At 37.9% G+C, this 64,472-nt stretch overlaps 1 protein-coding gene across 4 annotated transcripts; it reads right to left on the reverse strand.

Annotated features, from left to right (window-relative positions):
• Positions 1 to 8,150: 8,150 nt before the first annotated feature.
• lima1b (LIM domain and actin binding 1b) lies at positions 8,151 to 38,820 on the reverse strand. Of its 4 annotated transcripts, XM_051913134.1 has the most exons (11): positions 38,681 to 38,820; positions 30,273 to 30,394; positions 28,373 to 28,418; positions 23,853 to 24,248; positions 16,440 to 16,497; positions 16,259 to 16,353; positions 14,750 to 14,833; positions 13,748 to 13,784; positions 12,383 to 12,459; positions 11,681 to 11,814; positions 8,151 to 10,006 (listed from the first exon to the last, which is right to left on the reverse strand). In XM_051913134.1, the coding sequence occupies exons 2-11, from the start codon at positions 30,392 to 30,394 to the stop codon at positions 8,665 to 8,667; spliced, it is 2,391 nt and encodes a 796-aa protein (XP_051769094.1). In that variant the 5' UTR covers positions 38,681 to 38,820; the 3' UTR covers positions 8,151 to 8,664. The 4 variants fall into 4 exon arrangements, with proteins under 4 accessions (XP_051769094.1, XP_051769097.1, XP_051769098.1 ...); XM_051913137.1 differs by lacking the exons at positions 28,373 to 28,418; positions 30,273 to 30,394; positions 38,681 to 38,820 and adding an exon at positions 25,620 to 25,960; XM_051913138.1 differs by lacking the exons at positions 28,373 to 28,418; positions 30,273 to 30,394; positions 38,681 to 38,820 and adding an exon at positions 25,493 to 25,960.
• Between the last annotated feature and the right edge of the window lie 25,652 nt (positions 38,821 to 64,472).

Consider the following 64,472-nt stretch of genomic DNA (forward strand, 5'->3'; position numbering starts at 1 on the left):
TAACGTTAATAGAATGTTTGTTCAGAGTTATCTGGTCTGTGATAATGTTCTCAAAATTTAGCACAAAAACAATATTTATACATAATTAATAGAACATGCTTGTTTCAGATTTTGAACATTTTGAACGTTCAGAGAACATTCAGAAAAAACTTTTTCATAAATTAATGGGAACATTAGCACAACATTCTTAGAACATATTTTGTTAGCTGGGGAGTAGGATATGGGAGACAGAGAAAAGGCCAATAAGAGTCTAGTTGTCTAAGTGGCAAAGGAAGTTGCTGGCAGACTGTCAGCCAAAATAATGTACATTGTGTCTTTTGTTGTTTTAAACACATGACACAAGGTCTGATGTGTTTCAGGGTTTTGTCAACAAGAACTGGAAAAGTCCACAATAAAACTCTTTGCAGTACCAGACCTAAACACATTTGAAGGGGATGAATTGGAGCCCCAACTGCAAGCCAGGCCGCATTGCCCAACATCTCTGCCTAACCTCACTGATGGAAGCAAATCCCTGCAGCCATGTTTCAACACCAAACAGAGAGCCTTCAGAAAAAAAAACAGAAGCTTTGAAATGAAACATCGGAAAAGCACACATGCTATCTGGGCGTCTTCATGCATTTGAATAAAGTACTGTTTTTGAAACACTAAGTATTCATGCATTGTACAAAGTATGTTTTATGCTTAATTTATTCCCTACCTTAAAGTATGAAGTTCTTGCATCTATAAATGCCACTGTCTGCAGTCATACGTGAACTTAGGAGTTAATCGAGGATCTTGATCTTTTCTGGGAAAAAAAGTAAGGAAGGAACGGGAAATAATAACAGACATGAAACTGAGTTGGCAAATTTTGCCCAGCAGGTCAGTCTGTGTGCAATGTTATATAAACATGGGTATGTGGAAAGTTTGATAGAATGGATTTCAACCATATTAATGCTCCTGAATAAGGTTACTGATCCAGTTATAAACATGCCACAATCATACTCTTAATAATTTTATCCCCAGTGGATTTATAATGCAATGATGGATGACACTGTAGTATTGCAGGCCTGAATGATTGTGTTGCTCAATAAGGGTTTAACATTTTGCACATTTAGCATTTTAATGGCTACCGATTATATATATGACAGCGTTTGAGCCAAATTTTGGTTACATTTGGCAATTCTGCCTTAGTTCTGGCATCAAGTTTATAACAGCATTGTGTCTGGTGTGAGTGTGGAGGACCACCAAAAAATAAATAAATAAATAATAAACAATTTAAATAATAATAATAATAATAATAATAATAATAATAATAATAATAATAATTTTGGCTGAGCACTGGCTTTTAAACAAAGAAACAATGGCTTTTTGGAAAAAACCCAAAGTCTTTTTGGCCATACTGCAAAATTTGTTGAATGTCAGCCACGTTTCTGTCATGACAACTCTCTTTGGCAGGGTAATGGATATGACAATGTTGATATGTTTGAATAGATATGCTATGCTGCTGCCGTCATTGCTGCTGCTGCTGCTGCAGAGCAAGTACAAGACTTACTACTGCCAATACATACACGAAACGCTGCTGTAAGCAAGTAAGACATGCTACAATATAGCATACTTGAATTACCCGTAGCAGATCTATACAGGTGGAGCTGGGGAAGGTGGAGGGTTTCTGAAAGTGCACCACAACTACTACAGCAAATGCTGACCAAGTATTTGAAAGTTGAGCTGCAAGCTCATTGGCTGCTGATACAGCAAGAACCAATCAGCTGTGCCCTATAGAGAATGATGTGATTGCAAGCAGATTGAGGTACGTAAGGATCTATCAGCCTGCGCCATCTAGATTTTCATGACAGAACTTTATATTTAACTGATGGAGTGAATCCCGTAATGTTTATGATGACAGACGTTACCTGAAATTCCAGATATAGTGCTGATGGCTGATTAGAGTGATGATTGACTCCTTGACAACACTTCTCATAGCCGTAATATAGAAACACGGATGCCAACCATTTGGCATAGCTGTTTATGTCCAATGCAACATTAGGTTTCAGAATGGCAATTATTAGTAAACTGCAGTTGATCATTTGTATTTTTTCATTTGTGTTTCAAAAAAATTCCAAAGTGTATTTGAATGTCTGAGTGTGTGCTTAGGTTCAACTAAGGACTCACTGTCTGTTCATGAAGTGTTGAAATGTCAGTTACTATAATCATTTTAACTTCATTATAGCTGTCTGTTCATTTCCCCATTTTTCATATTTATTTTCAGGATAAATTATACAATTATTAGTAAAATCATTTGGTATTAATAATTTATGTGAGAACTGATCCTCTCGATACAACATCAGTAATCGCAAGTATTCATACTTATTTTCGCACTTAATCACTGAGATGAGCACATTACTGACACGTTTTTAACGGTCCGCAACTAAACACTGGAAGGTGAAGTTGAACTGAAACTTTTTCTTTTTGAGGCGCTTTGTTGAACATAAAAGAGATGAATGTAAAAGAGATGTTTGTTTATTTACGAGAATATGAGATATTGGAAAAGTAGCATTTTCCAAGCTTGTCTGCCCCTTTGACAACATTTGAAAGGAAGAATGTCCTCTCACATCTATAATGGAAGATCAGGTGAAGTAAATTTAGTACTGTATTTGGAACTTCCAAATTGCTTGTGGACACTAAAAAGTATAGAGCTGTCCTCCAAATAAACATGTACTGGGAGCATCTAATGGCTGTTAAAGAAGTGCACCCCATTGAAATAATCAGTGCTATTTTGCTTTAGATGGATTCAAATTCTGAGAACAAGCTTTATAGACATTTGTTTTACCTTTCATGCTGAGCTTGAATAAATGACATATGGTTGCACACCAGTCTGTTATTGTAGTGACATTTACCAGCCAACTAAACATGACAATGAACAAAACAAATAATAATAATAATAAAAAAAACCATGTCAATCAGATTGACCATTCTTATCTGATGTTCCTTGAACTAAAGCAGCAATGCTTCGCACCCTGATGAAACATACCAATTCACAAAATTAATGGAATGCATAGTTGATATAAAAACTGGATGACTAGTAATTTCTTACTACTTAATTCTAAAAAAACAGAGGTTTTAATTATTGGACCAAAAACCTCTGCATGTAATTGACGACAAGTTTTTGGCGTCAGTTAGGAACCTGGCTGTGCTCTTTGATACCAATATTTCATTTGATACCAATCTTTCATTTAAAAGCCACAATTCTACATCTGTAAAACCACATTCTTCCATCTTAAAAATATATCTAAACTATGACATATGCTCTCAATGTCAAATGCGGAACAGTTAGTTCATGCGTTCATGACCTCAAGGCTAGATTATTGTAATGCTCAACTGGGTGGTTGCCCTGCATGCTTAATAAACAAACTCCAGCTGGTCCAAAACGCAGCAGCTAGAGTTCTTACTAGAACCAGGAAGTATGACCATATTAGCCTGGTTCTGTCAACACTGCATTGGCTCCCTATAAATCGTATAGATTTTAAAATCTTACTAATTACAAAGCACTAAATGTTTTAGCTCCTCAGCACTTGAGCGAGCTCTTAATGCATTATAATTTACAACGGAACTGAATCAACACTGAACTGACTTCAGTTGAACAATGACACTATTTTCTTTTAGAGCTGCTGTACAGCCAAATAAACTCTGTTTGCATCATTGAATAATTTTCCTGTTATCACTGTAAAGCTGCTTTGAAACAATCTGTATTGTATAAAGCACCATATAAATAAAGGTGACTTGACTAGGGAGTAGATGAGTTTACCTGTTCGGTGTGATGATGTTTAAAGGGGTGGTTGATTGTGATTTCACTTTTTTAACTTTAGTTAGTGTGTAATGTTGCTGTTAGAGCATAAAAAAAGTCTGCAAAGTTATGACACTCAAAGTTTATGCAAAGGGAGATATTTTATTTTAAAGAATTCTCTGTTTAAGGACTACAACAAACGGCTGGTAGGGACTACAGTGAGCTTTGAACAATGTAAGTCTGAACACCATTACTGCTGGCTGTGTGAGATTCTCCAGCTTTGTTGTTGAGCAACCGAAGTGCAAGCTGTTAAAGCTCCACCCTCTTCTGGAAAGCAGCCAGGAGCAGCAGCTCATTTGCAATTAAAGGGACACACACAAAAACAGTGTGTTTTTGCTCACACCCAAATAGGGGCAAATTTGACAAGCTATAATAAATTATCTGTGTTGTATTTTGAGCTAAAACTTCACAGACACATTTTGGGGACACCAGAGTTTTATATTACATCTTGTAAAAGGGGCATTATAGGTCCACTTTAATGTATCCCAACATTGTTAGCAACCACCTTTTTCAAAACAAGCCACACGATTAATAAGGGTATTACTGATGTATTTTATGTAGCAGAATAAAACGTGAAAATATCTTGAGCTTGTGTTCACCACAGGCCTTATTTCAGACATTTAAAAATAACCCATTCAAAAAACCCATTGACTTCAGGACGATGGAACCGGAAGTGCTAAAATGCAACTCATTTCCAGGTTTTGACCTACAAAAATACATCATCCATGCAGCACTCTAAAGAGCTCAAACCTTATGCCGTCAGTTAAACGTCTGGCACGTCACGATAAAAGGTGCCCAAAAAAAGGAGGACGGAGGGTGAGTGTGTCCGTCTCGCTTCATAGAGCTGGTGAGCAGCAGATTGCGTGATCCTATACTGTAACGCTAACCAAAGGATGTTGGGAAAAGACATTAGCAAAACTACTTCAGAAAATGAAAAATGAATGGAAGAGGCCTGCAGTACTAAGGCATATGCGTGATGGGCATGGATTCAACATTCACACCATTCTTTCCTCGGATGCATAACTCAGGAAAACATATTGAGTGATGTGGATTAAATTCTCTGTACAGTCAGAAATGAGAGGCTTAATGAATGCATAATTTCCAGTGGCATCTCTGCATTTGGGGAACTGCGGGGCAGATGGCACTGTGGTGGAAAACTGTATTTCATCCATCATTATCAATGCTTTTTAAAGAATAATATAATTTGTTTACAAAAAAAAAAAAAAAAAACAGCAGTATTTTTGTGAAATTTTTTTAAGTTAAATACTATGTGTAAAGCTGTTATATGACTGTACTCAAGTCATTTCTGAACAAAGACCGAAATAAACTGTAGTAGCAAATAGCTTAGTTTTGTAGTCATGTGCATCATAGAGATTATATGGAATTCATTTAGGAGATTGGTTTGTCATTATGAACTGAGCTGATTTATTATAAGATTTAGCTTTAAAAATGTTATGTTGTACTGAATTCTAAATAGTAATTCTACAATTCTGCAAAATACATAACACTTTGAAAAAAAAAGTCTTCATTAATAATATAAAATATATATTATACCTTTGTCTTTGGGATAAAAAGCTATATATAACTTATACAGACATTGTAATTCTATTTTCTCTTAAGTATAGTAATGAGTGACATGCTTGGGCTTGTGTTCAAGGAAGGACCGCGTACATTCTCACATTGTGAGCATTGTGAGGACACAATTTTCTTGCGGCTACATAGCAGATCATATGACAAGTGGAGTGCTCATGAAGCAAATATGGGAGCACTCATGGAGCTGCCCAATCCTGCTCCTGAAGGAGGCAGACGTCTGGCAGAATTTATTGCCATCCTGCCCTCAAACACACCTGTCTGGAAGTTAATAATACTGAAGATCTTATTAAGCTGGTTCAGGTGTGTTTACAGTTGGAGAGTTGGAGCTGAATTGTACAGGACAGTGGCCCTCAGGGTGCAGGATTGGACACCCATGATTAAACTCTTCTACTGTAATAACGTAATATTTTTCAATTAAAACCATATTATATTTGATCTGTCACTTCTCATTAATGAGTGAATGTGCAAAAATATCAAAGTTTTGAACGTTACCATGTTTTACTATATTATTACTACACTTATCCCCTTTTTATTAATTAAAAATTTTAAAAATTTCAAATTTTACAAGAACTGCAACAAAACCAATGTAGTGCAAGATTTTTTTCAACATTCACATGAAATTTTACTTGAATAGATCATATGAAATTTATAAGAACATATAAACACATGCTGCTCAAAAACAGTCCAAATTTATGAAACCTACATATTCTTTTTCTAACAAAACAACATAAATATTACTGGAATCTTTTCAAACAAATTGTATTCATTTTACTTGTATAAACTCTTACTTTTAGATAAAAAAAAAAAAAAAGTTGATCAACAGCCTGAATCTGCAATGCCTTATCAATAGGTGGCAGCAGAGAAACAACTTCTCTTTCAAACTTTCTTTCCTTTTTCAAATTTGACCACTTGCACTTTGAACGACTGGGCTGCATGTAGTTCATTAGATCTAGTTTATTTGTTATGTCAGTTACTTATTGTCTATTTATAGTGTCTTTGTAAGTCATATTCAAAATTACCAACAAAATTCTGACCTAAAAGTGTGTGAGATGAGGAGGAAAGGGGCTAAATAAATACTCAGCTGTCTAGTTACCAACATTTTTCAAAATGTCTTCTTTTGTACTCAACAGAAGAAAGAAACACATACAGATTTGGAACTACACGAGGGTGAGTAAATGATGACAGAATTTACATTTTTTGTGTGAACTATACCTTTATGGTTCACAGGTAACTAATAATGGAATTAAATGATTAATAATATCTCATGAATAAACAAGTTGTGGTCACGCTTTTGCATCATGACCTGTCTTTTTACAGAGGATTGGATGGGGTAAGAAAAGCAACATGAGTCATGAAACATTACAGTAATGAGCCTAAACACAAACACAACACCCTTCAGTCTCACTATAATAGTATATTTCTGCTGCATCATGGCATAAATTATGAGCCTGATTTTGATTCAAATAAGTATGAATTATTTATTAAGCATTTATAACATGTGAGTTAAAATGGTTCACTAGACATTTGTGTTAAAGTCACCCTTTTAAAATTATGCTGTTATTATTGCCTATATATAAATTATTTTGAATGCAAACATGTTACCGTTATATTATGTTAGGATTTAGTTTCTGTGAAGACAGGTACATACATAGCATGTTTCTGCTGTTTTATTCAAGTGTAACCCCTCCTGTTTGAACAGCCCACTCTAAGCTGGACTTGAACCCCGGTCCGCTGGCGTGGGAGTCGTGCACTCCAACAAGGAGGCTAAAGACCACAGTCTCTAGAGCGCCTCTTGAGATCAGAGGAGTGAGGATTACACGCACAGCTCTTACCGGCCTACGTTCGTTAAACTCACCCCCCAAACCTCACTCCCATCCAGGTCACGGCACCAATGTAACCCCTCCTGTTCAAACAGCCCACTCTAAGCGGGACTCAAACCCGGGTCCACTGGCATGGGAGTTGGGCGCTCCAACAAGAAGGCTAAAGACTGCAGTCTCTAACGTCAGTCGCTAGAGCGCCTCTTGAGATCAGAGGAGTGAGGTTTACACACACAGCTCTTACCGACCTATGTCTGTTAAACAAGGAGCATTTAATACTCAGTATTTACCATTCTAATTTGTTCTATTGCTTGTTAACAGTTCGTTATATATCTACTACAATATTATAATTGTGAATGCTGATAGCTGTGAACAGTCCTGTAAAAAGTGCACCTTAACCTCGTTCATAGACTCCAGGACCTGATTGAGAAACACTGATCACAACTTATCCAAAACATATTCTCTGGTCACTCTTGTAATTGTATGATTTTCTTCTATTGTGCCTAAAATAAAAATAGCAAGACAATACAGATATGATAGAATTACACTACATGGCCAACATACAGAAAACTGTTTTTGACCTCCTAGCTTCTGAAATGTTGAAAATGATGAAAATACAATAGTCATGTAATGGTGCATTCGAATTCACATTCATGGCCAGATTCCCACCTCGCACAGGTTAAAGTCTCTAGTCTCACTCTGTTTTGGACACAGTCTTGACTCAGACTTGATCACAACACTAGATGGCAGTATTATAAAGGTTGCATTTGATGATTTATAAGCTTCATAAAACTGTGGTGACAAGAAAATGGTCACTGGCATTATGTATCTTCAGTTGTGTACTGTTTTCATATAATGCTTAATGACTTTAACATTCATCAGTCAACATAAAACTGAAATTATACACTTTATATCTCTAATTCAGTTTCAGTCAAATAATGTTTATTGTTTAATTGTCCAAAACAGTTGAAAACGCTTTAAAATATGAGCAAGAAGACTAATCAAAATGTGTTTGGCTGTTATACTTATTGATTAGCTGTCAAAGGCTGAGAATAATATGATTCTTTAGATTTGTTAATTCATTGGGATCAACACAACACATTATTAGATTAAGAAACAATAATAGTGATTTTTAAAAAGTTTTTTGTAAACAAGTCATTTTTTTTATACAGCAATCAAATTAAAACAAATGGCAAGGGGAAAAAGAAGACTTTCAAGCTCTTTTAAGAAAGTGGTCCAAAGAAAAAGATACAGTACCACACACACACACACACACACACACACACACACATTACACATACAAACACACACACACATATATATACTTGGTTATAATAAAGTACTTGTTTTTTTTATGTTGGTTTTTCAAATCTCTACCATTTATATATTTTCAGATTAAATAAAAGTTGGTATATATGTCAATGACATGTTTTGTCAAACTATTGCCACTTCCTCCTCGTCGTCATCTTCATCTTCATAGTAACGATTCCTCTTGATCATCTCCTCTACAGTCAGGGACTCCTCCGCCTCCTTGCCATCCCAGAAGCCCACATCCTGGGATTTCCTATGGGCCTTTTCTTCCAGAGGTGGAGAGGGTGTGTCTTGGGACTTTTCCTGGAGCTCAGGAAAAGTGTTGGAGTATTTCGCCAGTTTCTCCTGATCTTTCGAACCCCCCTGTTGTTGTAGCTCGTGCTCTTTTTTTGTTTGTTTTGGCTGAGACTCCTTATTTGTTTGTTGTAGATCAGCTTCATTTTTTGTTTGTTTTGGCTGAATTTCCTGTGGCTCTTTGTTTGTTTGTTTTGGGTTAGACTCCTTGTCTGTTTGTTGTAGATCAGCTTCATTTTTTTTTTGTTTTGGCTGAATTTCCTCAGGCTCTTTTTTTGTTTGTTTTGGCTGAAACTCCTTCTCTGTTTGTTGTAGATCAGCTTCATTTTTTGTTTGTTGTGGCACAACCTCTTTTTTCGTTTGTTGTGTCTGTTTGAGAATAGAAGGGGGTGCCTTTTCCTTACTCTCAATCTTGGCGGGACTCTCAACATCCTCTTTGGATTGGCTGTCATTGTCCTTTGTCTTTTTATCTGGGATTTTCGCCTCATTTTGCACTTCGGTTTTGTCTGTTTTCACCTTTGACAGCGAGCGAAGCTCCTCAAGGGAGCCTCGTCTGACCGAAGGAGTCTTGAGAGAAGATTGTGCCTCTTGTTGTGAAGGATTTGATAATGCCAAGCTTGGTGCCACAGAAAAGGGACGGCTCCGCTCTCTGAGAGACGAACTACGTCGCAGGCTTTTCAGTTCTGCTCTTTCAGAGCTCTTCTGAGCAGGTGGAGCTTCCTCCTCCGGAGGCCACTTTCCTCGGAAAAACTTGGATGGACCCTTTCCGACTTCAGCAGTTGGGCTAGAGACTTTGGAGCTTCCATCACTGTCTGCAGGAGGTGGCCACGCGACTCTCAGTTTCCTTGTTTCCATAGAGGTGGTTTGTGCTTTTTCCGTGGAGCTGGTCATCTGACTTCTGGTCTCTTGAGCTGCAGTCATGTCAGTGAGTTTGGCTGGTCGTGACTCCTCCACTTTGGGTCTCAGTTGCTCTGTAGGCTTCACAGGGTCTGCCACGATGGGCTTTGAGTTTTCACTTCTCTCAGGTTCCTCGTCGTTTGTTCGTGGTGTCCACATTTCCTTATGTGGTCGAAGGCCAAAGCCCTCATCATAGTTGCCCTTAGACTTGAAAAGTTGATTGAAGTGAGGTTTACAGTAGATGCTGCCTTGCAGGGAAGCGTAAGACACCAAGCTGAAATAAGAAGGACATATTATTGTTACATGCAGGATATCTAAAAAACTGACCTCCTCAGGAGGTTCTTTTAGTTTATTAATGGGGTATAACGATACATGTATTCGCCTCGAACCGTTATGGTACGGATGTCACGGTTTGGCGCACACAGTCAGACGATGAATACAGACAGTCACAGGCGATTCACACAGCAATCCAGAAGGCAGCGTGTGCGGTAATGCAACACTATTTGCTTACCGCCACAACAGGAAAAAGCGCAGAAAAAGAACAACAGACAATCTATGCATAGAAATGTTTATGTCTAATCTCTCAACCAATGTTTCTACTGTGCAAAAACATCAATAAAACAGCTTGAGAATAATATCTCATATAGCATGATATTTACCTGTCAACAGCATGTTAGTTCACTAGAGAAATAAACTCTAGAGGGAGCATTTCACTAAACATATGCACTATATTAGCTTATATATTCATTATATTTACTTTACCGGTTCGTAATATCTTAAAGGGTTAGTTCACCCAAAAATTAAAATTCTGTCATTAATTTCTCACCTTCATGTTGTTCCACACCCATAAGACCTTCGTTCATCTTCAGAACACAAATGAAGACACTTTTGATAAAATCCAATGGCTCAGTGAGGCCTACATTGACAGCAAGTTAATTTACACTTTCAAATGATTTCAAATGAAACCAGTGATTCGAAACAAAAGATTCGTAAAGCTTCGAAGCTTCATGAAGCAGTGTTTTGAAATCGTCCATCACTAGATATTGTTGAATAAAGTCGTTATTTTGTTTTTTTGACGCACAAAAAGTATTGTTGTCACTTCATAACATTAAAGTTGAACCACTGTAGTCACATGAACTGTTTTAAATATGTCTTTAGTAGCTTTCTGGGCATTGAAAGTGTTAATTATCTTGCTGTCAATGGAGGCCTCACTGAGCCATTGGATTTTATGAAAAATATCTTAATTTGTGTTCTGAAGAAGAAAGAAGGTCTTATGGGTGTGAAACAACATGAGGGTGAGTAATTAATGACAGAATTTTCATTTTTGGGTGAACTAACCCTTTAATTATTTAATATAGCCTATTTTTAAATAAATTTGTCACAAAAACAAGTTATGACAGTAACTGTGTAAATTAATGTATATTAAAAATAAGCGATGGAGTAAAAAAATTATTGAAAAATAATTTCATGACTTCAGTACTGAGGTACGTACAGAACCGTCATGTTTGTGTACCATTACACCCCTATTTACTAATATAGATTAATTACTTTTCTATAGACTAAAGGGACTTTCACACTGACTGCAATTAAGTGCAGAGAGCTCATCTGCTCTAGAGCTGTCAGTGATATTACGTGATCATAATCCTTCCGAACTATGACGTTGTGTTCATTTCCTCGCACATAAACAACTGAGAGAAACGTTTCTACAGATGAAACATGAAGCCAAATAAATATATGTTTTGGATGTGTTTTTCATGCAACTAGGGGTATTTTTATAACAATAAATAATGAGAAATTCTTACATGAGAAATGTGTAGTGTTCAGTTTTTTATAAAACACTAGAAATAATGCACGTCTGCCCATTATTTAATCAAAATCCACTTTAGATTTCAGTCATAAATAAATAAATAAATAATGGAATGAATGAATGAATGAATGCCCAAAATACCTAAGTTTGGTACTACAGAAGGCACAGCGGAAGCAGGTCTTATGGTAAATCTGCTGATTGGCAATAAGTTTTTCCACCGGGTAAACAGTCTTTTGGCAGGACACACATCTTTCCTGGACAGGCAGATTAAATTTCTGTCCAGGGAAACACAAGAGTTATTAACATCTCTTCTGCAATGCAATCAGTATTTAGTATGAATATCAGATTGCTATGGTATAAAATCTGTCATATTCCATACTGGCAGTTAGCAGATTTAATGTTCATATTTAGTGTTCTACACACTACCACAGACAAACTGTATTATTATTTTTGCCTTTGTATTTGACTATTAGTTATTAGTAGCTAAATATAAAATTGATTTCCCCAGGTAGAATGAAATCTATGCATGAACATAAAATCACTAAGGCCAGATTTCACAGACAGTGCTTAGATTAAGCCAGGATTAGGCCTTAGTTCAGTTAAAGCATTTAAGTAGCTTTAATAAATGTTCACTAGACAAAAAAAAAAAAAAAAAAAAAAAAAGTTTGCATCTTGAGACAAAACTATGGCACTGACATATTTTAAGATATGTCAGTACAGGTTGCTTTCAGTTAAAACAGCTCAAACATGCATTTTAGTCTAGGACTATCTTAAGCCTTGTCTGTGAAACCGGAGGTAAGCATTTAATAGTGCCGTAAGTAAATGAGATTGTAATCCACAGACCCTGGGCACTTTAGGAGGGTCCTTGCTCTCTGACACAGGGTTTGCAGTACTGGGACTCGGTGTGTGTACATGCTCTCCTAAAAGAAACAAATACATGACAGATCACTACATAGTGTACAATATATACTGTACTGATTATTTGATAATGACTTGTCTACAGCAGCTTAAACCTAACTGGTAATCTCCATCCATGACAAAGAGAGAAAAAAAACGCAATTCACAAATTAACAATAAAATAAGTACCTGAATGAAAAGCAGAAGGAACTAATCTTGTTTAAATGTTGTATTTTAGTGAGGTTTCAAAATCACAGAGGATATCCAGTGCAATGAAGGCTCAGACAAGTATGTAAAGGAATGTATTAAATTCTTCTCAAGTGAATTAATGCAAAGGGAAAAGTCCATGCACACAAGTGTTTCAGCAGCTGTGGAAATTATTGTAACTATACTCTTGTGTCAATTTTCCATGCCTGTACTCCGAATTGCATGTGAAAGTATCAAGTGCATCTTCGTTTTTTCAACTCAATGTCCTTCAGCTGCTTCTGTAGCCTTCTGTAAACCACTCTTTTATTTTATAATGTTCTGAATCATCTCTTGTTTTTCCTCAAAAAAGTCCTACCAAGTCTGATCCTTCCACAAATGTTTAGGCAGCTCTTCAGATAGAGTCTAACCTTTGACTTTGTCTCTGATGAAGAAACACCACGTTTGTATTTTTCAGAGATTTTTATATCACAGTTAGAAAAGGACATTGACATGTCAGCACTGTGAGTGAGACAATCATTTTATGAGATTCATCTGCATGATTCTTAGCATGTGATATTTCAAAACATTGTAAAATTGGTTTATTACAATTAGTTCCTCAGTGCCCATGTCGGGAACCGCTGGTCTGGCTTCTTTCCTTGAACCTTGTGTAGTTTTCAAACATGAAGGCATGTCAAGCACCCTGTACATGTTAGTGTTTACCTAATTTGGTAAACTTCCACACTCTGAAAAATGCTGGGTTAAAAAAGTCGGGTTGAAAATGCGATTGGGTTGTTTTAACCCAGCGGCTGGGTATTTTTTAGATTGTACTAAGTGACAGATTAATTTGAGCCAAAATACAGTGGAGTTTCATTGGATGCTCAGCCTTTGATATCAATAAGACATTATGAAATACGTTTCTGCTATCTTTTCAGAAGCCTACTTATTTCTGTCTTCATTTCATACAATTTCATGGTTAGTTGTGACCCTGTAAAAGCAAACCAGCAACTCATTTTTACTGATAACCACTACACTATGTGCACTACCCTCATATAACTATAATTCAATGTTCATTAAAACAGCTAATGGCTTCAATACTAAATTATAATGGTAAAACAATGGACTCACCATTGATCTTTGCACAATTTGATGGCGGGAGTGTGTTCTGTAGAGAGAGAAGGAACAAACAATGATAAATAGGAGCCTATTTAAATCTTAAGGTAAACAATTTGTTGTTGTAACAAACATATTCATTACCAGTCAAAAGTGTGGAATAATTAAGAATTGTTAAATAGTTTTGAAAGAAGTCTCTTCTGCTCATCAAGGCTGCATTTATTTGATCAAAAATACAGTAAAAGCAATAATTTTGTGAAATATTATTGCAATTTAAAAGAACTGTTTTCTATGTGAATATGTTGTAAAATATAATTTATTCCTGTGATCAAAGCTGAATTTTCAGCATAATTACTCCAGTCTTCAGTGTCACATGATCCTTCAGAAATCATTCTAATATGCTGTTTGCTGCACAGTCATTATTAGTGTTCACTTATTAATACTGGTACTTATTATTATCAAATGTTGAAATCAGTTTTTTATACATATGTGATACATTTTTCCCAGGATTCTTAGATGAATAAAACGTTCAATTAATAGCATTTCTTTGAAATAAATATCTTTTGTAACATTATAAATTTCTTTACTGTCTCTTTTGATCAATGTAACGCATACTTGCTGAATAAAAGTATTATTATCGTTATTTTAAATCTTACTTTTTTCTTACCCCAAACTTTTGAATGATTGTAGAGTTTCCTTTGCCTTTTTACTGTTTTGAACATTGATAATAAGAAGAAATGTTTCTTGAGCAGCAAATCAGTATATTAGAATGATTTCTGAAGGATCATGTGACACTGAAGACTGGAGTAATGACGCTGAAAATTCTGCTTTAACTCACAGGAATAAATTACATTTTACAATAAATTCACACAGAAAACAGCTATTTTAAATTGTAACAACATTTAAATTTTTTTTTTAAATAACAGTAAATTCAGTGTTATTACATGACTAAAATAAGTTTGTCTTTATTGGTATATTTAAATTAATTTTAGAAGGAAATGAGAGCACATATCATACCACTGTCTGTCCATCACCAGCAGGTGGCGCAATCTCCTTATGATCCACACAGGGAACACTGTCATCTGTTTCTGACTGCTTTGCCTAAATCAGAGTGACAATCACTCCACGTCAGTAACTTTAAAAACAATTCCAGTACTGTATACATGAAACATGATAGTGTGTTTGTTATACATGTTGTTTTATCACACATTTTCTCAGTATTTACGGTACACTTACTCTCTTCTGATTTTTCATTGTAAAGTGACCTTGATCATTGGAAATGCACTATGTAAATTATTATTATTATTATTATATGCTGTGGCATTAGTTGTCCTGGGAAAGGATGATGATTCTATGAAAGAAGGATTGTTTATCTCTGCGGTTGCATCATTCCTATCATGCTGTTTATTTTCTTGATACAGTTATTTATCAAGACAGCTCTCAGAACAGTTTAGCATGGTAATGGATATGACTTGCTATTGCCAACAGACATACTGTAAGACATACTGCTGCTGCACAATAGCATGCATGAATTACCCATTACAGATCTAGGCAGGTGGAGCTGGGTGGAGAGTTTCTTATAGCGCACTGCAAGTTTCTTACAGCATACACTGAGCCAAACTATTTAAATATTTATTAGCAAGTTCATTAGCTGCAGATTCAACAGAGACCAGTCAGCTTGTAGTGATACCTAGACTGCATTAACGACCTATCAGTCTGCGCCATCTACAGTTGTCATGACTGAACTAGATATATATTACAAAAAAGAAGATTTTACATTTTATATCTAAATAGACCAATTTGGAGCAGACGTCACAGTTACGTCACTTGCAGCTGGCAGAAAAATAGCGGTAAAGTGGAGGAAAATGGGTAAAATCCACAGAATAAGAGAAAAAATGTTTTGGCGTGCCTTTGGATGTCGGAATTGGAATGCAAAAAAATATAGTCTTCATTTTTTAGAATACCATCGTTGAAGAAGCTAAACGCAGATGTTTATGTTGCAAGTCACAAACTGGATTGATGAAATCTGCAATGATTAGTCTACTATTAAATCATGAATTTGATGTAAACAGTAAGTCTTCATAATATTCACATATGCAGTTCATAGGGGACATACATACATAGCAGTTACAACATGAAATAATATTTAAACCTATAACATTTTACAAAAATAACTTTTAAACATAGCCTATAACATTTTTATTTCACAACTCTGACTTTTTTTCTTGCATTTGCATGTTTATATCTCCCAGTTCGGACTTTATAACTTGCAATTGTAAGTTTATATCACAATTCTGAGGGGGAAAAAGTCAGAATTGCAGGATATAAACTCAAAATTAACTTTTTAAATTCTTTTATTCCATGGCTGCCATCAACTGCTACTTCACAACTGTCATTTTCTGCCACCAGGTAGGCTCCGCCCACCCAAAAAAAACAAAAAAAAACATCATCGCTGTTTGCAAACACAAAATAGGTCTATATCTTTATCTTTATTCTTATATCTTTACATACAGTAAACATACTCACAGAGCGTGGCACAGTAACAGCCTGTCTGTTGACTGCTAATTGATATTTCGCCAACCTGTCCCTGACAGAGGCGCTGCGCTTCAGACTTGGCGTACCTATGACAGAATATATGTTTTAACTTTTCGAAACAGAAAATCCAATACAACCTTTGTTTTGACTGTGTGTGTCTTGTAGTATTTACCTTTGTTGGCCATTTGTGTGTCCATATCCTCTGAGCTGCTGTTCGCTTCTGTTTGTTCCTGAAGAATCAAGTACGAAGTATGTAAACCAGTGACAGACTGAAAGCATCTACCAATAAGACAGAAATATGTAGTGCACACACAACAACGGCATTCACTTGTAGGCATAGAAGGAAATGGCACCAACTATGCTTGTCCGTTGCTCCCTTCCTTTTCCCAGGAAATATCCACTGGGTAGTGTTTACCCTAGTCTTTAAGATAATTAACTCCAAAGTAAACACAAAAACAAAAATAAAGCTCTACTGGCAGCACTAAATGAGTAAAGGTGGAAGTGGAATGAAGAATCAGACCAGTTAAAATTTTCTTATTATTGTACAAAAGCAATATCACACTTGCAGTAATGCGATATGGCTCTATATAAGCAGGGCTGAAATTACTTGTGGCCTCGTGCCTACAGCCGAACACAGATGTGCTGATATACAGAGCCATATCACACTCCTGCTCGTGTGATTTCGCTCATTTAGGCTATAAACACGATCTTTTGCAATACAGACATTTACGAAGCGAAAATATTGAAGTGAACTAATCACAAACATCTTGAAAAAAGATCTTTTAGGCTTGATGCAGATTAAAAATGCACTGACTGGTACAAAAACAGTCTATATAACGTAAAGGTGACTCAGTCAGGAAGTTAAGATTTTCACATTTAAATTGTATGACAAATTTCCATCAATTTGAATTAGGGGTGGGAGGTTGGGCTTTGGTTCACCTGCATCACTGTCCCTCAAAATGTCTGCACAGGGCCCTATGGGATAACATTATATTACTTTGTTCAGTCCAGTAAAGGAAGGTAACGCTTCATTTTGATAGTCCACTTGAGACATTCTATAAGTAACTTTGCAACTACATGTCAACTAGCAGTCATTAGAGTATTAGTAGACTGTCTGCTTAATATCTGCTAACACTTTATTTTGGTGCTCCCAACAGACACTGACTATAAGCCACTTTGCAACAACATTATTAACATATTAACTTATGCAACTTATTCTAACCTTAACCCTAACCTATCAGTCTACAAAAACTCAGACTAGAGTTAGTTGACATGTAGTTGCAAAAGTTACTTAGCTGTTAGAATATCTAAAGTACACTTTCAAGTTTCAAGTTTAATTCATTTAGAGCATATTTAAAAACAACAGTAGTTGAGCAACGTGCTGTACATAAAGGGTCATAAAACAAACAACAATAAGAAGACTAGTTTTGAAAGCAAACAGAGTTGGGGCCATTCTCACAGACAATGGTAATGAATTCCAGAGTTTAGGGGCAGCTACTGCAAAGGCACGATCTCTAGGGAGTCTTACTCTAGGGACCGTCAGCAGCATATGGTCAGCAGACCTCAGAGACCATGATGGGATGTGCAGTTGTATAAGGTCAGAAAGGTAAGCTGGGGCTAGGCCATTTAAGGATTTATAAGCAAGCATTAAAACCTTAAAATCAATCCTAAAACAGACCGGAAGCCAATGTAGGGAAGCCAATATGGGGGAAATATGTTCCCATTTATGCGTTCGTATTAAAAGTTGAGCTGCAGCATTCTGCACTAACTGTAAGCGCGAAAGGGAAGCCTGGTTGACACCAACATAGAGGGCATTACAATAGTCTAAACGAGATGAAATAAAAACATGTATAAGCCTTTCAAAATCAATAGGGGCTTTCACACTGAATACTTCTAGGAACTCAGTTCTAGGAACTAGCCACTAGGATAGTTCCCCGAGAAATAATTTCTTCCCCGGGCCATGTTCCTGGTTGTATTCGCACCAGGAATAGGAACTGTGAAGTGGCATCTTTAAGCGTGGCATTTACAAATGCTAAAAACTGGTGGATGTGTTTGTTGTGTGTCGTGGGGTTTGTGATAACGGAGATGGAATGTAAATGCATAATTTGCAAACGGCTTTTTAAAAATGCCGGGTGCCGGTGTTTGACATGAATTTGACCAATCAATGTACACTCATGTCACTGATAGTTCCTATAGTGCTGGTTTAGACTCTACTCTGAAGTAGGAGCTAATTTAGTTCCCCCAAAAGGAGTTCCTAAAACTAAAATCGTTCCTAGTTCCTGCGGTGTGAATACAGCAAAATCCGGGTACTTGTCAAATGACAAAAAAGGCTTAACTTTAGATAAAAGCCTTAACTGATAAAAACTTGACCTGACTACAGAGTTTATCTGTTTGTCAAGTTTAAAATCCATATACATTATTACTCCCAGATTTTTAATAGTGGATTTAACATAGGGAAGCAAAGGGCCTAAATCAATGTTAGAGGCCTTATTAGTACAGTTTGGACCAAACAACATGATTTCAGTCTTGCTCTCATTAAAATTTAAAACATTTGGGGCCATCCAATATTAAATGTCTTTGAGGCAGTCAAACGGAAGTTTTAAAGGACTGGCATCTTTCTGTCAAACTATCAAAATCAAACTAACAAAATAAAGTGTAATCCTTTTTGTAAATGTTATTTTTCTATATCAAGAATTTAAGATTTATTTAATATTTCTAAGAAAAGAAAAACTGTAGTAAAATAAATAGTAAATACAAATTATGTTGCAAATAGTTTTGAAAGAAGTGTGCATTAGTTTTTATATTGAACAACTAATTTGTTCATATTTGTATTTGAAATGTAAATTATTCATATATTCCACAACATACTCATACAGTAACACAGCTTACTCTTAATGTACTGCACCATTTATCTATGTATTTATTTATTTTTGAGAAGTCATCCTTCTATGCTATAATCCCATATAATCCCAGTAAAAAGAAAAGTGCCAAAATTTACTCCACTTTTCCCTACCATAAATGTAACAAGATGGTTATGAAGACCACCTCAGAGGAACAGCACTTTTAAAAATAAAGACACCCACTGCAAAAACTAGACTGATTCCATCTCTGAGCTCAAGGACACTGACTGCCTTAAAGCAAATTCACATCAAGCCTGAAATTTGAAATTCAGAGGTGGCTGCATTTAGAACATGAACATAGATGTTTGAATAAACCAGAGAGGGAGAAAGGCAAGGCAAACGGTGAGTAGCCTGAGGAAGGTTTTGTAGTTCTCCAGAGACCTGCTGGGGTTTTAAAGAGTATGTGCATACCAGGCCCATGACATCATCACCACACAGCATTCAACACGAGCAGATGGGGACTGCCGTAGCTGAGTGTGGCAAAACATTTTGTGTGTAATAAGGTGAGAAAGACAGCATGCATACGACTAAAACATTCCTGTAAAGCTTCTTTCAGTAGCCCTCCAAGTAGTTGTGATTGAATTTATACTCATCCCTCAGTTTCTAAAATGGAATACAAAAAACTATTAAGTGCTTAAAGGGTTAGTGCACCCAAAAATGAAAATTCTGTCATTAATTACTCACCCTTATGTCATTCCACACCCGTAAGACCTTCGTTCATCTTCGGAACACAAATTAAGATATTTTTGATAAAATCCGATGGCTCAGTGAGGCCTCCATTGACAACAAGATAATTAACTAAACTCGAAACAAAAAATTCGTAAAGCTTCAAAGCTTCATGAAGCAGTGTTCTGAAATCGCCCATCACTAGATTTTGTTGAATAAAGTCGTTATTTAGTTTTTTTGGCGCACAAAAAGTATTCTCGTCGCTTTATAACACTAAGGTTGAACCACTGTAGTCACATGAACTGTTTTAAATTCGTCTTTAGTAGCTTTCTGGGCATCTGAAAGTGTTAACTGTCTTGCTGGCAATGCAGGCCTCACTGAGCCATCAGATTTTATCAAAAATATCTTAATTTTTGTTCCGAAGATGAATGAAGGTCTTATTTTCATGATTTGTTATCACAACACTTTTTCTTTTGTCAGATCAACTTAGATAATTAATTTGGTTCAGATAACATAATATTTTAAGTTTTTGTTGATTAAACCAATTGCCTTCATCATATTAACTAAAATTTTTAATTTCAATGAACTCAAAATTTTAAGGCAACCAGGTAACTTACTTTTTTTTTAATTAAACCAACCATTCTTTTTTACAGTGTACCGACACACAGCCAATTCTAGGTCAGATGGAATAACTGACTATGCGCTCTTGTGTTAGTTTGATGATTAAGGTGAGATGTGCCATTAAACCAGATGCATTGATATTTGGGTAAGTTTGGGTAAGTAAAATTATTAATTTTAGCTAACATTTTGGAAGGCAGCTGTCCATGAAATTGAGCCTGTGTCTACCATTGACATATTTGGGTAGAACGTGTGTTGTGCCTAAAGTGCTTGTTTTAATTTTTTATTTGGTTACACTTTATTTTAATGTGCCACTGTTACAATGTAATTACACAAATAAGTAATGAGTAATCTTAATTAACAACACATATTTACTGTAGGTTTAGGGTTTTGCTTAGTGTTATGCATAATTAAATGTTAATAATATAATAAATCCGTGTAGCATTTGTAACAATGGCACATTGAAATAAAGTGTTACCTTGTATTTTATTAGACAAGCATTTTTATTACACAAGTCTCACATTAACATATAGAAGTCTTGTGGCTTATACTCTTAGAACAGTGTGTATTTTAACATTTATTCTAGAGCAATGAGCTGGCTCAGCTAAGTAGATTACTGTAAACATTTTTTGCCCCTAATGTTTTCACAAACTAAAAGACGATGTAAAATAATTGTTTGTGCTAATCGACAGCATGTCACAGATGCCGTTCATAGAATGTGACTTGTATTGAAGAGTCTTTTTAATGTGTGATGGTCAAAGAGGGACTCATCTGCATCACCAGCATTTGCTTTCCTTTGTCTTTTCAACCAGCATTTCGGGAGGCAGGAAACAGCTCAAACAACTGCCTCACTGTGATCGAACAATAGACATACTTGTCTCTGCATCACACCCCTTTGGATTGGGGAATTTTAAAGAACATGACTCAGGGCCATAGTCACAAACTCCACCTAGCTAGCTAAGTAAGATACTTGCTTATAGACCGCATTAAACATACAAATAAACAACTAAATATCACTGGGTGAATCTCACGAACCGGCAAGAACATTTTTCACAACAAAATTAACCTTGGGAATTTGTTAAATTTTTCTGACAGGAAATGAAGCTTATTTTGAAATAATATTGTTTTCCATCGTGACATTTTTTAATGAAAATGTAACATTTTCCTGCTCCGGCTCCTGTCTTTATCCTGTTAATACTGTAAAAGTTCAGTCAACAGATTAAGAAACTGAAAAGGTAATAAATAAAAGATAAAATTAGATATAAAAAATGTAAAGAAATTTTCATGATGTTGATATTGCTCCCCTTTTATCCACCTAAGAAGTGGATCTAGTAATTCACTGTCAGTTTATATTGTATTTGCTATTGCAAGACTAAGCTTTGAGCTTTGGGCCTGCAACAGGCTGCTGATGTTGTACAAATCGAAAAAGAAGGAAGCTTTCGGTAATTCTTTGTGTGATGAACATGACTGACAACATATAAAAAGCACACCAAAAGAAAGTAGATCTGAATGAGAGAACACTACACTGGACAAATGAAAACCTTTTCACTGTACTCAACGCTAGATACAGATAATGATCCCTTAAATTTAATCAAAACGTCTTGCTTATTACAGTTTGGCAGAACAAAAAGACAGCCTTAGATGTGTTTAACATTGAGTTATAACTTGTATTTTATACTGCGCTTTCATTATCTAATAACTGCAGATTATTATGAAGACAATATTAGATCCAGTCACTGTTTTAGAGAGCAGATTGCTAACTCAACTTGAGCATGGAATGAGACATTCCATAAGATTCCAAGGAATCAGTTAGGAATGTGAGGACATGCCTGGCCTCTGGTTATGACAATGGGGGATGGGCACTCAGTCAAATGAGGTAAAGCCGAGAAACGTATATCCACTGGACACATATCCATATCAAGTTATGTACAGGTTAGTTGATGAAATGATACATAAATTGACTTAGGGTATGTTCACACTTGTAGTTTGGTTCTCTTTTGGTCCGGACAAAAAAAAGAAGATACATTTAGTCCTGGTTCGCTTAGAATTCACACTGTCATTTTTAATGCCAAACACAGAGATAGAAAAACCAGCTTTAATGCTGTATATTTTGCCACGGAACTTACTGAACATCCTAAACAATGCAGTGTGCTGGTCTAGATGCACTGGTTGTATGTATGTTCATATGATGGTATTTTTACCAGCTGAGAACTCGTGAAAAGCTTATGAAATGTGCAAAGGAGTCAAAACAGTGACAGGAATTCCACCATCACACACACAAATGAAGATCTGTTGCAAGGAGGCGGCGTTTCCAATGTACTGAACTGTGATGGGCAACTTTGCGACTATGATGAGAAAAAACTGATATTTTTGAGCCTTCTGTCCTTGTTAGGGTCACATCTTGTTGACACCACGTCCTGTTTTTGGTTGAAAAGTTGGGTCTCGGACTGCTTGTTTGGTGTGCAGCAATGTTCGGATGGCAGCATTCACACTTGCCAAGTGTGAACACACCCTTATTTACCATTCACAACAGAAGTAAAAAGCTGCCAAAATGTCTATTTAAATCCACAAGCTGGTTTGACATGTTTGCCAAAGCACGAACAAGAGGGTTTAACAATATCATCAAAGATCCAACTCATTTAAAAAGACGTTATACCAACTTATCCTGCGTCTGTTCTACATAAAGCAATGCAGCACTGTTCACATACATTTAATTTGGGGTTTGAATAATTATTTCTCTGGTAATTACAGTTTCCGTAACTACTTAATACGAGGTTATGCCAAAAAATGGAGACATATTTTGAACATTACTGTGTATGGCACCTTCAAAATGTAATATATACATTAACTCAAAGATTTAATCCATCCCAGAGGCCATTTTCAGTGGCCATTTTCTCCTCACACAGAGGTCAATAGTTGGTTTCACTAAAGATCAGATTGAACTGCAAGTCACAAAGTTTTGAAGAAGACTAAAGGGTGTCAGTTTTTTAATGCTAAGTGTAAATAGCTGCCTTTAGTGTTAGATGTACTGTCCTTAATTTACGTTTACATACTTGTACTAAATACTGGGAGTGAGATTTTCCCCCTCACATTACATTAATGAGAATAAGATTTCACATTACAGGAATGCAGTTTGCAGGAAAATTGTGTTCAGCTGTGATGAAAGAGAATTTCAATTTAATTGTCCTAAAACAGGCTTAATTTTGGATTTCTTTCTTTTGATTTTGAGGTGAAATATATGACCTGGGCATTTTTTTTTTTTTTTTTTTTTGCAAGATTTGGCATGTAAGTGAGAAAAATGCAACTGATGGACATTATAATGCTAGATTACGGATCATTGTTGGGTTGTTTCACAACATACCAGGAAATATAGAGAATAAAGAGATCTGTGATGTTCTCACCTTGCTTTTGCCCTTTTCAAACATCATTTTGAGGTTGTTCATAGGCAAGGCTGGTTTCTCCACAGGGGAAGTTGGAGAGAATGGATCGGATGCAGTTTCGATATCTTCCTTCTCTTCTGCCCACTTCTTTTGTTTAGTCTCCATGTCTGCCTTTGTTTTTGCAGGTCTCTCATGGGACGTTGGCTCCTGGCTCAGGCTGGCCTGTCGCACGGGTTTGCTGGAGGAAGCAGGTGGTTCTGGGGGACTGCTGGGTTTGCAGGAGGCAGACTGAGCTGTACGGTTCACAGGTGCCACGCTCAGCTGAGGAGCAGGTTTCTCCTGAGGCGTCTTTTCCCAGCGTTTCTTCAGCACACTCAGGTTTCCTGTCCGCACGGACAGAGGCAAACTGTCAACAGACTGAGAAAGAGTGACAGAGGTTAATTAATTCAGACATTCATTTCAGACACCTGTGTTGTATTCCAACTACTTTTACTACTTTTTACTAACTACTGCTTACAAGGAAAAAGAGCTCAAGACTCTAGGATATTCTGGTCTCTAGATATGCCTCAGCTGCATTACGTATATCATTCATATCTGTAAATTGCTAAATCAAAATCAGATTTTTTATTTTATATTCTTCTCTACCTAGATTACAGTTCTGTATAATCTGGGAAATCTTTCAACCAACTTCACTTGTGACTTGTTGAAAGTCCAAATAGTCCATTCTATAATGTAAATGTATGCTTTTATACATATAATTTACAAATCTACAAAGCTCATTTCAAGAATTTAAGCATAACCATTCAGGGTTATTATCATTAACAAAAAATAAAACTATTGAAAACGTTTTTGTTAATTGAAATATAGCTGGAATAAAATAGAATATAAATATCAGATGAAAAACCTAAACTAAATGAACATTTTAAATGTTACCTTGACAACTAACTGAAATAAGTTAAAGTTAAATCACTAAAATGACTAAATGGAAATAAATAAAAACTGAACTAAAACTGTAATAAAAATAAACCTGAATGTTTATATAAAAAGACAATAATAATGACAAAAGCACAACAAATTTGAAAAAATGAATAAATTTAACTACAATTAAAATGAAAACGGAAAACATAAATATATATATATAATAGTAAAATAACACTGAACCCTTTAGATCAAAACATTGTCCGTTCAAAAGTGTTTCCAAACATTTGACGGTTAGTGTACATTATTGACAAAAGAGTTGTTACCACTAAACTAGCATAACATTTGAAAGTTTAATTTAGGATATTTTGTCTGGAATAGAAGTGTCAGGTGACTCAACCCCACGAAAACAGACATGATGAGACATGAGAGAATATCTCCTCACGAGGATAATACAATGATCTAAGAAACAGCTGTTCAAAACACAATTAGGGTTTAATCCCTACTATAACACTCACCAAATAATAACAGCCATTGATGACACACTCCCCCTAAAACACTATCATTTCATCAAGCCATCAAACATTGTTCTTACATCACCGGTTTAGTACAAGATTTTTTTTAAAGTGTATTACATCACCACCATCAACATACTGAGCAGAATGTCAACACAAACTCTATTAATATGAGTTAAAACAGTCCAATAGACAATTCAAACAAAGAAAGGCTGTTTTCTATCGCACCCTGTGTCTCTGCTCCAAATCAAGACAAGCTCAGTAGATAGAGGACTGAATTCATGCAACAGTCTTTGTGAAAGCATGCCGAAACGAGACACCAGATAGAGAAGTTGTAGGAGACGAGAGGAAAGACCTGGATGGACAGGGTGCTCTTTATGTCTTTTCTCTGCTCTGCTTTCTTCAAGCTCCTTGGGCGCTGGACATCAGTGATAAAGCTCTACCAGATGTGCGGCAGGCAGGAAACTTGTAAGAACTAGTCCAGCCCCACTGAACAGCCCCCATGAAGGAAGGAAAAAGAGAAGTGAAAGGGAAAAAGGGGGAAGAGGGAATGTGTGTGAGATGGAGGGGTCGGAGATGATTAAAAGGCGCCTGCAGTGAAACCTGCATACAGGAAATGATGCATGTGATGAAATTTAACTCTTTCTCGTCTGTTTTCATTCCTTATACATGAGGTTGCAAAAAAAAAAAAGAAAAGAAAAAAAGATTTTTAGGTCAGAATATTAATATATGAGATTGCATATAAAGACCCAGCTAAAAGGGAACGCTCTCAGAACATTGGCTAACGTTCTGGCAAGGTTCTCTCAAAGTTTTGAAGAAACGTTCTTTCAGTAAGGTTGCTAGAATGTTCGTTTAAAGTTATCTGGTCTTTAATAACGTTCTCAAAATGTTAGCACAAAAACATCATTAATGGAACTTTTCTTTCTTTTTGGTAACACTTTAGTTTAGGGAACACATATAAACTATTAACTACGACTTTTCCCTCAATAAACTCCTAATTTACTGCTTATTAATAGATAGTAAGGTAGTTGTTAAATTTAGGTATTGGGTAGGATTAAGAATGTAGAATAAGGTCATGCAGAATAAGGCATTAATATGTGCTTAATAAGTACTAATAAATAGCCAATATTCTAGTAATATGCATGTTAATAAGCAACTAGTTAAAAGACCCTAAAATAAAGTGTTACCTTTTTTTTCTGAAACCTTTTAGTTGAACGTTCATGTAACATTTTTTAAATGTCACTACTTGTTTCAGAATGTTCAAAGAACATTCAAAAGTAATATTGTCATAACATTTGAAGAATGATAAAATGTAATGTTCCCTTAACATTTGTATAACCAAGAAAAAACATTTTTAAAACGTTCTTAGAACATATTTTTGTTAGCTTCAATGCCTAATATGCAGCCTTTCAGTTTTCAATATTAGCTGTGTTTACATGGACCCTAATAATCCGTTTGTAATCGGACTAGTAGCACAGATGGAATTAAAAAAGTCATGGTTTGTAAGAAAGTTTGGATTGTAAGGGGTGATTTAAAGGATTAGTTCACTTCAGAATGAAAATTTCCTGATAATTTAGTGGACTTCATTGGGGTTCAACGGGTTGAAGGTCCAAATGTCAGTTTCAGTGCAGCTTCAAAGGACTCTACACGATCCAAGACGAGGAATAAGGGTCTTTTCTAGAGAAACGTTCGGTCATTTTCTAAAACAAATAAAAATGTATATACTTTTTAACCACAAATGCTCGTCTTGCACTGGTCTGCGATGCGCCACTCATTACGTAATCACGTTGGAAAGGTCACGTGTGACGTAGGCGGAAGTACCGCGGTAGGGCGAAAAACTTCATCTCATTTTCTCCTCCAACTTCAAAATCATCCGACATAGTCTTTGCACATTCGCTTTGTAAACACTGGATCCGTACTTCCACCTACGTCACGCGTGACCTTTCCAACGTGATTATGAAACGTGTGGCGCATCACAGAGCAGTGCAAGACAAACATTTTGGTTAAAAAGTATAACATTTTAAAAATTTTTTAGAAAATGACCGATCGTTTCACTAGATAAGACCCTTATTCCTCGTCTGGGATCGTGTAGAGTCCTTTGAAGCTTCATTGGAAATGCAATTTGGATTTTTCAACCCGTTAAACCCCAGTGAAGTCCACTATATGGAGAAAAATCCTGGAATGTTTTCCTCAAAAATCTTGATTTCTTTTCGACTAAAGAAAGAAAGACATGAACATCTTGGATGACATGGGGGTGAGTAAATTATAAGGAAATTTTAATTCTGAAGTGAACTAATCCTTTAAACCTTTTCTAATCTGCTTGGATCAAAAAACGAAACTTCTGGCATATGCAAAGTTCTGGCATATGCAACGACATATGATGCACAGAACGAGCTGTTGTTGTTGTTGAATATAGTATAATAAATGATTGCCGTGTCATTCTAAAATTCTCATCATCTGTGAAGTGCTCGCCAACAGTGAGAAAGTCTGTATATTTGTGCAGTGTGCACGTCAAAAAAAGATCAAATTAAACAATGTTTACATGAAAACAAATATTTACATGTACAATTGAATGGATTAGAAAAGGTTTAAACCACCCCTTACATACCAACTGAAATTTCAATCGTATTTGGCCTATTCATTCCGATTGGCATGGTTACATGTGACTTATTTTTTTTTGTCTGTGCTACTAGTCTGATTACAAACAGATTATTAGGGTCCATGTAAAAGCAGCTAATGTCTTGTATCTTGTATTGATTCTGAAGTTTTAAGAAAGTCACCAAAAATGAAAATTCTGTTTACTCAATAATTTACTCAACCCTCATGTCGTTCCAAACTTGTACAACTTGTCAATTAATTCTCATTTTAATATAATGAAATATAATCTAGAAACTAAATGGGATTGTCAAAGCTACAATGCAGTACAGTACATTTCTCATTCAGTGTTCAAAGGAAGAAAGTCAAACAATTTTGGAATGAATTAGGTCACATTTACATTTATTCATTTAGCAGACATCCAAGAGTGCATTGATAAAAGTTGCCACAACACAATACATTATATAGTCTTTTGTCTTTGTAACTTCTATATGGTGCACCAGTAACACTTACCGATTTTTTCTTTTCTGTACTCGCCTCCTCAGCGGCTTTCTGATATCTAAAAAGAAAGAGAAGGAAAGAGAAACGAAAAAAGAAGAGTAAATGTTTAAAAGGTATCATTTTCATTATCGTATAACAATCTAAACATTTCTTTTTGATGTTAGAATACAATTTCCTCTTTCAGTTTAATATGCAGAGACAACAAGTAAGCCATTTGTAGTTTGATTTCTCTGAAAATGATAAAAACTGTTTCTCATTAAAAACATTGCTCTGATTTTTGTCTAATAAATAGCAGACTGTGTTCAGGAAAAAATCTTTCTTTTTTTTTTTTCATGATTCTGTTTGATGACATTAAAGGCAAAGACATACACACTTCAGAGAAAGACGAGGTGTAAGATCACTAGAGCATTCACAGGGCATCAGTAAGTTACAACTCACACAATATTTAGTGATATCGATATCACAAACTTAGTGTGAATCAAAACACATATAAAAACCAATATGGTTAATTACTGGAAAAGCAGTTAATCAACAACACTGCTTAGTTGAATATTGTGTTCAAAGCTCATGGCTCTCAGGTGAAAGCAAGGAAAGAAAAGTTTATGAATGTTGGTCCAAATAGAGTTGGAAAATTGTTGCCCCCTACTGGCATTCACTAGCAGCAAACATTTGTCACCTTTCCTGTTCTTGCTTTCACCTGAGGACCATAAGCGGCAGGGTTGTGCAACGGAGCTGATATCTCTCTGTAGCAATCTTAAAATGATCTCAAATAACAGAGAATTACATGAGCTGTATGTCCCAAAAAAGCTGCTAGTTTTACATCTGCTAGTTTTACATCTGCTTCTGAAACTGACGCTCAATACAATATTTTATTTTCTTTAAAAGAAATAATAGTCATTGTTGAAGTGATTAAGTCGGTTTGGAGTATTGACACTAAAATAAATACAACAAATTAATCATCAATTCATAAATAAAATATGCAGTCTGTCCCTGGCCAAGTCCTTCGGATGTTTTTTTTATATAGGCAATATTCAAATGGGCTTCATAATGTACTAGAGTAAGTAAAACCATGTTTGGGCTCACTCATCTGAACCACTTTTGGCAAAAATAATTAATTTATATGCATTTTAACAAAAAATCTTGATGTTGGAAAAAAGTACATAGAATTTGAATGTTTTCTCTTGTCATGGTTTCAGTGGTTCTATGGATATTTTAATGTTACATTAAATTTTTAAACTGGTGGGAACATTTTCATGATCTTGTCTAGAGCTCTTCCTTATTTTACTTATCTTACTATCAATTCAGGTTATCTTCCTGTATTTCAAGTACTTCCTGGACAAGCTCTTGTGTCTCTTATTAGGTCATTGCTTGTATCAAGTGATGGTTTTGTTTTCTTGCTTTAAACCAAATCTTTTTAATGACAGACTTTGGCTCAGGCGATTCAGAATGATCAAACCAACATTTAAGACGCTGTGATGCGATTGGTCCACTGCGTGCATACATTTTTTTATGTGCATTTTTCAAATTTATGCACATCTTGGCATTTCCATCCAGCATTTTTTATGCAATATCCCAAAATGCGCATAAAAATAGGTGGATGGAAACATAGCTACAGAAGTCCTCTGAGGTCTATTTTACAGACAATAACAGTTTTGAGATGCAAAATGGCACCAATTACATATTATGGAAAGAGAGACTGGTTGCTTAAATTACATAATTCTGTAGGCCAACCTATAAGTTTGCATTGGCTTTTTGATTATTGTAGAAAATAAGCTCTGTGACCAACAAAAAATTATGATGCTGCTTACACGTTTTGTTCAACAAGATAATCTTCACAGATGAGCACATCTTTTTTCTTTGAGCCATGTAATAAGCAGTGTTAATATGAAGAAATAAAGGGAATATCACTCACTTGGAAAAGCGCTCAGTGATGGCATTGTTCTTGCCACGACTCCCAACCAATGAGAGCTCTTTGGCCGTTATCCGTAAGGACTGTGATGCCCACTGTTTCCTGCTAAATGGCCCCGCATCCATCTATGGAAAAAAGTAATGCAGATATGAAACTCAAAACAATGAATGGAACCGTAAACTTGCAAAAGGTAACATTCAGATATATCAAACTATTGTTATGGCCAACAAACATTCTAATTATTGGTTTGGCCCCAAAAATGGTCTGATTAATAAACTGCGTTTTAACATTTTAAACACATGACAACTTGCCCCATGAGAACACAGCTCCATGTTTCCATTAAAATCAAATTTCAGTATGTAGCTGACTTGCCTGAATGTATGACAGTGTTGTTTTACTGTGTTCACTTCTAAAAAAACACATAAAATATGATGATATTGGAAGTGTAGTCTGGAGGACAGAATTATTCTTATTTTAGAGGGTTTTTAACTAAGTATATGAAATTTACATATTGTACAAAACCACAAGAGCACCAAAACACACTGGACATCTGAACCCTAAAGGGGTTTATTTTGCGATTACAACTGGCTGGATGTACATTATCCCGCTTATTACACGTCTACTTCCCACATAAATAAATAAATGGATACAAAATATTGATTTCTGTTTACATATTTTATAAGCTCACTGAACGCAACGCTTCCGTGAAGAAACAAGCCAAGACGACTGAAAAAGTACAGTCATACCGCTTATTACACTTCTTTTCACCATATAAATAATAATAGAGACAACAGATATTGATATTGATTTGAGATTAAACTGCTTTGAAATCTTATCTGTTTATTATTGTCGCATACAGCATACAATACAATTGTCTTAGCAAGAAGATGAACACAGTAACAATATTACAGTACTACTATTAATACTGAATGTAGCGACTGACCAATCAGAATCAAGTATTCCAGAGAGCCGTGTAATAAGTATAGTTACTGTACCCATAATCTATGTCTAACCATTCACTATGAGTGAATACAACATATCCACCTTTATTCAAACTAGTCTACGCGTTTTAAATTATGGGTGTCATTACCGGTTTGAGGAACTTACACTCAAAATGACTGAAACAAATCATGTGGATGTGCTACAAAAAATCCTGATCTGTGAGTTTGACTGAATGAGTGTTCCCTATTTTTATCTGTCAGAAAAATAATGTAATGCTTGATATTTTAATGTCAATCTGTGAAGGTATTTCCAGCCCACTCCTCTTTTTCTTACGCTGTATTAATATGAAAAAGACAACAGACACTGTGCAGTTGTGGTCGGCTCTCCCATGTTCTCCCTAAATCTTCATTCACGTTTCTTTCCTGTTTTTTCACATGACATCAGGTTTTATAGTGTAACGAGAATAAGCTGGTCAAGCTGGTTTTTCCAGGAAGTGTAGGCTCTCTGTATTTAAGTAACAAAGTAAATTTTACCAAAACAAATGTTATGCATTTTATGCATATAGTTCAAAAGCATTACAAGGAATATATATATATATATATATATATATATACACACAGTATCTCACAGAACTGAGTACACCCCTCACATTTTTGTAAATATTTTATTATATCTTTTCATGTGACAACACTGAAGAAATGACACTTTGCTACAATGTAACCCCTAAGTGAAAATGTCCAAATTGGGCCCAAAGTGTCAATATTTTGTGTGGCCACCATTATTTTCCAGCACTGCCTTAACCCCTTTTGGGCATGGAGTTCACCAGAGCTTCACAGGTTGCCACTGGAGTCCTCTTCCACTCCTCCATGACGACATCATGGAGCTGGTGGATGTTAGAGACCTTGCGCTCCTCCACCTTCCGTTTGAGGATGCCCCACAGATGCTCAATAGGGTTTAAGTCTGGAGACATTCTTTAGCAAGGCAGTGGTCGTCTTGGAGGTGTGTTTGGGGTCATTATCATGTTGGAATACTGCCCTGCGTCCCAGTCTCCAAAGGGAGGGGATCATGCTCTGTTGGCATTCATGGTTCCCTCAATGAACTGTAGCTCCCCAGTGCCGGCAGCACTCATGCAGCCCCAGACTATGACACTCCCACCACCATGCTTGACTGTAGGCAAGACACACTTGTCTTTGTACTTCTCACCTGGTTGCTGCCACACACGCTTGACACCATCTGAACCAAATAAGTTTATCTTGGTCTCATCAAACCACAGGACATGGTTCCAGTTATCCATGTCCTTAGTCTGCTTGTTTTCAGCAAACTGTTTGCGGGCTTTCTTGTGCATCATCTTTAGAAGAGGCTTCCTTCTGGGACGACAGCCATGCAGACCAATTTGATGCAGTGTGCGGCTCATGGTCTGAGCACTGACAGGCTGACCCCCCACCCCTTCAACATCTGCAGCAATGCTGGCAGCACTCATACGTCTATTTCCCAAACACAGCCTCCGGATATGACGCTGAGCATGTGCACTCAACTTCTTTGGTCGACCATGGCGAGGCCTGTTCTGAGTGGAACCTGTCCTGTTAAAAACACTGTATGGTCTTGGCCACCGTGCTGTAGCTCAGTTTCAGAGTCTTGGCAATCTTCTTATAGCCTACGCCATCTTTATGTAGAGCAACAATTCTTTTTTTCAGATCCTCAGAGAGTTCTTTGCCATGAGGTGCCATGTTGAACTTTCAGTGACCAGTATGAGAGAGTGAGAGCGATAACACTAAATTTAACACACCTGCTCCCCATTCACACCTGAGACCTTGTAACACTAACGAGTCACATGACCCCGTGGAGAGAAAATGGCTAATTGGGCCCAATTTGGACATTTTTACTTAGGGGTGTACTCACTTTTGTGGCCAGCAATTTAGACATTAATGGCTGTGTGTTGACTTATTTTAAGGGGACAGCAAATTTACACTGTTATACAAGCTGTACACTCACTACTTTACATTGTAGCAAAATATCATTTCTTCAGTGTTGTCACATGAAAAGATATAATAAAATATTTACAAAAATGTGAGTGGTGTACTCAGTTCTGTGAGATACTGTATATGTTTTGCAGTCCATCTCTGCACCAATATATAAACAGCCCCTGTGTAAGGAGATGGATTGTGGATTAATTGTATATGAATGTTAGTGTAATGGGACGTGTTGGGTCATAATGTTACATTGAATTGGATCTCCGCTTTCCAAGGTCCAAGCCTCTACTTGTTTCAAGTGAGAACATCTCCAGCCTTTTATTAGCACTATTCATTTATAACACTAAGCTTTTTAAAACTCACAATGTACACTACAGTCTCTCCTGAGACTGCTGTCTGACCAACAATGATTTATTCATGGAGATAAACCTTAGGATCATGATCTATCTGTAGTAATACAGCACACTGTGAGTGCATGCTAGCACTGTTGTTTTGGTTTCTTGGTATGTCTGTTTTTGTTTTCACCACCATTACTTTGCCCCAGCATATAAGCAGAAACAGAGTGTGAGTCAAATTCTCAAGAATGCATAAAATGTGTTTTGAGGATTGTGGATGCATCAGATGGTGGTGCCTCTGTCTAAAATCGTCCCCTATTCCCTTATATTGTGCACTATGATGTCCAAAACCAGTGGATATTTCATACTTTGTTTCACACTTGGTTCAATTACTTGATCCAAACCAGAGTTCTATTTCTCCCCCCTCCCCCGCTGGTCTCTGTTCACATTATATTTTTTGGGTTGGAACTGCGGTATGCTTGCGTCATCAACCTGAAGCCGCATACCTATTTTGCTAACGGCTATGAAAGAGAAGGTGCCAAAATGGATAGAGTTGCTCACATCACTTGTCTTGTGTTAGTCTATAGTCTTTGATAGCAGTTCACTTTCACGATTGCGTTCACAGCAGCAGGGAACCATACCGGAATTCACATGAACCATACATCACGCCACCTTTTTTTATGTGAACTCGGGTGCGGTTCGCGGGTGCACACCCGAGTTCGAAATACAGCATTCACATCATCCAAACGAACCAACCTCTGACATCAATCGAACCCATGGTGCGCATCAAAAAGCACTCTCATTCAATCCCAAAATGTACTGTAATTACATGTGTACAACCACTGTATACTCAATGAGTAAACTACCCATAATGCAGGATCTTGCTAAATGAATTTCCACAAAGCCATCTGTGTGCACAAGGTGTTTTATTTACTCATGATGTTTACTCGTGTTTGAGTCTTATGGAAATGGCTACATGAAAAAAAGCCATTTAAAGCTGTTGCTAGGGTCTTCAGGGAGGAAACAAGAGCAATACTCTACTATTGCAAAAGTTTTCTGCATGGCTGAGATGCAGTTACCAGGGCATTCTGGGTGGTTGTTACATTTCTTACTAGATAGACAAACAAAAACATTTGGAAGGTTAGGCTGAAAACTCTAGGAGGAGTTAACTTAAAATCATATATAATTTGGTATAACTAACTTTTATAGGTAACTCTAGCAGTTGAAGCATAAAACTACAAGTTACTTGCAGAGGAACATTACTTTGGCCATTTTGTGAGTTTGGATCCGTTATTCGACTCTGTTCTTGAGGCACACCGGAGTGTTCATGGTTACAAGTGATCGACTTATCAGTGCCAATGTCAATTATGACATAAAAACTCCCAACTCCTGTCGGAGCCATAGCTCCTGTCCGACATGTGGTGCGGTTGCATTTTGGGCAACCTTAGAGTTGGGAGGTCCTTTCGGCTTGAGGTCCTTTCCTGGTCCAATTTCTTTCTCTCCTCTCCCATGATTTCCTGTCTATCTTCCTACTGTCCTCTCTAAATAAAATGCACCCAAAAATCTAACTCCCTTACTCCACAAAATAAGCAAGTCAATAAATAATGGAAGAAGACAGATATCTGAAAAGATGTCTAGCTTATTTTGTTGACTCATCTTTACAAAAGGTGCAATCATTGCTATTCATATCAGACAGTTTAAAACTGTGGAAACTGAACTATTATAACTTGGCTTTTATTATATTTGTAGGATAATAGATCAAAGAAGTAACTGAATCAGCGACTGACATTGAAACACTGTTTTTGGTGACACAGTCAATGAAAAACCAAGCCGATGCTGATTTGTGTTTTATTAAGAGTTGAACACTGTTTCTTTCTCTTTTTGACTGCAAACTCTATTTGATTTGAGGGTCATTTGTTGTGGCTTCAAGCTACTATGAAACCTTCTACATGTAGCCTGACCTTCTTTCCTGTATTTTACTGATAGAATGCAATCACACATGAATGAAGTGTGCAGGTTCCTAAATTATTATAGGCAAAAACAAAGGTTTAGAAGATGGATTTATGATGTACTCCTTCAATATTTAAATGTTGTTAATTTCAAACAAAAAAGGTACGTAGTGTACTTTAAAAACTGGATGAATATTTGCAAAGCAAACTCTTTTGTTATAAATGTATTATTGCTACGTATAGACTGATTCATTCATTGAGTGAATAGTAATGCTTACATAATCACAGCCACACCAACATGGGCAGCGCCTGTTAACAGAGACTTTGACCTGAGAGGTGCGACTGACAGACTAACCTTATATATCAACACAGATTTAAAATGCATATATATTATTGAGTGCATATAAACCAGTGGTTTTAGAACAACAAATATGAGAAAACAGGATTAATGCATAGAAAATGCATCAAAAATTCAGAATATGTGCATGCAGTTTTCTTTTACTAACATGAAAGAGATTCATCCAAATTTACCTTGCAGTGTTTTGTCCTGCTGTTAATATCTGCTGATATTCTGTAGTCTGAACTTTGTGTGATTTTTTTTTTTTTTTTCTTCTTTGTGATTCTATGTCTGACTTTCCTGGCTTCACAGCAGTGAAAATACTTTCCAGTCTCACTCACTTGCTCAGTCTAAAACAATGGCCAAGAAAAGCATCAAATAAAAGTCTACAATCCAGCAAAAAAAAAAAAAAAAAAAAAAGAGAGAGAGAAAGAGAGAGAGAGAGAGAGAGAGAGAGTAATTTTTGTCATCTCAAAATATACCAGAGAAAAAGAATTAGATTAAGAACCATCACGTCCGTCTACACAACTTTTTGAAAATAAATTATAGTTTACTTTTTTTCTAAAACATTAATATTTGCACATCACCTTTGATCGCTCACTGTGATGATTGACATAACCAAAGCAAAGACCTAAACACTGAATCATCAAAAACTCAACAACCTGAACACACAGTATGATGTCAGTATGATGTCATGTGCATCGAATGGTAACCAGGGTGGAACAAACAAAATATTCCTACAAATTCACTTCTCCAGACACTGCTTGTGTAGCCACCTATAAACAATTAATGGACCCAATGTACTTATATACATCATTATTTTGTAGTTACATTTAATGTACCTTCATGTAATTACAAATGTAGTCACAGAGTGACCCTAAAGTGGTAGTTCACCCAAAATATGAAGATACTATCATTCTATCACTCGTGCTTACAGTATGTTGTTCCGAACCCATAAGACTTCCGTGCATCTTCAAAACACAAATGAAGATATACTTTGAATGAACATTAAGAGATTTCTCTCCCTCCACAGATTAAAATCCACGCAACCAAAATGATGAGGCACAAACTCTTTATTTATAGTTTTCACGTGACCTCACACACTTACAGAAATGCCCATCTGGAGGGCAGAACAAGACTTCCCTCCTTTGACCACCATAATAATGAAGTAACATTGTAATATTAAAAGACCAAATTTAATATACACCTTATTAATGATGCATACTAAGTGATTAATGCAGAATATAAATGCAACACACAATTTCTTGTTACGCTTTTTCCATAGAAAACCGTTGTAAAGAAAACACTTAACCATTTAACACATTGCGTTCATATTCTGTGCTTATCCAAAGACTATAGAATAACAGAAGACGCGTCACTCTTATTATTATGAATGGGAGAAAGTGCAACGCGCAATATGGCGGAATAAGTCCCGCCTTCTAAATAAGAGCCAATCGTCGATTGGTAAAGTCATCACATCACTGCAGCGGCCGTTAGAAGCTCCGGTTTCTATAGAAACAGTCAGACGCGCGCCTCCGAAATGAGGCACAAGAGACGCGCATTTAGGACTGCGCATGCGCATTAGCTTGATCCAGCCTGAAAAATGCCGTTTTTGTCATGATTCGAGCGTTTAGAAGCTTTAGAGAATTTGATGTTTCCCCATTCAAAGAGATAGGAGCTGCACTTGGATGCCCAAGAGGCGTTTCAAAGATGGCCGCCGAGTGAAATGACTTGTCTTAAAGGGACTTTGGCTTATCTCACCTGTATATAGTATTCATCATCAATAAGGTGTGTGCTGAATTAGGTCTTTTAATAACACTCTTTTAGTACATTAAGGCACTTACTATGGATCACAGGTGGCCAAAAACTTGCATTTTATTCACATATTTTTGTTTTTCTTCTTTTGAGATGGAAAAATGACAGGCCTGTAATGCAATCCTAGGGTGTTTTGCCTGCCCGATCTTCTTGCCAGTCACGTGACTGAAAACTATGAGTATGATGAACAGATTTAATTTATCATAGCTGCATGGTTGAGCTTCTGTGTTTACAATGTTTGATGTTTTATGTATGTGTTGATCAATGGTTTCAACGGTTTTAAACAAATAAAGTGATTGTGTCTCTTCAGAAGACTTGGATTAAACTGCCCATTTATATTTGTGATTTTTTTTTTGTACTTTGTGGTTGCATGGACTTTCAAAGAAGATGAGAATGAGAAACATTCTATGATTTCAAACACAAACAATTCTAAACTATTTCTTTATAACTTTTGTCAACCAATAATAATTTAATAAAAAGAAAATAATAATAAAAAAATAAATAAAAAGGAAAGAAAGGTGTTTCTCAGTATTTACTCAATATTTGTTAGACCTTTTGATGGAGATGGAGAACAAAAACCAAGTGTTTTAGTATTTGGTAAGTGAAAGAATTTGACATGAATGTGAAAGTAAAATAACCTTTTTGATATGATCTTATGTGTTATGTTAATGAAAAAAATAAAGTCAAATATAGACAATATTTTGAAAACAATAGGCTTTTTGTCTTGTCAAAAAGAGTGCATGATTGTCTGTTCAGCTTTGTGACATTTAAAGACACAAGATATGACATGTCACTCTGAACACAAAGACTTCCTTCTTCCTAAGAAGGTCTGGTGGTCAAACTGGATCTTCACCTGACATGGTAAGCGCTGGCTGACAAAATAGCTTCTAAACTCCCTCTTCAACTGCTTCACCTGCTTGTTAAATGCTAAATGATGCACTTGAACCAAAAGTACAATCTGACAAATTTATAAATTTGGCAGTTGCTGTCTATTTTGTCCATGAAATACACACATTTTGGAAGCTCATCCACATTTATCACAGGTCAATGAGGAGAGACCCACCTCTATAATTCAAATGCAGTTCCTCCTATCTTCAAAGGTTTCGGACTTCAATGTCTTTTCTTAATCCAGTTTCGATTATGAATACTCACTACAGAATTTCAATGTGTCACCTGATTCTAGAAAAAACTTTGTGATATCTGACACTCCTTGTGCTTGTGTAGGAGCTTGTCCCATGTGACTTTACAAAGGGTGGAGTCTAGAGAAAGGTCCACCAGGACTGGTGGAACTGTCATCATGTGACACTACGCACCAGTTAACTCAGGCATTGTATGTCACCTGGCAGGTGTGTTTTGAATGTGTGTGTGTGTGTGTGTGTGTGCACTTGTGCTATTCCTGGAGTATCTGCTTTCCTGTTGTTCTTGGCAAATGAGTTAACTGAACAAGTCAAGTCAAACAGTAGCTTCACAGATCACTGAGACTTTCTCTGTGTAAACTTTTATACAATCCAAGTAAAGGGCTGAAATGCACAAATCAACATATTAAGCTCACCAAGAAACAAAAACCAAAAGAAATTTACCAATCCATATTTTAATATACCATCCATTGCTCAGAAACCTTTACTTAGATTATGTCAGAATACACCTCCCCATTATAAGTGATGTTTGATAAGGCATCACTATTAATATTGCTTCTACATTGCAGGTTTTGTTCATAATTGTCCATAATTCAAACAATTTAACTATAGTGCACAACCGTACCATTTGTGTTACGAGCATGAATAACACTTTAAATCATTGGTCTCAAACTCAATTCCTGGAGGGCCACAGCTCTGCACAGTTTTGCTTCAACCCTAATCAAGCACACCTGATCCAGCTAATCAATGTCTTCAGGATTACTAGAAACTTCCAAGCAGGTGTGAGTTGGAGCTGGTTGGAGCTAAACTCTGCAGAGCTGTGGCCCTCCAGGAATTGAGTTTGAGACAGGCCCTGGCGTGAGCAGGCCCTGGCGTGGCAGGCATGGCGGGAGCAGGCCCTGGCGTGGCAGGCATGGCGGGAGCAGGCCCTGGCGGGAGCAGGTCCTGGCGTGGCAGGCATGGCGGGAGCAGGCCCTGGTGTGGCAGGCATGGCATGAGCAGGCCCTGGCGTGGCAGGCATGGCATGAGCAGGCCCTGGCGTGGCAGGCATGGCAAGCATGGCGTGAGCAAGCCCTGGCGTGGCTGGCATGGTGTGAGCAGGTCCTGGCATGGCAGGCGTGACATGAAGAGGCTCAGGCTTGGCATATGCCTCAGCCTCACTCACAGTGAAACTTGACCCACTTAAAAACAAAATAAAGTCCATTTGCTGGCATAGCGTAGATGGGTGGTCAACTGAAGGCATGAGTTCAGCAAATTCATCATCCAAACCACATTGAAAGCACCATTTTAAATAAGTCTCGTCCCAGGGTACATGATCAATGAAACACAAAAAAAATCCCTGACATAGTCCTCAATAGCTCTTCCCTCTTGACAAAGATTCAAGAACTGGGAAACTGCTGGGTCCATATTGTGGGTCGTGTATTCTGTAACAATTCAGTCCAAACTGAAGGCGAGCTTGATGAACCCAAGTGCAGTTTATTGAATTATCCAAAGTGAACAAACCAAAGAAAGCAACCAACTTGAACTGAACATGAGCAGACTTGACTAGAACAGACTTGACTAGAAGACTCACCGACAGCAGGGTTACATTAACAATACACAACAAAGTAACATGGGGAAGACAATGGCTTAAATACATGAACTTAGTGAACACATGACTATGGCAACCAATGGGGAAGTGACACAAGGAACAAGGGAACCAATGACAGAATAGAACTGAAAACCACATGACCATAAACAACCAATCAGAACATGACACATAGACTAAGGGAGAACATGAGGAGCAAGGGAAGCATGGCACACACAAGCAACATGAATAAAACTACAAAATAAAAGACAAGAAAACAAGAACAAAACCCAAAACGATATGTGACACACAGTGCCCAATAGTTATGATTTGAGTCTCCAACAAGACCTTGGCCACCACCTTCCTTCTGGACTCCCGTGATTCCATCTCTTCCACCATGTCCAGTAAATTTTTGAGAATTTCTTTACAGTACCTTACTGGCAAAGCATATACAAAAACTTTGATTTTATTCCTTCAACCCCTCATACAGTATTTGTTAACTCACACTTTTATTTTCACAATTCTATTACCCTTATTATATTTGTACTAGTTTATTTCTTAATACATTTAATTAATCATACATTTTCATTTCTCTTATATCACAGTAATAATATATATATATTTTTTTTTCTCTTCTAAATAACATTTATTTGCCTGCATTACTTCCTCGCATTCCAGGCTTTCTTGGAGCTTCTAAAAACATCATGTAAGTTATAACTAAATTTGTTATTCCTTTTGTTCCCAACATGGCATTAACACCTAAAATTACAGCTCCTAATATCCATTTAATAATGGTAATAATTTTCCACTGCTTCCATTTGGCATTGCCATTTTTTTTTTTTTTTTTTACATGATGAATTCTTTAAATTAATAATAATAAAAAATATTAGACTCATCTATAACAGTTTAGATATTCATAAATTAATTTTGAACATTAAATAAAACATTTTGTCAGAACCTCAAGTAAATTAGCCCTACATATTATTTTGTTTGATTGTGCAATTTGCTTTTTGAATCGTGGAAAAACCGTGATCTCTATTCTCAGATTATCCAGAGTCATAAATTCCCCAAGCCATTTTGATTACTCTCATGCTGATATAGTCCTATTTGATGATGATCAGTAGTGGTTCGCTAAATATAATAATTCAATAAGCATCTATTTAGGCTACAATAAGCACTTTAAAAATATATATATTAAATAGGTAATAAAAATATCTAGAGAGCTGGCTGACTAAAGTAGGCTAAGTTTGAAAATGATATAATTTGTACATGGAGTTATTATATAAAAAGATACTTAATTTCTTTACAATTTATAGGTGTTATTTTAACAGTCAGTTATGTAAGTTTGATGGTTGATAGCTTCTAGCAACATTAAATCCAGGAGAGAAGACAATTCTAGAGAAAAAGCATGTTTGATTTACATGGAACAAAGTCTGAGCGCGCACAGCCGCACACGCAATATCTGAGCATGAAACTGCCTCAAATGAACTATAATGACGAGAAGAAAGCTGTGTGCGCTGCAGTCAGAGGTTCTTGATTCTCTAACGACTTTTTGTTGGTTAAAATGAATGGAGAGTATTTAGTGAGCCCGAGCACCCACCGGATTTCACTGCATTGAGATGCGCGTCCTGGAAACGGGAAGCCTCGGGTGCCGCTTCACATTGCCACTCACCGCATAATAATGAACTCTCACGCGCAAAGATAATAACAGCAGAGGCTACGCGCAACACGTGAAATAATCAAACCAATAAGTCTAAAAACAACTGTTGCATTTTATCGCGCGGCATGCGTCAGTGTAGCAAATCAACGTGAGAATAACAAATCGATCTGAAATCTGGGGGGCCTACATGTTAATGGTCCCCCCGTGGCTATGCCACTGCTAGACATGATACAAGACTGATTATTTCACTAAACAAAACAAGTTTCTCTAAGTAAGTAAACATCACCAGTAGCTTTTTGCTTCGGTAAATCAAAATCAGCATAATATCACCCATAATTAGTTTGTTATATACAATTTTTATCATGTGTATTAAAACAATTCCTATTGTGCCTTTGACTTTAAAATGATCCCTGATCATTATTCCTAACCAAAGTGTTAAAGAAAATTGCATTACCAGTATCCCAACTAAACTCGGGATATCTGTTCCCTTGATCGTGACCGTAGTCTCATTGGTGTTGTTTTCGGCCATATTTATTTTTTTTTTTTAAATGCTTAAGATGAGTTCTTTAAAGTCTCTTCAAAAGGTTAGTACCAACTATGTCCCTTTGGCGTCTTTATATTCAATTTTCTGCGTCCTCTTTTCAGCAAAGACTCCTGCAATTCTGCTTGGTCATCGCTGGTTATTGCAGGTTAGGATATTGCAACATGTGCAACAAAACACATCTTTAAGAAAATTTCTAAGCAATCAATTTACGCCTGTTAATTCTCCTACAATTAACATTCCTATTATTGTTCCTACCAAAATTAGTACATACTAATTATCAATAATCCATTTAACCACTCTCAGTGCTGTTGTCAACACTCCTTGCTCTGCATCTATCACTGTAGTTGCTGTTTTTTCTAAGGCTTTTCTCACTAAGATCCATCCTTGCATAATTCTTTCTCCTAAATCTTTCCAGTCTTCAGTAGTCCATTGCCTAAATCTTGCATTCTTTTCAGCATATTGCAGTCTGGCGACAAGCCAGTACCATGGATCTAAAGGCATACATCTGCCTTTCTCTTGGTTGTTAAAATCCAACATATTTTCCATAAATATTGGTAAGGTTGTTGTAATTCTTTTAGTTAACAATCTATTAATCCCTTGATTAAGGTCATTCCTCCTTATATTATAATGTAGACATTGGACCATCCAACATTCATAACTTTATAAACTCTGGGATCTCTGTCTGCCTCATGATGTAATACTCTCTATAAACTCCTGGGGGCGTACATTACTGTTTGGTCATCTAAGTCTCCATTCAGGTCATAGGATAATCTGCATTCAGGTTTCATAATATTTTTACTATTATGATATTCTGGGATATATGTGGGTATCACCCAGAATATTCTTCCCGTTATATTGGGATGTCGTACCCTTACTATAGGCATTGGGTAATACTCATACAACCATCTATTTTCATATTGTATCCTCATACCATAATGACTGTCTTTTCCTCCAAATGTTTTAACCATAGGTCCTTTTGTAATTTTTTCTGTGATTCCCTTGTTAATATTATCACTAATATTTCCAAGAATGTCCCACAGTCTAAATTGCAAGACCATCTGATCTGTTTCTGTACTATTTTCTGTTAAAATTTGTTTCCATAATTCTGGATTGTTCTCCATAATTTGTGATCTTATTCCTTGCCATGTAAATCCCCCAGTATTTCTCCAGAATGATAACCAGTGTTTACTTTTTCCTTATCCCAGGTTAATCCTGCTCTGGCTCTATAATCATCTCCACAAATCCATTTTTGACTCGTTTCATTACATGGATGTCACAGACCCACCAGGCTCTTCCATCAGCCCATCACAGCGCACTCCCTCACCAGAGTTCTAACACACACACACCTGATTCCCATCATCACGCAATCACCACCAGATACTTAAGCACAGCACTCACCTCAGTTCACTGTCCGGTCTCGTTGATACAAGGACTATTCTTCCAATGCTCCAGCTCATTGAGAATACTTACCCTTACCGGTCCAGCATGCCTACCAGTCTTTGTGCAAAGTATCTGTGTGTGTGTCTCCCTACCGTCTATGTGGGTTCACTCCACCACTTCGCCTTCAACCATCCACGAGTCATCCACCTGCAAGAGAAAGGACAGTATTACCACTTCTGTTTCACCATCTCAAATATCCATTTAACCATTACTTACCTGCACTTCTGTTATTCCTTGCTGTTTGGAAATAAACTCAGTTATTTCTGCAAACCTGTTGTCTCCTACCCTTCTGTCCGTGACAGAAGACCGGACCTACACTGAACATCAAACAGCATGAGCTCATCAGATCCATTCCAGGAACTCGTGGATGCCCTCCGTCGAACACTCTCCGTCAGCCCAACCACGACTTCACCAGCGCTCACTTCCGCAAGCACCGCCCGTTGCTCCTTCACCACCGGTTTAAGCCAGTCCCATGGCCAAACCAGCGCCCTTCTCTGGCTCGGCAGAGGATTGCAACGGCTTCATCCTGCAGTGCTCGCTGGTCCTGGAGATGCAGCCGCAATTATACCCTGACGATCATTCCAAGGTAGCCTTTATAATCTCCCAGTTAAATGGGCGAGCACTACAGTGGGCAGAAACCATTTGGTCGCAGCATGGACCAGTAACCCAGTCCCTGTCCAACTTCTACTCTCATTTCAAGGAAGTTTTCAGTAGACCAGCTGGTGATTCTTCGGTGGGTGAGCAACTCTATCAGTTGAAACAAGGATCTATGTCTGTTAACGATTATGCCCTCAAGTTTAGGACTCTTGCTGCAGCCAGTGGATGGAACGAACAAGCTTTGCTCACCACCTGTCGTCAGGGTCTGGATCACAGGGTGCGGCTGCATCTCGCTGCATACGAGGATTCCATCGGGCTCGAACGCTTCATTCAACGGTCCATCAGATTCGCCACTCGTATGCAATCGTGTCTCGAAGAACACCAGGGCCAGCTGCTACGCATGTCATCCCTCCGTCAGCCAGAGTCCATCAGCCCTCCAGAACCAGTATCAGAACCTATGCAATTGGAGAACAATCGCCTAACTTTCGCCGAACGGCAGAGACGGCTGACCCAAATTCTTTGTTTATATTGTGGTGCATCTGGACATGTGAGATCTACATGTCCCATTCGTCCCCCTCTTCCCATGGTGAGTGCGATGATACCCTCCATTAAGAAAATGAAACCACTCACCACTGTTGTAACACTTACTGCTGTTAATGTCTCCAATCCAATCTATGCCCTCCTCGACTCCGGGTCAGCCGGTAACTTCATCTCTGGTGCCTTCTGCCGTCAGCTTAAGCTCAAGACAACCTCTACGCCGTCCGTCTACCAGATCCATTCAGTAACGGGCAAGCTGCTCGGTCGTAAACCTGTCCATAAGTGTGCTGGTCCGGTGAAGCTTCAAGTTGGAATACTTCACATGGAAGAAATTCATCTACTGGTTCTGGAGGATTCCACCGCTGATATGATCTTAGGGCGTCCATGGTTAGAGCAGCACAACCCCATCATCTCTTGGACCACCGGAGAGATCCTGAAGTGGGGTGACATCTGTTTTCCACATCCATCGAGAGCCCTGTAGAAAAGCAGTCGGTGGATACTCTTCCGTGTTACACCCCCTTCAGTGATGTGTTCTGCCCGAAGAAAGCCTCCAAGCTGCCTCCACACCGGCCATGGGACTGTGCCATCGATCTGCTTCTGGGTGAGTCAGTGCCCCATGGGAAGATTTATCCACTCTCCATTCCAGAGCAGAAGGCCATGGAGGAGTACATAAAGGAGGCTCTTAACCAAGGCTACATTTGTCCGTCCACTTCCCCTGCTGCTTCGAGCTTCTTCTTCGTGGCCAAAAAGGACGGAGGCTTGCGGCCTTGTATAGATTACTGGGCTCTCAACAAGATTACAGTCAAGTTCAGATATCCTCTTCCCCTCGTCCCAGTGGCTCTGGAACATCTCTGTGGTGCCACTGTGTTCACCAAGCTGGATCCGGATACGTGAGGGGGACGAATGGAAGACGGCCTTTGTGACCCCTACTGGACACTACGAGCACCTTGTTATGCCGTATGGCCTGGTCAACGCCCCCTCCGTATTCCAGGACTTCATCTATGAGGTGCTCCGGGATTTCCTCCATAGATCCGTTCTAGTCTACATCAATGACATCCTGATCTATTCCCGGAGCATGGCCGAACATCGTCACCACGTTGCGGAGGTCCTTCAACGCCTGAGAGAATTCCAGTTGCTCCTCAAAGCTGAAAAGTGTTCATTCCACCAGTCCTCTGTGCAGTTCCTCGGGTACAACATCTGTTGGATGTTAGCAGTGGCATCCAGATGGACGAAGGGAAGGTGGAAGCCATCAAGAACTGGCCCATTCCATCCACCATCAAAGAGTTCCAAAGATTCCTCAGATTTTCCAACTTCTACGGTAGATTCATCCAGAACTACAGCTCCATAGCTCATCTACTTACCAGTCTCCTCCGAAACAAGCCCAAGTCTCTGTCCTGGACACCAGCGGCCACTGAAGCCTTCAACATCTTGTGAGAAGCATTTACCAGCGCACCGCTCCTCATCCACCCAGACCCCGAGAAGCCTTTTGTCGTGGAGGTAGACACCTCCCATACTGGTGTAGGAGCGGTGCTTTCGCAGCAGCAGGGGAATCCAGCCAAACTCCATCCATGTGCCTTCTTCTCCCGTAAACTCAGCCCGGCGGAGAGAAACTACGACATTGGCAACAGAGAACTGCTAGCCATAAAGTTGGCACTCGAAGAATGGAGGCATTGGTTGGAGGGCACCAAGCATCAATTCACTGTACTCACCGACCATAAAAACCTTGAGTACTTGAGGGATGCCAAGAGACTCAACCCACGTCAGGCCCGGTGGGCGTTATTCTTCACCCATTTCAATTTCTGTATCTTCTATCTTCCTGGTTCCAAGAATGTTAAAGCTGATGCTTTATCACATCTCTATGCTCCTGAAGAGACCCATGAAGCTCCTGAAACCATACTCCCCAAAAGTGTCATCGTGAGTCCCATCCAGTGGTCGGAGACCTCAGTTCCAGCCTCCAATGCCTCCGACAACACTCCGCCGGGCTGTCCCCCCGGATTACAATATGTCAACAGAACACAACGCACTCCTCTCATCCATTCTTCCCACACATCTCTGGGCACTGGCCACCCAGGGGCCAATGAAAGAGGTATTATGGAATCCCCGAGGACATTGTATCGGACCGTGGACCACAATTTATCTCACGTGTTTGGAAAGCCTTCTTCGCCCTCCTAGGTTGTGACCGTAAGCCTCTCATTTGGGTACCATCCGCAGTCGAACAGGCAGACGGAAAGGAAGAACCAAGAGATCGGCCGATTCCTGCGTACCTTCTGCCATGGCCACCAGAACTCTTGGAACCAGTTCCTGGGTTGGGCCGAGTATGCCCAGAATTCCCTTCGTCAGCCTACCACTGGACTCGCTCCCTTCCAGTGCGTGCTCGGTTACCAACCCCCTCTGTTCCCCTGGTCCGGGGAACCATCGGATGTTCCAGCGGTCGACTACCGGTTCAAGAGAGATTGAGGGGGTCTGGGACGCAGCCCACCATCAACTGCAACGAGCTCTTCGCAGGCGCAAGATGACAGCCGACCTGAGACGCTCCACCGCTCCAGTTTACCAGCCAGGACAAAAGGTTTGGCTGTCAACCCGGGACATACTTAAGCACAGCACTCACCTCAGTTCACTGTCCGGTCTCGTTGATACAAGGACTACTCTTCCAATGCTCCAGCTCATTGAGAATACTTACCCTTACCGGTCCAGCGTGCCTACCAGTCTTCGTGCAAAGTATCTGTTTGTGTGTCTCCCTACCGTCTACGTGAGTTCACTCCACCACTTCGCCTTCAACCATCCACGAGTCATCCACCTGCAAGAGAAAGGACAGTATTACTACTTCTGTTTCACCATCTCAAATATCCATTTAACCATTACTTACCTGCACTTCTGTTATTCCTTGCTGTTTGGAAATAAACTCAGTTATTTCTACAAACCTGTTGTCTCCTACTCTTCTGTCTGTGACAATGGACAAGGAGTTACTTGATATTCTCCTCGACCTTTGATGAATTGTCCTTCATATCTGGTCATAATTTTGCAATTTTGATCTTTTATAATCTGAAAATAACCATCTAAGGCCTTTTTCCACCATATACTATGCAATTCCCAATTATACTGTTCTCCTGTACATTTGTGTATCTTTTGCTATGGGCAATTCTCCCAGTATTTTGTCATGCTCACACTTATTTGGTATAAGGTTTTCTTTTGGCCATAATACATTCCAGGCCTGATAATCACTTTTGCTGTTCTATTGGTCTTACTATGCCATTTTATCCATGGAAAAGGGTCTTTTAGTTTTGTAGGGGTGTCATACATTGTATATTTATTTTTTGTAAAATATTAACGACATTCACCTTCAAAAACTAATACAGGATTTGGAAGGTTTGTCATTAGTTTATTTTTAATTCCTGTCGCTTTGGTTGTTATGCTTACTTGTGTTGGGTCGATTTGATATTCTTTGTTATCTATTTTTACTTGCTCTTGATGCATTTGATAGCATCCATGTTTCTCTCCAAGGCCTACATATTCTATCCCACTTTTCTTATGCCAAATCCATATTTTTCTTATTTGAGTAATATTAAACATTTCCTTTCTCAATCTACATTTTACCATTGTATCATTTCCAACTTTGAAGGTATTTAATATCTCTGAACTGTAAGAATTGAAAATATCTAAAGATATTTTAAAATGAACAAAGACATTTGCTTTACTGTCTCAACCCCCTCTCTCTTGCTACAAGGGCCATTTGGAAGGCTCAAAGGTGTTGATAGTGATCAAGCCCTGTAGGCCAAGATGTGTGTACATCGGGGGTCTACAAATGGTCACACCTTTAGTACAGTGGGCTAAGTTTTAATTTCCTGATTGGTCAGTTTGAATGTCTCATATTTTGGTTTCAGTCACATGGTCAAGGAAGGGATAAAAGAGGATTGTAACTGTTGCTCTGGGTCTTTGATTCTTGGCTTTTCTTGGGCATTCTCTCTGGCCCTCTCTCTCTCTCTCTCTCTCTCTCTCTCTTTCTCTCTCTTTCTCTTTCACTCTCTCTCTCTCTATCTCTCAGGTAACTTTTGACATACATGCTGGGTACGATTAATGGTATATGATTTTATCATCTCATACATCTATTTTGTAACTATGTTAAGTGTAACCATAATCAGATATTGTCATTAAACCCTTTCTATTACAAATGATGTGCTAACTAGTTTTGATTTAGTATTAACATTAATGTGCTCCCTATTGCAATACAATATTGTCACACTGTAGCAACGCTCTCCCACATATTTTGCTATTATAACTGCGCTTATTTCCGTCGTTGGTATAAGTTGCAGTGGGTGGTTATAGACAAGAAATGTACAGTTTTCGGCCATCTTGCTGATAACGTTTCTTTAGTCGCTCGGCAACCCTACAGCCTGAACCCCTGTAGGAGCTCCACCCTTACAGAACATTTGCTACATTCTTGTAAAGTAGATTTTTTGCAATTTTGTATTTTTATATTTACTATAGTACAATTTGTGACTTCCTCTATGTAAATTTGGTCTACTACTATCAATTGTGTAGCAAAATCCACTAAGGGCCATATTCCTGCTAGGACTATGGTCCCTGTTATCAAAATACCTAGTAATACAGGTTTGGGCAGGCATGGTTCCTTCCATTTCTTCGTTTTTCTTGCCTTGCCTTGTCTTCACATTTTTCTCCATCATCCAATTTTATAATTCCTGAAAAATAAAAACAAAACAATTAATGGGAGTTTTCCGGGGGCACCCTCCATCCCCTTAATTTCCAACGGAAATTCCTGACTCAAGAATAACCCTGTAACGTTATTCCCGAGCCAGTTCCATTTCAATGACGCAGGCGAGTACTTCAGGTTCCGATGTTGTGGTCAAATTCACAATCACTTTGATTTCCAAAGTAAATCCTGGTGCCAGTAGATCTTCTGTTTCACCTTCCATAATAGGTTTTTGCTGTGTACCAGCATTCTTTTTCTGAGGGCTTCCCTCCTTCCAGAAGTCTTTTGGCACACATCCGACCCTGGCAACTTTTTGTATTATTTTGTTCGGCCAACGTTCTTCGTCAATTTGTCCAAACTGGCATCTCATATTACCATTTTCCTCATCACATTCGCCTTGCCTGGGAAAATCAACTCTTGGTGACATTATTTGTTCTCCATCAGCTTTTTTCATTAGCACTTTAGCAATGGTTACAATTGACCAGATAATTCCTTTTCCTTTCTTTGGTTTAACTGGTCGTCCGTTGTCATCAAAGCAAAATTTCAGGTTCTCTAGTTCTCCCTGATTCGACAGTCTCTCCAGACTCCCTGGATCCACTAGCAACCATTTGCTTTGAACTTCCTCTATTCCTGCACGACATCTTGACGTCCAGGAATAATCAATACTGCTGTTGCTTAGCTGTCTTAGATAATTGTCATTATCTAGGCCCACACTTGTTGCATTCCAACTACTGCTTACTAAACCACGAGCTTTATGCCATGCCCACACCCTATGCCTTCCTATCGCCAGTAATTCTCCTTTTTCCATATCACTAATGCATTCCTCGCATTTTATCCATTTCAAGCCTGTCCGTACACACTCACAGTTATCCTTCGGATTTCTCGTTCTTTGAGTAATTATTACCTCTAGTTTGGGATACTTTATTCTGCATTCCTCCAATATGACAAATAATGCTCCCTTTATTGCTCCGGGATGCTCCTTATACTGACTGCACTTAATTTTTGGTTCCTCTAAGGGCTTTTCCTTAAGATCCTTTTTACACCCAGGTTTATCTTTACCTGGACCGTCCCACCATATACAGGTGCTGGTCATATAATTAGAATATCATCAAAAAGTTGATTTATTTCACTAATTCCATTCAAAAAGTGAAACTTGTATATTATATTCATTCATTACACACAGACTGATATTTTTCAAATGTTTATTTCTTTTAATTTTGATGATTATAACTGACAACTAAGGAAAATCCCAAATTCAGTATCTCAGAAAATTAGAATATTTTGAAAAGGTTCAATATTGAAGACACCTGGTGCCACACTCTAATCAGCTAATTAACTCAAAACACCTGCAAAGGCCTTTAAAAAATAAATCAACTTTTTGATGATATTCTAATTATATGACCAGCACCTGTATATACTCCCAAACATCCACATAGTTCGCAGTTTCATCCAACAGCCTGTTACGCTATTTTCCATTTTGCCTATCTTTTTCATGTTGTGTAATTCGTTCTGCTTTTTGAGACTAGTCTCTGCCCTTATTACTCCTCTCTGACTGTTTATTGTTATCATGTTTCTAAGCTTCAGTTCCTCTGTATCTTGCAAGTCTCGCTTTCGTAATGTTTTAGTCACCTTTGACCAAAGATCTTTTAGACCAAATTCCATTATTCTGTAATTCTACTGTGTGCTGGTCAAGTATTTTTACTATTTTTACTATTAAATCTTTAAATGGTTTGTTCTTGTTTTTATTCTCTAGTTTTATCCACACAGTGTCTCCTATCTTGCACACATGTTCTTGCTCAATTGGTCTGTCATTCTTTGTTCCTCTTTTTATATCTGTGAGGTTAAGGTAATATGTTAGTTCCTCTATTTGAGTGTCCCAAAGTGTATTATTACAATTTTCTCTTATTCATTCCTTAATTTTACCAATGGATCTTTCTGCTATCCCGTTACTTTGTGGCATGTATCTTAATGCTTTCTGTAATCCGATGTGTTTCTCTGCCAGCCAATTTCTTAATTCATCTCCGACAAAATAAGTTCCGTTGTCGACTCTCACTTTTTCAGGCCTTCCCCAGGCTGTCATTAATTCTTGAACTGCTTTAACTATTGTTTTTCCACTAGTTTCTTTCAGAGCTTTAGCCCAAACTTTCCCAGCGTAACCATCTGTTACTACTAAGATGTATCTATGTCCTAACTTTGTTTTAGGATTAAGGGGACCAGCTATGTCCATTGCCATTCTTCATTAGCTCTTTGTGGGGTTATGCATCCATAGTCATTTTTTAATGTTTTCCGGTATCCTTTTCTCATGCAGTTCTCACAATTTTTTCTTACCTCTTGATATTTTTTCCTCCAATTTGGAACATGTATTTTATTATCACTTAAGATTTTTCCCAGTAAGTTTACACTAGGATGCTTCGTTTGATCATGGATTTTTCCTATAATGTCTTTATCTACTTCTTGTATTACTACTATTCTTCGTATCCGGACTAATCTATCTATTTCGTTGTTTCCCTGCGCCATTTAATTTTCGTCTTTGCTATGTCCCGGTTGATGGATTACCGTAAGATCCATTCCTTCTATATTCTGTTCTATCTCTCTCCAAATATCTGTGTGCTCTATTGGCTTCTCTTTACTCTTATAAGTAAAGATATAACCACCGTATAACCATTTTCTTTCCAAATGTCCAAATTTTGGTTTATTCTTATTTCAATTTTTTTATGCCTTCCAACATGGCTTTAACTTCTCCGGTCTGTGCCGTTCCTTGTATAGTGCCAGTATTCTTAGCTTCCTCCTTGCCTTTACATTTTATTATGTAACCCCAGTGTGCCTGCTCATCTTTAAGAGTTTTTGAACATCAGTATAAACTACCGTACTTTTTACCAAGTCTAATTTTTTTTTTTCTGACACTTTTTCTGTTCTTTGTGTCTAAATTTCAAGTCGGGGTCTAACAGCTTGTCTCCCCATCTTTCCCATCTTGTGATTTGAGCCTTACTGCACTGTAAAAAGTAATTTGCTCTATCTACTCAATAAAATTGTAGCAACAGATTACAAGCAATATTATTAATTAAATTCAACATATAAGAATTGAGTTAGAATTAATCAATTTAATTCCTTGAAAGTCAACCATTTAAAATGTGTAAAATTAGCAAACACCATTACAAAAACCACAAACTGGCCAACTAAAAGAAACACTGATCACCATAATGGTAACCAGACATTTTAAATAAAATCAACATCTAAACCTCTGTTAAATTCTTGTGTTTCTTTTTCCTTCATCAGGTGTCTTCAATGTTGACAATAAAAAAATAAAGAGTTCTTAATTCATCTTTGAAGTCTGTCTGTTATTCAGATATTTTTGTTTAAATTTTACTCATTTTAAATGGTTGACATCTAAAGAATTAATTTGATTAATTCTAACTAAATTCTATTTGTTGAATTTAATTAATAATATTGCTTGTAATCTGTTGCCAACATTTTATGGAGTAGATATAGCGTATTACTTTTTACAGTGTGTCCTTAAAGGGTTAGTTCACCCAAAAATGAAAATAATGTAATTTATTACTCACCCTCATGCTGTTCCACACCCATAAGACCTTCGTTAATCTTCGGAACACAAATTGAGATATTTTTGTTGAAATCCAATGGCTCCGTGAGGCCTACATAGGGAGCAATGACATTTCCTCTCTCAAGATCCATAAAGATACTAAAAACATATTTAAATCAGTTCATGTGAGTACAGTGGTTCAATATTAATATTATAAAGCGACGAGAATATTTTTGGTGCGCCAAAAAACAAAAAACAAAATAACGACTTATTTAGTGATGGCCGATTTCAAAACACTGCTTCAGGAAGCTACGGAGCATAATGAATCTGTGAATACTGCTAGTCTTGCAGTTTCCGCTGCTTTCATAATGCGGTTTGCATAACTGCGATGGTCTTCGCCCTGTTTTATTTTTCCTACCTGCTGTTTAACTGCTTCTGTTAAATTTAATTCTAATAATTTTGCCTGGTAGTCTACTTGTTCTTCATTTGGCTCTTTTGAGGAATTAAATGTGAGATATCTAGGATTTGTTCTGTGCACTGGAATTGGTGTGGATGCTCTAATCCTGACTCTCCTAGCCTGTACTCTGGGCTCCTCCTCCCAATTGTCACTTCCATCTGTATCTGACTCGCTGTCTATGTTATCCTCGGATTCTGGCTCCTGTAATGCCCGCTGTAACTCCCTATTTTCTATTTGATCTATTTCTCCAACTGCCTTCTTCATATAAGAATAACCTTCCTGGACTTTGACCATTCTTCTGCCTTAGCTATGCTTTTGGCTGATGGGGATCTACTTGCTGACCTCATTTGGCCATACGTTAGACTGCGTCCTTCAATTATTTTTCAATCCTTCCGTTCTAATGATCTACCTCTCTCTCTGCTGGTTGGGTTTTTGTATTTAACTACTTTGATGTTTACTTCAGGCCAATCGTTCTTTATCTGATGTAACACCCTTCTGAACTCAAGCTTTCCTGCCCTCTTATTATGTAACCTTACTTCTCTAAGATTGTTATCTGATGACTCACTAATTTTACTGTCAGTCCCTTCTTCTGTTGTGTCTTGCTCAATAGAATCTGACAGCCATTCTTGTGACCCTTGATCTTTGTTACGTACAGAAGGGAGCGGAGACACTGGTAAGTGTAAACAGGGTTTATTGAAGAACAACAGAGCGTGCAGGCAGAGTGCAGGTGAGTTGAAGCAGATGGATATGTTGACGGGACGTGATACTGGATCTGATACTTGTCTTTGTTTTCTCAGGGAGCGTGGATGCAGATTGACGTGGAGCAGACGAACACACTGGAACTCACAGGAGACGTGGAGACACAAGGGATCACAGAGGACGCTGGAGACAGGTAAGTAGTCGTTTAAAGGAGTCCTGGAGGTAAGCATAACAGGTAGTATGCATTAACGAGACCGGACAGAGAGTGAGTGTTCAGGAGTGTGTTTTATGCTGCTGTGGTGATGAGTGCTGATGAGTGTCAGGTGTGGCTGGTTAATACTCAGGAGAGGGAGTGCGTTGTGATTGGGTGAGTGTAGAGCCTGGCGTGTCTGTGACAATCTTCTGTCTCTTACATTTTTTACATTTTAGTCATTTAGCAGATGCTTTTCTCCAAAGCAACTTACAAATGAGAATAGTAGAAGAAATCAAATCAACATGAGTACAACAGTATGTAAGTGCTGTGTCAAGTCACAGTTTAGTCAGTAAAGTGCTCGTAGCAAGGATATTATATATTTTTTTTAAATACACAAATAGATGGAAAAAATAGAAATCGAAGAAAAGAAAGATAAATAAAAAATAAGTGCTACTATTACTGGGTCAAGTGTTGACGAAAAAGAGTTTTTTGAAAATGGCTAAGGACTCAGCTGCTCGGATAGAGCATGGCAGGTCATTCCACCAGCCAGGAACAGACCCGGAGAAGGTCCGCGAGAATGATTTTGTGCCCCTTTAGGATGGCACCACAAGGTGCCGTTCACTTGCAGGACGCAAGCTTCTGGAGGGCGCATAAGTCTGAAGTAGTGAGTTTAGGTATAGTGGTGCAGAGCCAGTGGTTGTTCTGTAGGCAAACATCAGAGCCTTGAATTGAATGCGAGCAGCTATTGGCAGCCAATGCAAACTGACAAAGAGAGGTGTGACATGTGCTCTCTTTGGTTCATTAAAGACCAGTCTTGCTGCAGCATTATGGATCAGTTAGAGGCTTGACAGTGCATGCTGGAAGGCCAGCCAAGAGAGCATTACAATAGTCCAGTCTGGATAGAACAAGAGCTTGGACAAGAATTTGTGTGGAATGCTCCAATAGGAAGGATCTAATCTTCCTAATGTTGTACAAGGCAAATCTGCAGGACCAGGCCGTTGTAGCGATATGATCTGTGAAGCTTAAACAATCATCCATCACCACTCCAAGGTTCCTGGCTGTCCTGAAAGCAGTAATGGTTGATGACCCAATTTGAATTGAACGGTTATGATGAAGTGTTGGGTTGGCACGACCACAAGCAGTTCCGTTTTTGCAAGGTTGAGTTGAAGGTGGTGGTCCTTCATCCAGGCAGAAATGGCTGTCAGGCAGGCTGCGATGCGACCAGCAACCGTCGGATCATCTGGTTGGAATGAGAGGTAGAGTTGTGTGTCATCAGCATAACAGTGATAGGAAAAACCATGTTCCTGAATGACAGATCCTAGTGATGACATGTAGATGGAGAAGAGAAGTGGTCCAAGCACGGAGCCCTGAGGTACCTCAGTAGCAAGATGATGTGACTTGGACACCTCACCTCTCCAAGATACCCTGAAGGACCTACCTGAGAGGTAAGACTTGAACCACTGGAGTGCGGTTCCTGAGATGCCCTTCGACATGTGTGTTGACAGGAGGATCTGGTGGTTAACTGTGTCAAAAGCAGCAGACAGATCCAGCAAGATGAGTACCGATGATTTTGAAGTTGCTCGTGCCAGTCTCAGGGCTTCAGTGACTGAGAGCAGGGCAGTCTCAGTTGAGTGGCCACTCTTGAAGCCAGACTGGTGGTTGTCAAGGAGGTTGTACTGTGCGAGATAAGTAGACAGTTGGTTGAACACAACTCTCTCAAGTGTCTTTGCAATGAAAGGAAGAAGGGATACCGGTCTATAGTTTGGATTCAGAGTGGGATTCAGAGTGGGTTTTTAAGCAGCGGGGTAATCCTAGCCTGCTTAAAAGCTGTGGGAAATGTACCAGTGTGAAGAGAAGAATTGATAATGTGAGTGAGTGCAGGTACAATTGAGAAGGAGATGGCCTGAAGAAGATGAGTGGGGATAGGGTCTAGCGGACAGGTAGTAGGGTGATTGGAAAGGATGAGTTTGGAAACATCTGCCTCAGATCATCAAGATCTTCCTCCCAAGGTGCAGTAGGTTTCAACTTACTTATGTTTTCTTACTTACTTATGTTTTCTGCTAGCCTTGGCTTTACTTCATACTTCTCTTTTTGCTGTAATATTTTTTATTTTCTCTTGATCTCTCTCTTTAACGAGGAGATTTATAGTCATTTGAATTTCTTGGGACATTTCTATTATTCCAGCTACGAGTCCCTCCAGACATTGTTCTGTCACTACTGGGGACATATGTATTTCTTTATCACCTCTGTCGTTAGCTTCTCTAATTACATTTTTTTTTATTAACAATCTAGTCTCTTCTCCAGATTGTTCTTCTGTACATGTCTGTGTTCTACTATTGGTTAGTACTACATGTGCCACACTATTCCATTTTGGAGAACCTCTAAAAATTCGTATGGTTTCTGCCTGCTGAGGACCTAATCTGATTCTCATATTCTCTATCTCTTTAAGAGGGTCTTCCCCTAAGCATCCAAAAACTGCTCCAGCTGTTCCTTTTTCCTTGATCATCTGTGGATTTCCATACACTACTGCCATGCCTTCAGATGTATGTTCCATCCAACCCTCATAGATCCGGATCATTATCTGCTGTAAGTGTATTTCTGTGACTGCAGACCTAGGTAAGTGCGGTTCTGCTATGGTTATAACACTATCTTTATCTTCCTCTTCTGGTGGTAAAGTAAGAAGGATTTCATTTGCATTTTGAAAGTCTGTCATTGCTTCCCGGTATATCCTAACTTTCTCCATATTTGGAACTTCACCCTGAGATTTCTTTAATTTTTTTCCACTCATAGTATACAGCTTTGTTTTCCCCATGTTTTTTTTTTACGCACTGTGCTCATAATGCCCTCTGACTCTGATGGTTTTGCATTGGATAGCCACTTCCTGTCTATAGTGACTTCCTAATTCTATGGCCCACTGCATGACTGCTAAAGAAACTTCAGATTCCTGAAAATGACCTCTTTGCAATCCATCTCGGCTTGGTAACCATAAAAGTATCTGACCTGGCTCTATCTCTTGGACCGAGGTCTCTGCCCTTAAGGCCTTTTTCTCCCATGCTTTTACCCGGTGGTCTCCCCAGGTGTAGGCTTGAATTAAGATATTACTGGATCTCTCTGGGCTTTTTTACCTGCCATACTAGGGCGTCCCCTACTACAGGTTTTTCAACTCAATAGACCCCTCTCTAGGTCTCACGGGTAGCGATCCCGTTTCCTGGCCCTTTAGTCCTTTCTCTGGACTGGAATATACTAAGTCTCTCTAGACTAGTATCTAACCAAATCCTTTCTGGATTGGTATACGTGGGTCTTACAGGCAGCTCTTCATTGTGGTTTATACACTTTCAACTTAAAACTCAAACCTCAAGCCACTCACGTTGGGCGCCAGGTTAGTCGGTGTGATCATTTATAGTACACCTTTTAACCCTAGGATTATTCAGGTAGGGTAAGGAAAGTCAAATCTAGTCTAAACCATAAGATACTCACCCGCCGGCAGGTTGAAGTTCTTCAGGAATGACGTAGAAGACTACCTTGTGGTTGTTCTTTGTCGAGGCTCAGTTTGTAGTTATAAATAAAGTCTCACGGAAGGCAAACGTAACTGTCACAGTCACCGTCTGTATCACCTTCCCCGGACTCCATTTCCCAGCATCTCTCTGGTTCCTCACCTGCACTCTCTCACCAATCACCTGCACCTGAAAGTCATCACCTTTGTTATCACTCTTCAGCACCACTATTTAAGACCCACGTTCACTCCTCCACATTGTCTGGTCTCGTCTATGGATGTCTCTATGTATTCACTTGCCTTATGGACTACTTCCCCGTTACCTGCCTGTGTCATCCGTCTTCTGTGTTCCAGCTACTGTCACCCACGATCCATCGTCTGCCAGTCTTCCTTCCACTCTCCACTCCTGCAATAGAGACTGTTCTTCTACGCTTAATGGAGGCAGCATCCGAAGAGGCCTTTTACTCCTCAGACATTTATACAAATTTTTGGGACATTCCAACTTCATATTACTCATCAATTGATCAATGTATATGATCCAGTCTTCCTGCTGTAGGCATTTCAGTCTCTGTATCTCTTGCTTACTAAACCGAATGTCCTTCCTTTGTCGCCTACGCTGTCATCTTCTTCTAGCACTCTTCCTCTTCTTCACCGAAGTCTTCGTCTGGCTCACCTCCACTTGAGGTTGCAACACACTCTCTTCATCCTTATTGTTAACCTTTGTGGTTGGTTATAATCATCAAACTCAAAAACCTAACTTTCACAACTGTTGCTTAGTCATTTTATCTTATAATAAACAAAGGAAGTATTGCAGTTACTTAATTTCATAATCTTTCAAGCATTCAAGCATTCAAGCATATATGGCCTTAACTTAAAAGCAAGCAAATAACAACAGGTAAATATCAATATCAATAAATATCAAGGCAATATCAACATCAAAATCCAAAACAATTATTGTTTTATATGTACCCCTGGTTTCACAGACAAGGCTAAAGCTAGTCCTAGACTAAAATGCATGTTTAAGCTGTTTTAATTGAAAGCAACTTGCACTTACATATTTAAAATATGTCAGTGTTATTGTTTTGTCTCAAGATGCACACTAGTAAGGTTTTTATTTCTAAGGCACATTTATAAAAGCTACTTAAATGCCCTACCTAATTGAACTAAGGCTTAATCCTGGCTTAATCTAAGCCCTGACTGTGATACCAGGTCTAAATGTTTTACTTTGAGTTTTAACTGAATAAAAATCAGTGTTTGTCATTACCTGGATGATCCACGACCTTGTTTGTTCCTGTAGTTAAACTGCCAACTGTTCTTCAGAAAATCCCCCGTTCCTGCGCATTCTTTTCTTTTTCTTTTTTTCCTCATTCTTTGGTTATCTTCTGCATATTTGAATCCTTTCCAGCAGTTACTGGATTATTTTGAGAATTTCTATTACTTTGTCCAAAAATAATATTTTTCTGGTTTTATCCCCATACTTCACTCTCTCTCCTCCTGGACTATTGATCACACACACGGACTATTGATCTCACACACACACACACACACACACACACACACACACACACACACACAGGTTTGTTTTGCTATCAAAGTGAAGACATTCCATAGGTGTAATGGTTTTATACTGTACAAACTGTACATTCTATCTCCCTACACTACCCTTACCCCTAAACCTACATTACAGAAAACATTCTGCATTTTTACATTTTTAATAAAACATTGTTTAGTATGTTTTTAAAGCTATTTTAAATATGAGGACTCATGAAATGTCCTTATATTTCATGTTTACGTCGTAATACCAGTGTAATACCCATGTCATTATACAAATTTGTGTCCTCATAAATCACACACACACACACACACACACACACCTGACGATCATTAACTCGATCAAGGCATTAAGGACTCTGTATTTGTCAGGACTTTGATTTTGTTGTGTTGTGTTTTGGCCTCTAGAGGTCCTCATTGTGCCCTCATATATTTGTAAATCCGTGCCATTTCCTTCACCCATGTCTCATTCATCCTTTAAGTTGCCCTGTTTCTCAGTTTCTCTGCTTGGTGCTCAGTTGTTCCGTAGCCAGCTGTCTGAAGTAGGTCTTCCTTAGCTCTGTAATTCTTTCTCCTGGCTTTTAAAGTGTATTTTATGATTCCCTGATTCGAATTGCTCGAAACGCCACACATGGTGACCGCTGCTGGTCAGAACAGTTTGAATTCAATGAAAACTCAGCCAAAACCATGGGCTAAAACATGGGCTGTAAAACAACTTTTACAGATGTTTTATTGAAAGTGTATTAAAATGCAATTAACAAATCATCTAATACCCTTAAATTAAATATGAAGTGTCTTTATAATATGTATTATATATACAGTTGCAAGAAAAAGTATGTGAACCACTTGCAGAATCTGTGAAAATGTGCAAAATTTTAACAAAAGAAGAGAGATCATACAAAATGCATGTTATGTTTTATTTAGTACTGTCCTGAGTAAGATATTTTACATAAAAGATTTTTACATATAATCCATAAGACCAAAAAAATAAATAAATAAATAAATAAAAAAAATAGCTGAATTTATTAAAATGACCCAGTTCAAAAGTTTGTGAACCATTGATTCTTAATACTGTGTGTGGTTACCTGGATGATCTACGACTGTTTTTTTGTTGTGTGATGGTTGTTCATGAGTCCCTTGTTTATTCTGAGCAGTTAAACTGAGCTCTGTTCTTCAGAAAAAATCTCCAGGTCCCCAAAATTCGTCAGTTTTCCACCATCTTTAGCATATTTAAGCCCTTTACAACAGTGACTGAATGATTTTGAGATCCATCTTTTCACATGGAGGACAACTGAGGGACTCAAACACAACTATTAAAAAAGGTTCAAACATTCACTGATGCTTCAGAAGGAAACACGATGCATTAAGAGTCGGGGGGTGAAAACTTTTGAACAGGATGAAGAGGTCCAAATTTTTCTTATTTCGCTTAAATATCTTTTTTTTTTTTCATTTAGTACTGCCTTCGGAAGCAACAGAAAATACTTGCATGTTTCCAGGAAGACAAATTAAATACAATTTACCTTGATCTTGAAATTCCAAATGTTTTCACCCCCCTTCTGGAGCATCAGTGAATGTTTGAACCTTTTTTAAAGGTTGTGTTTGAGTCCCTCAGTTGTCCTCAGTGTGAAAAGACGGATCTCAAAATCATTCAGTCACTGCTGTAAAGGGTCCAAATATGCAAAAAAATGTTGGAAAACTGAAGAATCTGCAGGACCTGGAGATTTTTTCTGAAGAACAGAGCTCAGTTTAACTGCTCAGGACAAACAAGGGACTCATGAATAACCATCACAAAACAAAAAAAAAACAAAAAAACAGTCGTAGATCATCCAGGTTACCACACACAGTATTAAGAATCAGTGGTTCACATACTTATGAATGGGGTTATTTTAATAAATTCAGCTATTTTTTTTTTGTCTTGAGAATTATATGTAAACATCCTTTATGTAAAATATCTTACTCAGAACAGTACTAAATAAAAAATAACATGCATTTCGTATTATCTCCCTTATTTTGTTAAAATTATTATATTAACATTTTCACAGATTCTGCAAGTGGTTCACATACTTTTTCTTGCAACTGTATGTATTATATATATATATATATATATATATATATATATATATACTGTATATGTATTATTATATATAATTCAATTGTAGGACTTGTTTTGTTTGTTTTATGGAGAGCTTGGTTAATTAGACCAGTAAGAGACTTTTAACTACAACACTCCTTTGTATTATACAAATGTGTCATTAAATGTCTACAAATGTATAACACTGATCCGAGATTAGGTAAAAATCTTATGTTATTACTGGTTAATTGTTCATAGACAGAGGTGTGCAAACTCGGTCCTGAAGGGCCACTGTCCTGCAGAGTTTAGCTCCAACCTGCTCTAAGACACCTGACTGGAAGTTTCTATATGCCTATTTAGATCTTGATTAGCTGGTTCAGGTGTGTTTAATTGGGGTTGGAGCTAAACTCTGCATGACAGTGGCCCCCCAGGACTGAGTTTGGACACCCCTGTTTATAGAGATCACTACCCCCTTACGGCAAACTTTTGTGACAGTTATGACATAACAAACGGCTTGTTCGACTTCATGCAGTGCTGCACAGACCGATCGGTGTATGACATCAAAATAGCGCAAGAGCGATTCAGTCACTTTCGCTGTACTTTGATGTCATATACTGATTGATCTGCGTAGCGCCGCCTCAAGTTGAACAAGCCTTCAAGACTCGTTTACTGAAACCATGGGACTTTGGCAGTTTGATATGCACTCCGAATTAATGGTTAGAAACAAATGATTCGCAAACATTTTGAAGCTTCATGAAATGTGTTTCAAAAGCGCCCTGTTGTATCCCTGTTATATCGATGTTATATACTCCTCCGGAAATTTTGCATGTTGTCTTGGACTATTTTTGGACCTGTTTCTGCTCCTTGTTGATTACTTATTGCTGTGGACTCCTGACTGTGTCTCTAATGATGGGTTCACCACCTCCCCTGAGGCTCACGGATTGAGAATCAGACTTTTGAGCTGTCAATCCAGGTTCAAGCCTTGGACAGAAAGACCAAATCAGAACCCAGAGACACCCAAAACTCGAGCTACTCCGAACTATAGTTCAGCGTGAGGATGAAAAGCTGACATGAATGTTGGGAGAGGTTCTACAATATACATGTAAAAAGACACATAAAGGAGGAATTACCACCATTGTGTAATGGCTGACTCATCATCATCAATGCAATAAGGCACACCTGCCATGTTTTCTTCATCATAATGACATATTGGCCTGAATGGGTGAAACTGATGGAAATAGACAGAGAGAGTAATTACAGAGTAAACATCTCATAACAGTAAACATCTCACCTCATAAACTCTAATGTCACCAGTTTCAGTCACACCCAAATCAAAATTTAAACTTGAAATAGCACTTTAAGTTAGAACTCAGCATTTTTAGTTAGTACTCAGTTAAATTAAAGCTGCATCTGATTTTGGGTGTGATGTTCAACTTTTACAAATGAGCCTCAAGATGCTGTATTCTTTCCCAACTTTGCTGTGCAGCGTTTCACGTTTTCACGTTTGGCATGAGTGCTCTGTAAAAGTACGCAGACGCACAGTCTTTCTTTACAAAGTGACATCGCCAACTACTGACCTGGCATGCATAATACAGCATTTTTAGTGTGTTAAGAATAGAGATGCACAATACTAATTTCTCTGCTGATAGCCGATTATTCAGAACGATATTGGCCAATGCCAATAGTGTGATTTTTCTTAAGGAAAAAAACCTCCGGTTTTTGAGCCCTAAGTCATGACTTCAAACCACGACTCACGACTTTGTAGCATTCCAGGCAAGTCACGCCAAACTGCCTGAGAGCAAGGAATTGTGAAAACAAACCAGCATGGTGGACGTCCTCATTGTGCCCTCATATGTTTGTAAATCAGTGCCATTGCTTCATTGCTGTCTCATTCCCCTTTAAAAGCTAATGGTGGTAATTCCTCATCTACATGTTTTTTTTACATGTCTCTTGCAAAACCTTCCCCCACATTCATGTCAAGCCTTGACACATAAAGGAGGAATCACCACCATTGCGTAACTAATGTCTGACTCATCATCATCAATGCAATAAGGCCCACCTGCCATGTTTCTTCATTACAATGACTTATTGGGCTGAATGGGTGAAACTGATGGAAATAGAGTAATTACAGAGTAAACCACTCACTCTCTAATGTCACCAGTTTCATTCACCACCCAAATCAAAATTTAAACTTGAAATGCAGAGGTGTAGAGAGTACTTGAAAACCATACTTTAGTAAAAGAGCAGATACCTTACAGCGAAAATGACTCAGTCAGTCACAGGAACAAATATTGTTCCCCCAAGTACATGTAAGTATAGGGGAACAATATGTAAAGTCTTGGGAATAAAGGGGTAACAACCAGGAAAATAACAAATTATTTATACTGTAAGTATTTTAGAACTAAGGGGTACTTATACTATTATGATAGACAACAATCTTACGTTTGGGAGCAATTTAGCGAGAAAGTGCACTGATTAAGTTGTTTCAAGGCATGTATAAAGAACTATTGCAATCTTGCAATCTTTTTTAATACATGGAAATACACTTTTGTTTTATGTAGTTACAGGGTAAGTATGACATTGCGGGCTGTAAATTAAAGTGGTGCTTGTTACACTCTTGTTTCATGTAGTTACAGGGTAAGTAATAAAAAAAATGCAAAC

Source organism: Ctenopharyngodon idella, chromosome 11, assembly GCF_019924925.1.
Source record: "Ctenopharyngodon idella isolate HZGC_01 chromosome 11, HZGC01, whole genome shotgun sequence".
Taxonomy (NCBI): domain Eukaryota; kingdom Metazoa; phylum Chordata; class Actinopteri; order Cypriniformes; family Xenocyprididae; genus Ctenopharyngodon; species Ctenopharyngodon idella.

What these genes read in the sequence shown, in the direction of transcription:
- lima1b (XM_051913134.1), bottom strand. Translation starts at nt 30,394, where the DNA reads ATGGATGCGGGGCCATTTAGCAGGAAACAGTGGGCATCACAGTCCTTA. An exon ending in CTGGTGATGGACAGACAGTG is followed by an intron (nt 13,785 to 14,749) that starts GTATGATATGTG and finishes CTCTCTCTACAG; the next exon opens with AACACACTCCCGCCATCAAA. An exon ending in ACCCTCCTAAAGTGCCCAGG is followed by an intron (nt 11,815 to 12,382) that starts GTCTGTGGATTA and finishes TTCCCTGGACAG; the next exon opens with AAATTTAATCTGCCTGTCCA.